Source organism: Sorghum bicolor, chromosome 2, assembly GCF_000003195.3.
Source record: "Sorghum bicolor cultivar BTx623 chromosome 2, Sorghum_bicolor_NCBIv3, whole genome shotgun sequence".
Taxonomy (NCBI): domain Eukaryota; kingdom Viridiplantae; phylum Streptophyta; class Magnoliopsida; order Poales; family Poaceae; genus Sorghum; species Sorghum bicolor.
This window is the reverse complement of record NC_012871.2, coordinates 7,948,672-8,012,403: the sequence shown is the minus strand read 5'-3', so window position 1 is coordinate 8,012,403 and position 63,732 is coordinate 7,948,672. Positions and strand designations below refer to the sequence as shown.

Sequence of the window (63,732 nt, the reverse complement as noted above, 5' to 3'; positions counted from 1 at the left end):
CGGACATCCCTTCAACACATCTACACAGTCAATCTTCAACAATCAACACATTACTTGCAATTGCCTGGTGCCAACATCAGCTCCTGGTTAGACCATCTGGTGTGATTTTCACCAGTGCCAAAAAAACCTTAGCTTCTGTCTTCTGTTCACTTGATTTTCTTGTGCTCACATTTTTCCTTGGTCAGTACATTCGCTGTTCGCTTTTGAACAATTCATTCAACCGTGCTAGCCGGACACATCTTACTTTGATCAGTGCAAATGCTTGCTTGACTCGTAGTTGCTCTTCATCTTCAATCTTGAGTTCTTGATTGTCTTGCCGTCAAATCTTAGGGATGTATTAACTCTCCCTACACTTGTTTTTCAGAATCATATGCTAGCCACACAAGCCAAATTTTCCTCACCTTTCTTCTTCATCAATACTTGAGGACATTTATCCATCTTCATGCTCACCAACCTATTTCTCTAAAATACACACATTAGTCATCAAAGCAAGGTTGTCATTAACCACAAAAACCACTTATTTGAGGGGCTTAGAAGCTCACAATGGGTGTGAGCCTCGTCACTTTTGATGGCTGTGTTTTCCTAAACACTACACTAAATAATCAATAATCTATAGGTTTTATTCAGGCTAAATAGTTATTTAAACATTTGAAACAACCATTTAAACAAGATAAGTGGCTGAATAAAACAGAAATGGTGCACCACTATGTAGCATTTCAAATGTTTATAAACGGGAAATGGATCAAATACATATTTTTGGAAGGACAAATGGCTGGATGGCAAGGGAGTTCAGGACATAACACCTCTTGTTTTTGCACTGGTCCCTAAAAGGAGAATGAATAAGCGCACTGTGTTGGAGGCCCTCACTGAGGAGAAATGGGTTGAGGACATACAGGGTGAAGTTGGGATGACAGCCTTGTTTCAGTACCTAGACCTTTGGGATGTCTTGAATTTGGTGGAGTTGAATGAGAATATCCCTGATAAGCATATCTGGAGGTTTGGCCGGATGTTTTTTCTATCCATTATCTAAAAAAAGCATATCTGGAGGTTTTCTTCCTCGGGACAATATACAACAAAGAGCGCTTATGATATTTTATTTCAGGGAGCAATCTCCTTTGAACCTTTTGAGAGAATATGGAAATCCTGGGCACCCCCCAAATGCAAATTTTTCATGTGGCTAGTTGCTCACAACAGATTGGCAATGAGGGGTCTCCCTCATCCGGAGCACTGTCTTCTCTGTGACCAGCATGAGTAAAATATTCATCATCTTCTTGTGGGCCGTGTATTCTCAAGGGTTTTCTGGTTCTCCCTCCTGTCACATTTTGGAGTTGCATCACTTGTTCCACAACCTTCTGACCAATTCATTGATGAATGGTGGAGGAAAGTTGATTTGGCTGCTAGGGGAGATATGAGGAAGGGTCTGAATTCTCCAGTCATTTTGGAAGTCTGGAGCATTTGGCGGCATAGAAATGACTGTGTTTTTAATAATGGTACAGATTTTAATATGGTTATGGCGTTGGCAAGAGATGAAGCTCACTGTTGGAGCCTGGCAGGAGCTAAGGGGATTTCCTGATCACTGCCAAGAGGAGCAGTCTAACGGACTGCTGTAGCTGTTGGGCCGTCTCTTTATTTTATCCGGTGATTTAGTCTCCTTGTAGTGAGTGGGTGTGTGTGTGTGTGTGCGGGTTTGGGTCTATGTACGACTCTTCCTTTTTCTATCAGTACAATGATCCACAGCTCTCCTTCGTGTTCGAGAAAAAAAAAACAGTCTACATGACCAATTAGGCAAACAAGTATTGATGATTATCAACCATTACTATTGACCTTTTTTCATGTACTGGTTGATAGAAATGATTGTAATTGGCGAGCCCAGTTTTTGGTGTTTGTAACCAAATAAAATGCATGTTCTCCGCATAGCATGCTTGCAAAAAGGGGGAACATTGGTTTGAGGAGATGTTGAATTGTTTGGTTTTAGTTCAACTTGTTATGGCATTGTTGATTGAATCATCCATTGCAGTGTTGCGGTCTAAGGATTCGACAGTGATATGTGGATACATGGTACACACTTGTCCTGTACCCCTTGTTCTGTTCTTTTATTATATTGATTCAATGTATCCAAAGCATAAAAAACATAAAGTAAACTTGTTGCTAAGCTATGTCAAACAGTCAAAGAAGTTAACTATAAGTTGCTGTCGATTTCAGAGACACCTCTATCTGTGTGGTCAGATTGGTAATATGATAAGCACGCTACTGGCTGTTTATTCTGTGAAAGCTTAGTTGCAAAGGATGCAACTTTGTAAAGGAGAGGCCATGCACATGAAGGTGATAAGATAATATAGCTAGGAAGCAGGTTAAATAAATTCCCACGATAAAACCGGTGGCCACAAGAAGCTAATGTCGAACATTAATCGCAGCCAAAAGCTGCGCCTTTTATCCCACCATGTATCTTTGTGCAGTAGAAGTTCTGCTCTGCCGATACTAGTTTGACAGCTTGCCAAGTCGGCATATACTTAATCCTAAAGTATTTTGAAGAGATTATTTATGTTTGAGTTCAACAGATGACAATACAAAAAATAATGTGTTTGGAAAAAACATATATGCACAAATTTGACGATCTAGCTAGGGTGACACTTTCTATACTGTTACATGAAAAATATTGCGATTATTCACTTATGTCCCAGAACTGAAGTTATGGACTATAGTCTTTTAGACTATATGAGTCAAATGAAAGTCATTGACATTGGATGCAATATGCAAAAGATAAGTGCTGTGCCTTTTCTCATTACTGATGTACATAAGATGGTTTGACATTGATGTGATGCTCATAATTGGAAAGAAGTTTTGCAGGACTAGCTAGAGACAACAGAAAAAAGCTGACAGTTTTTTTTACACTCTAGCTCTAGTTTCAGAGCTGAGTGCTCCTACTTTTTGATCATGAATGAATTGATCTGCAACTACCACTCTTCTTCTTTCTCCTCTCTATATTTTTTTCTTGAAAAGCCATTAAGTTATGTGGAGTGATTGATAAGGGGAATGAAGCAGAACCACGAATCCTTCAATTTTTATTATCAGTCTTTTGTTTTCACCTATGTGCCATATATGATTCAACTGTCTTTTGTAAAGGTACACTTCCAATAAGAAAAGATAAAAGGTGCCTGCAATTTGACTACTTAATAATTATCAATAATTTTTTAATACACTATCAGGTAATATGTCAACTAAAACACTATTGCTTCAACGATATACAATTTTACAGAGTTTACAAGTTGCCCAACACATTAACTAGGCTGTGCGAATCTTACTGTTAAAAGTAACTGGTACCCCATTTGATGAAACCCATTGTCCTGATAACCATGTCATGAAACTCTCCGTTGAGACTAACCTTAACAAACCACATCAATTCTGCTTCTACCAATTTATGGTTATGCCGCTTCCTGCCATGTAAAGCATTAGTTACCCTAACAGCCTACCTATAGCTAAGCCTGGTCCATGTGCTTCAGTTAGAGGTTCATGCGTCCTTCCCCTCCATCGTTCCTTAATCTGTCCTAAAAACCCTCTATGAAGTCCTTATATTAGTAATATAAACCGCCATTTGATGATGACATTTGGACAGAATTATACATATCAACTAGATGACATTTATAATGGCCCACATATGGTGAACTATGGTAGAGAAGAAGAAGTGGATGACTTTTACAAACAATCAACAGGTAAGCAATAGCCTTACCAAAAACCTAGTTGCTGTATGATTGCAGTTCTTTTGGAGGCTTGGACAGATGAATGGTGTGGCCAAGTGTGATGAGCTATCGATGATAATGTAGATCAACTCTGTTTTTTAGATGTAACGAAAGGGCCGGGTGATCTTGATCAGATCGAGAGAACAAGACACATCATGGTATGTATCCACTGCTCGTCTGCTCCTCGTTTCTTTCCTTCCTTTCCACAGGTTGAAAGGAGTTTTAGCTGCTTTAGTTAATTAACTTCCATACCTAATAAGCATATATCATTTCTTTTTTTATCACTCATGATGTGCACCCACACCCATTGTGATCACTTTAAAGCCATGCATATAAGCAATGTCCTGATCAATGATCATACATATACATGTTCATGTAGCGGCAGCCTTCTTACAAGTTGCCATTAAGAATCATATCTCAAAGGTTTAGAATGCCTGAAAGGGACGACTAAAAATTTAAGATCTGAACGATTGAATAATATTTATCTATCCATCTATCTAGCTTTATGTTGCATCAAATATCCAATCGTAAGAGCACAAGATTATGCTCTCTACCACACAGTTATATCTTTCTTAGCTAGTAGCTACCTTTGTACGAACATAAATAGCGGAAGCATATAAATAAAGTCTCTAAAAGTAACGGCTCACATTTCATTAGCAGCTTAATTTTAGATGGAAATTCTGCATTGTTTTGGTGCCCACCTGTGCTTGCTAAAATTTGCAAGAAATATATAATTAGTATATGTAGTTATGTGGAACAAATATTGTTGAGATATACTGAAATATAAATTTGTGCTGAGAAGATATTGAGCATTCCTTTTGTACATGAGCCCTATGGCAATGTGCATATACTATGCATTGGTGGCATCGTATACTTAGTAGCATACCAAAAAATGAGTTGGTGAATCAATGAGCGTTAACAGTGGCTAAAAATGTTGAGAGCATATTTGTTGGGTTCTTCCAACAGTTTCCAAATTTTAGCTCTAAAAATATAGATGACAATTTTGCATCAGGAATCTCGGACTATTTCTAAATCATTCTAACCACTTTTATACTTTTTTCTCTGTTGTATATTTGCATTGGGAACCCTATTCTATTTTTTGTTTACCCCATGTTGTTCCACCTCCAAATTTGTGGATCAATATGCACATGTATATTTCCGCGTGAGGGGTTTTTCCAACTTTGAAAAGATTGGGACTTGGGAGTTTTTGGAGAGCATTTTTTTCAATCTTGCCAAAAAATCAAGATTGGGAGTGGGTTTTGGTAACTTTTGGAGATGCTCTAATAACAATAGCTACTCCCTTGGTCCCAAAATATAATTAAGAATTTATGTCAGTTTTAGAACAAATTAAGAAACAAGGGAAAAATCCATCACACGCATTAAACAGCCAGGCCAGTTCTTTCATTGGCTTAACTTTGGTTTATTTTGGGCAAGCTCCTAGCTAAGTGGTCCTCAACTTGTGTGTATTGTTCTCAAATGTCCTTATATTTTGCAATAAAATTTTAACTATATTCTGAGACAGAGTGAGAGGTACAGAACTTCAGATGACATGAATCCGTAATTAATAATCACTTAAGGTATATATCGTCATAAAGTTCTTCCCGCGTGCGTGTGTGAACTGAAGGTAGTAGCAGAGTATTTGATAACCTCAGCTTTACATGGATTAATAACGACATAGCCACGCGTGCACACGCACAAGAGCATGCCACCATTTTAATGCATGTACTACTCTATTGGTTGATAATCAACAAGTGGTCACGAAGGGCAGTTACACACAAAAGGCTAGCTATAGATCATGAACATATGCAATCATCCCCTTATAAAGTATTCAAGTTGATCATTTATTTTGTAACAATTTTGTCTTTTTATGTCACCTTATCTTAAGAAATGCAGGCTTTTTTGTTTTTTTAATGAAGCACCTGCAAACAAAAATGAACCGAAGTTAAGATTATGAACAATGATACAGTTCATCATGCATTACATCACATCACCGTTAATGTAATGTACCTAAGTGCGTAACCATCTAAACAAATGATTTCATGATGTTCGTATTAATATAGCTAGTAGTACAAGTTCCCCGTTTTGCTTTGTATTCTGTTAGCATGATCTTATAAAGATGATGATAAGAAACAAGAAGAGATGCTCTAGAGACAAGAGGTGTTGGCATTGCTTTGGAGATAGATTTGGTTTAGTGCATGAGTGGGGACGATACACCTCTCTTGCCATCCCTTTCATGACCGCCTTTCCTCTTGTAGTTACCCTTCAACAAGTACAAGCACAATGATGCATCTCATGATGAAGAATGCTTATATTACCAACTTGGAAAAAATATATGATTTGGCAAGTGCACGCTCGACTAACTAACTACCCTATATTTGCCTTTAAGGCTGGCAGCTAGAATGCTTGAACCCACATAGATGTCCATATAAAACTTGTATAAAATCATATCTGAAAAGGGAGTAGCTAATATAATGATCATCACTAATCCCAGCTTAGCTACGTCTATGATATAAACAAATCTAAAGGAAGGGACAAACGATAGTGTGTCACCTTCTCAATAATAAATATTTAACAATGATAAGTAATGAAATTCCTTGACCCATCCTTGCATCGAGGGTAGGTTATGCTTGCATGGGACACTGCTTTCAGATTAAGTGGGTTTGTATATGAAGTGAATGGATTGAAGCCAAATTATGAGAAAAATACACAGATTCTCATAACTAATGAGAACATTTACCACTGTTTATAGTGGATCACTACTACAGAAATAATATTTAACCGTGACGGGCAAAAAGGCTTAAGCGAGGCGGTTTTTTGCAACCGCCTCGGACAAAAGGTCGCAGTTAATCAGGCTTTATCCGAGACGTTTGCCTACCCGCCTCGGTAAATAAATCAGAAAAAATAAAAAAAAGAAATAACCCGCCAATGAGCCCACTGAGCCCATCGACGGGCCCACCAAACCCAATGCCACTGCTGTCATCGCCCCGTGCCTGATGCGACGCCACCGACACCGCCGTGGAGCACCAGTACGTCACCGTAGAGCACCTATACGCCGTTGTGGATCCACCACCGGATCGCTCGACCTCGGCCAGCCCAGAACCGCCATCGGGGCGCGCAGCTAGCTAGATTTGCCGTCGGGGTGCACGGACGCCATGGATCCACCGCTGGGGAGCTTGGATCCGCCGCTGGGGATCTTGGAACCGCCGCCGTGGGGCTTGGACGCCATGGATCCACCGCTGCGGAGCTTGGATCCGCTGCCGAGAAGCTTGGAGCCACCGTCACCTGCTGCTACTCCACCGCTGTGCGCTACCCGTCGGGGATTTGGAGGGGAAAGGAGGCACTAGGAGGGGAGGGCCACCGGGATGGGGAGGGGAATAGACGCCACCGCCTGGAGGGGAAGAGAGGGGGTGCCGCCGGGAGAGTTGGGGAGGGGCCACGTCGGGGATCTGGGAGACGAAGAGGCTTGGGTGAGTGGAGAGGGAGAGAGGCGCTGTGAGTGGAGAGGGAGAGGAACAAGCTAGGGTTTCTAACTTCCTCACTTTATATATATAGTCATATTATGATATCGGGCTGATTAAGCTTGTCTCATTTCCAGATAGGTTGTCTGGGCCTCCATTTAACCGAAGCGGGCCTTATAATATGACCGTCACGGTTAATGTATTAACCGAGGCGGTTGCATTATAATGCCCGCCTCAGTTAATACGCATTAACCGAGACGGTTATATTAAAGTGCCCATCTCAATTAATAAATTTTAGAAGACGGTTTTTTACAACCGCCTTGGTTAATAAAAGATGACCGTCTCGGTTAATCTGTGGTATTAACTGAGACTGTTAGAAATCTTGCCCGCCTCCGAGTCCTATTCTAAAACGTCTCGCAAAAGAGTTTTTGTAGTAGTGGATATCAGTCAATAGTATTGTCCTAGCTAAATTCAATTACATGGAAAGCAACAAGTAGTTCAAAAAATTGGATTATTATGTAACTAAAAACTAGCTCATTGCAGAATATAAATTAGGGAGCATAATATTGTTAGACTAAGTGATGGCTGGTAAATTGTACTCCCTCATTCGAAATGTAAGTCATTTAGGACATTTATATGATCTGCATTGTGACATTTTGACTTCTTTTTTGTAAAAGTGTACTATTTTAGAAACAGGTTTATATAGTATAAAACTATTTTTTGATCAAAATGCGCATACATGTCTATGTTTATACATACTAAAGAAAGGGCAGAAATGGACCTAACAACAGTAGGAAGGCCAATTCGACTCTGTCTGATCATATGAGACGTACTATGAGAGATCGACAATTGTTCTATTATGTACAACCTTAATGATGGATATCTATCAAGAGATTAGATGAATAATATGCAGAAGCAATTTTGCAGTTTCATGCCCCAAGAACAAAAAATTGAAGTAGAAACAGATGAATAGTAAACAAAAATACTCGTACCTTAAACCTTATGAAGAAATGGTTAAAAAAACTATCATAAATATTTTTTCAAGTATTTTGCACTAGATACTTATCAAATCAAACTATTTCAGTTGACTGATCCTTGCATTTTCAATTCTAAAAATATATTTTAGTAACAAAATTACACAAACCCCTCTAGCTTTGTATGTTGCCCACAATAATAAGCTGTAGCTATGTTATAGTGTCACTGACTACTTGTGGTACAGCAATAAGTTTACAGAAAGGCAAAAAAGTATCAAATGACTATAAGGATACCTAACTGATAATAAAATCATATATTATGGTATTGGGAAAGTAGTTGAGCACAAGAAAAGCTAGTGTACCATACCACAATAAGTGAATTAACTTCCGTACAAAATTTAGTGCTTCACTGCTGCTGCACAAATAAATTAGGACACTATTCCTGTAAAGCATAGAAGCATTTGGAAGAATGGGACCAGTGAATTGGAAGCCTATATTGACTTTCTTTTCAAAGCAACTTTCTCACTAAAATGTCAATGTGTTAGTATTATATGTGCGACCCCAATGCTAATTCTTACTTTCTGGTCGTGTGCAACAGAGATGTTCTTATTCTGTTCCTAGTGCGGTCAAAATTATGAAGCTAAAAAAATTCTAGGTGACTTGACTAAAAGATTTTTCTTTTTGAAATGCTTGATTAATAATAGGACTAGATCTTGTCTAACATAAGACTATGTTAATATATCAATCTATACTCTCTTATCTACTTCAAGTGATGATAATGTGTGATCTGATTCGATCCAAGTGCTAAATATAATTTATTATAGCATTGCTGCTTACTATAGTTTGTCACTTTACCTATGCTATATGCTATCTCTATTGGGAGCTATATTCGTCCACAAGGGATGCATAACATTTCTTGATTTCGCTACTGAATATTCCCATGTCAAGGAGAAATTAACGGACTGTAATTTAAAGATTAACAAGAGCGTAGTGTTATTTTTTTCTATTTTTTTTAATGGGAAGAGATTCTATTAAATTGAGAGCACAACAGTTACACTGCTGTTTATATCCAAGTCACTAGAGAACAAGAAAGATACATTTGAGTAAATCAAGATCCCCCTAATGACATTCTTCACCTCCAATAATCTGTGATCTCGATGATTACGTGATTTTAGTATGCCAAGACTTAGCAATGCCAACTGAAGGGACAAGACGCCTAAGAGGGGACGAGGGATTGAATTAGGCTTTCTAAAGTCTAAATTTGGCCTCTAATTTACACCTATTCAAAACCAATTCAATAAAGTAATATATCTGGATGTGCAACTAAGGTTTTATTAGGTGTATGTTGCTATCTCTACCAGAAAAGAGTTATGCAACCTAGGCTACAATCCTACCAACTATCCTAGCAAGCTAAACTAGAAATATAAGCACAAAACCTAAGTATAATATATATGTAGAAACTTAATTGAGATAGAGATGCAAACTCCCGTTGACCACTATAGTATTTTTACCAGGGTATCAAGAAACTCACGCTCCCCCTAATCCTTGTTAGAGCCCTCTAAAGGATACCGTTGTAAGAGCCAAGCTCCCATGGAGTTACTTGACCAAGAGTTTGCATTCTTTACCCTTAAGCTTCTAGTGTGTTGAACTTGCCTCCACATTGCACTGCAACCCTCTATTGTAGATTGCTCCGGTGAGCAATCCAATGCGATCACGACGTATCCAGTGAGTTGAGTGGTGTTGTCTTCTTCACTGGCCTGCACCTTAATCTGATGCATCTCTCTCCTTGCACTAGACCAATCGAGTGTTGTTGTTGTGGCTGCCACTTGAATAGTGCATGTTGTTTCTCCGGTGGTGCTCCTTGGCTGACACCAGACAAATCTGGTGCATGCAGAAAGCATGCACCTAGCTTAATTTCTTCTCGTGTCATCGTTCGAGATTTTTCCATCTTATGTCTTGGATTTCTTGCATATCTTGTATGTCTTCTAGTGTCTTGCTTGAGGTGTTGATCACACTGATCTTCACGTTTCCTAAGTCCATGTCTAACTTGCATCCAATTGAACTTTTCCTTGTATACTATCAAACATTGCTAGTCCAAATGGTCATGTTATTTATGAAACACCAAAATCAACTTAATAACCCATGTCAGGTGCCATTTTCCTTACACCCCTCATAAGGATGCCCTCACAAAGGCTAAGCTCTAGGTCAAGTAACTCCATGGAGAGCCAGGCCTTCTTATGTACAAGTGGTTCTCCATGCACCTAGCTTAATTTCTTCTTGTGTCATCATTTAGGTTTTTTCCATCTTATGTCGTGGATTTCTTACATATCTTATATGTCTTCTAGTGTCTTGCTTGAGGTGTTGATCACACCAATCCTTCATGTTTCCTAAGTCCATGTCTACCTTGCATCCAATTGAACTTTTCCTTCTATACTAGCAAACATTGCTAGTCCAAATGGTCATGTTGTTCATGAAACACCAAAATCAACTTAATAACCCATGTCAGGTGCCATTTTTCTTACACCCCTTATATGGATGCCCCCACAAAGGCCAAGCTCTTGATCGGGTAACTCCATGGAGAGCCCTAGGACCTTCTAATTTACAAGTGGATCTCCAAGATGGCCTCTCCTAGAACAATCCTTGTTGTCTTCACTATCGAGTTTGCAGCCAAAACAATGCAGGTCTCATTCCCTCCGGTAGAAGCTAGGTGGCCACACCACAAATATATTTGGTGCGATTCACAAGATCACAAGCCCCTAATGTACAACAAAGCTATGTGTAGGCACCAAGGATAAGATCTATGGAAACATCACTAAACACTAAGCCTAAGCATAGAGCAAAGCATTGATATGGTGGTCTAACTAGCCTAAGCACTTCACAAATCACTTCGCTAGTCACCTAATGGTTCCTAAGCACTTGTGGTGTCTAGAGCACTTAGAGATGAGCCTAAACTCAGTGAGAAACTAATGCAGGCTGATTTAGTTACCTTAGTCTTACCACTATTATTGAACCATTGAAGTTTATATAGATACGAATGTTGTCGTGTAGTTAAACCAAGCTTCTCAACCAAATCTGAACTCACCAAGTTGTTGCAACTCCCGCTATCAATGATGGTGAGAACATGACAACCCTGCACAATAAGATATATGTGAAACAAATTGTTGCGCTGGAGCTGCTTCTCTTCTTCATGTACCACACGTGAACTCAACACACGTTGCACAAGAAGGCTAGGATAGCCCGCGGAGGCAGCAACGGAGTCAATGGTGATGGTCTCTGTGACTTGATCGCCCTCGGTGGAATCTGCAGCAATGTTAGCAGCAAGGGCTAAATCATCTTCAACATCACTAGCACTTACATATCCATCCTCGGTAGCTGAAAGGTCCAAATGGCTAGAGGAGGGGTGAATAGCCTATTTAAAAATTCTACAAACTTCACTAAGCAAGTGAGTTAGTAAAACAAATGGCGACGCAATTCTAGCACTAGCTCAACTAAGCTATGCAAGCTACCTATACAAACTAGTACAAAGCTAAACACTAAAGCACAACAACAAGAGAAGGCTAGTTACACTCCTAAACAAGAAGACTAAACTAAACAAGCTAAACAACTAGCAAGGTATACAAGTAAGGAGTGGAGAGTGATTGTTGTACCAACGTTGTAGAGTAGAGATATATCCAATCAATCACTCACAATCACAAGAGAATCCTCGGCAAGAGATGACACAAGATTTTTTACCGAGGTTCACTTGCTTCCCGGCAAGCTAGTCCTCGTTGTGGCGATACACCCACTTGATGGATCACGAGCTAATTGGCAATCCAAAGCCAAACCCTCAGCGGGTGCCGCACATCCACTCACAATATGGGGATCCTCCAAGCCACGAGCAATCCACTAGAATAGCCAATTGCGATCTCCCGCGGGGAAGGCTCAAGAACCCCTCACAATTCACTTGGTGAGGCTCAAAACAATCTCCAATCACGAGCTCAACACCACCGCTGCTCCAAGCCGTCTAGGGTGTCGAGAAACACCCAAGAGTAACAAGAAATCCGCAGCAAACTCAAGAATCAAGTGCCACTAAATGCAACTCTCAAAGCAATGCACTTGAATATCACTCAATCTCACTAGGATTAGCAATCAAGCAAGGAGATGAGTGGAGGGAGTGTTCTCTAGCTCAATGTATGCCTCAAGTAATCAAATGTGCGAGAGGCTACCTCCCAAAGCCGGCCACCTTCTATTTATAAGCTCCTCAAAGAAACTAGCCGTTGGCTACTTTCACTAGGCTGAAATCGGGGGCACCGGACGCTACCATGTGATCACCGGACGCTCGAACCTCAGCGTCCGGTGCTCAGGGGTCGGCCACGTGTCCTTCTTGGATCTCGCGTGTCAGATCCTAACGGTCACCTGCGGATCACCGGACGCTCTGCAGGTCCACACCGGACTCATGCGCAGAGAGTTCCGCAAACCGCAGGGTCACCGGACGCTAAGCACCGGTAGCGTCCGGTGCTCACCGGACCCATGCGCAGAGAGGGTCGCAAAACGCCCGCACACCGGACGCTAACCACCGGACGCACAGAGAGCGTCTGGTGCTCTCGAAAAGACACCCTCTGCCTAAGTCAGGCCACACCGGATGCATGAACAGGGAACACCCAGCGTCCGGTGCTCAACCCTAACAGGGCCAAGCACTGACAGCACACCGGACTCTGAGGCCAGCATCTGGTGCCTCCGCACTCAGCGTCCGGTGAGTGTTTCTCAGTGAGAAAACACTCCCGCGACTTCTCCAAATTTTCCACCGGCACAATAGAAAATATACACTTAATTTTCTCAAAAGCGCCGAATCCCGCCTCGCAAGCTCGGCGGGAGGGAGAGAGGAACCCAAACCCCTCTCAACCCTAGGAACTCCAGCTCCTTTGCAAATGTGCTAACACCAACAAGTGTCCACCACCAAAGTGCAAGTGTGTTAGCTTTTCACAAACATTTTTGCCAAAGGAGTTAAGTTAGCACTTTACTAGATCCTAATGCATATGCTCAAGATATGGACCTAGTAGCACTTGATTCGAGAGATGACCGTGATTTCCCCTCTTGATAGTCGGCTATCTATCCTAAACACGGTCAATCACTTCTCTACTCATCTTAGATCGGCAAAAGTAGAACCCTATATTTATAACTTTGCCTTGATAACTTTGCTCCTCGTCTATCACCATGATCTTCACTTCATGCTTCATCTCTTTGTGATCATGTGGCCACCTTTCCATGCCACCATGCACCTTCATCACATGTGTTGCTATGCCTAACTCAAATCACTTAAACACAAGGCATTAGCAACTTGGTGTCATTAATTACCAAAACCAAACTTGGGCTTTCAGTAGCAATGAAAGCGCGACGACTGGGACAATCCTTCATGACATGTCCCATGCCTTTGCATCGATGGCAAATGATTTTAGCGCTGGGCGAGGAGGAGCTAGTGGAAGCACCCGGAGTGGCATCTTTCTTCAGCTATGGGGGCTGCACATTAGACAATTTACTTACCCCAGAAGAAAATGCAGGTGTAGATGGTTGTGGTGCAACAGAAATCTTGAGCGTCTCTAGCTCGGAATGCTACTGAAAATTCCTCCCATTATTAGACCTGAAAGTCTGGTGTTGCTTGCGTCACTGTACTTCACGTTCTGCCTTTATAGCAAGATGATACAATCAGGAAAAATTACGCTATTTTTTGTAATAAAAAATATTCTGGATATCATGATTTAAACCACAAAAGAATCTAGCACTAGCATCAACATCATCTTCATGTACACCACAACGTGCTAAACCAATAGGCAATTCTTGATAGTATGCTTCTACGCTTTTATCTCCTTGTTTTAAAGTTGCAGTTTAAGACGTAAATCACGTTGACAATAAGGAGGAACAAAATGAGATTTCATACGTTGTTTTAAAGCATTCCAAGTTTGAGGCACAGCAGCAACATTATTAGTATTGCAAAGATCACTCCACCAAAACAAAGCAAAATTAGTAAACTCGCTAGTAGCAAATCTAACTCTATGCTCAGCAGGCACATTATGAGAATCAAATTTTTGTTGAACAGCAAGCTCTCAATCTAAATATGCCTCAGGATCAACATTACCAACAAAAGGAAGTAGGCTAAATTTAATTTTAGCAAAAGGATCATTATTACCATGGTTATTACCTTCCATACCGCGACGATTGAAGTTGTAGCGGCGACGGTTGCGTGCATCACCATCATCGTCCACATCTTCATGATCAGATAGATCTCCATCTCCATCTTCATCATCACCACGATGAGATTGAGGGCGTTGCTCAATCTGTTCAATGTGGGTGACCAGATTATTCACATTGCGTGTCAACTCGTTCATAAGATTGCGTTGTTCAATGATGAACGCTGTAAGTTTACCCTTGGACATACAATCATTGAAATCCGTCTGAGATCCTGCCATGGTTAGAAAATAAGAAAAAATAATAGCAAAGGATTATCCCTATCAACTAAAAGGAACCAAGTGGTGGTGGTGGTAGGTGGTAAAAGTGGAATACAAAATCAGAAGCGGCTTACCACCGTCTTACAAGTGTTCTTACCAAAGCCAAACAGGAGCAAAACCAAATCGGCAAAGTAATCTGTTGTTGAGCGTGGGTAAACAGTTGCAAGATGAACCTGTGCTGACAGAAGTATATGTGGAGCTTTGGATAGACACAATTTAAGTAGCAAGGATTAGCAATATTCGAATGCAGAGTTAGCTAAGTTCAATAAGTATCCAAAGGACAAATCACAACTGCTGGCTAAGACGTGTCTAGACATAACGCAACAAGATGAAACAAAGTATGATGGAAGGAACTCAGCGAACAAGCAATAGAGCAGTTTTTTCGTTTATCCTAATTTTTCATAGATTTTTCCAAAAGGCACTAGTAGGAATCAAGATTTTTTATTTTTTCACTATTTTTTCATATTTTTCTCTAAACAAGCATCACAAAAGATGTAACCACAAAATTGGCAACTACAACTCAGATGTGGTCTACAGAAATTCAGCAAGTTCTCTGAAAAGCGTGCAAAACCCTTGTCAATTTTTTTTCTTTATTTTCTGATTTTTTTTTGGCAATTTTGATAAGACCAAACAGGGCTTCACCGAGTTTGGGTCGGGTCCAAATGGTACAATTATATGCACTAAACAAAAATTTTAGAATACCTCCATCCAAAAAAGTACAATTCTAGATTTTGCCAAAGCCAGCTACATTAGATTTGATCAAAATTTATAGAAAATATTATCAACACGTTTGATGTCAAATAAGTATACTATAAAAATATATTTTTATGACTAATCTATTGATACTTATTTGATATATAGGAAGCATTTTCAAACACAAATGTTTTCTCAAACTAAACTATACACTCTTTTGTTAATACAAATAGGGTACTATCATTCTATATCTTTGTAGTCTTGTATTGAATATTTTAGCAACTAAATGAACTCAAATTAAAAAAAAATCAACTATAAAATTTTAATCTTGTCGAGCACTGCAACATTACACTACATACTATTTTGTTAACAAACATAGTATACTATCATTTTATATCAATATTTTGTAATATTATATTAAATATTTTAGCTACTAAATAAACACAAATGAAAAAAAATGTTTTAACTACAAAGTTTTTAATCTTGTCAAGCACTACAACTTTGGTACAGGACACGTCTCCTTCCAAGACTATTTTGATATTTCAAAAATTTGAATATGTGAACATAAAATATATATTTTATACTCTAAAAACTTTAAATATAAAGTTATCAACAACAAACTTGTAGATCAGGTCATCCACTACAACTATGGTATTAACCATGTGAACATTCAAGGTCGCTTGGAAATTTCTAATTTTAAATTTCAAATTCTAAAACCTTTAAACACATATTTGAGACTCTAAATAACTTCAAATAAAAACTTTTCAACTATAGAAGTTGTTGATTATATTGAGAATTGCATATTTGGTATAGATCTTGTCAACATCTCGAATTATTTATAAAAATTTTAAGTTTCAACACCCTGCATGGCCCAACTCCGCACGTAGAACAGACCTACATACGCATAGCACTTCTCTCTTACATGTTCGTCCTCGCTTAGTATAAAAGGGTTAACCCGGAGGCGCCTGTTCGCTTGTCTGAAAAGCCATGGCTCAAAGTATTATTCGTTGATTTGTTGTGAGAGAAAAATACTGTTGAATGACTAGTAGATTCGGAGCTGTTACATAAACAATTTGAAATAAAAAAGTTCTCAAAACTACAAAGTCATAAACCACATCAAGAGATATAATTTTAATATAAAATTTATCTTATCATATAAAAAATTTATATTTTGATGAAATTATGTTTAGAAGCAGGCCTATTAAGATGGCCAACTTTTTTAATCATTTTTTAGAGGTGAACGTTTAAATGCCCGACAGAAATCGAACATCTTAGGACCTTTTTTAAGTTTGTCTTTGTTAATAGTCGATTAAGAGAGACGACCACCTTAGGATGTCTGTCTCTAAAAAATTATTAAAAAAAAGATAAAAAAGCCTGACATTTGTTGGTGGGCTGACCATTTATAGGGACAGTCCCTAGAGGTGTCTACCTCTGTGTTAATCTGAGAGTGGCTATTTCCTAAAATTATTTTTCTAATAATGTTAGTATTTTGTTATATAAATTTGGTAAAACTTCAAATCGTTTAACTTAGCACTATTATAAAATTACATCGTCCTTCTTAGTACGGATGGATTATATCTATTAGGTATAAACAAATTTATATGGAAAGATTGCGTAAATGGGCCCTTAAATTACTAACCACAGTCCACAAAGGCTGAAATTGTGAATCCAATATTGGAACTTTATCTATCTATCAACCACTCCTATTGCTCAGCACAGCAGGCGCCTAAAGCTACGTGAGATTTTAGGTGATGGTGGCAGCGCACCACTTAATTAGGTGTCTTATCCGGCGTCATCCATGTATGATTGCCGGCCTTACATAAGGGAGAGGCACGCGCAGGCAAGTGCAATGCAGGATCGGAAGGAACAAGCGACCGGAGGACAGAGCTCACACCTTCTGTCGAGTGACGCCAGATTAGCGAAGAAAAATTGGAAAACCCATTGATGAATATAATGCATATGCACGTTTTTGAGATTGATTGCCTGAGTTGAGTTTTTTCTAATAAAATCCACACCTAGTATAGATCCAGAGAACATTGTCCGATCTAAACCTGACTTCAATGTCAGAATTAGATTCGACAGAGGGCAATAAACAGTGATGGAGTTTGTCTATCATTGCCGTTTTAGACCCACAGTGTTACTGGACAATACCACTGCCGGCGGGTGTACTCATATTAACTCACAATTGATACGATGAGTGTCATTATGTACTGGGTTGGTATGACACTAACGCTCTAAAGAGCCTTGGCTAAAAGTATTATTCGTTGATTTATTGTGAGAGAAAAATATTGTTGAATATGGTAGATAAGCTCAAATGAAGAGACTGAGTGTATTGTGCTCATTAATGGTTGGCTTCAATCCAGTACAGTCGTCTTTATTTTCCCGTTATTTGTTGTTGATATATTTTATAATTACAATTTAAATAGATGTCACTGTATGATATTTATATATGATAATATTATAATGCATGACATATATATATATATATCAATCATTACCATCAAGATTATGCTTTAATTGCACGGCATGAGTCGATCGATAATGTATATGGCCTTGTTTAGTTACCACCAAAATCCAAAAAGTTTTTAAGATTCCCTATCATATCGAATTTTGCGACACATGCATGAAGCACTAAATGTAGATAAAAACAAAAATTAATTACACAGTTTGTCTGTAAATCGCGAGACGAATCTTTTGACCCTAGTTAGTCTATGATTGGATAATATTTGTTATAAACAAACGAAAGTGCTACAGTAGCGAAATCCAAAAAAATCACATCTAAACAAGGCCATCATAATAAATCACCTGATATATATGAATACAGCAGCTGTTTTTTTTAATAAATACATAGCTGTTTTTTAAATTTGTGCTCATGTGCAGGCCACTAATACTACAGGAGTCAACAATGAGCGGTGGAATTATGATCTCATAACTAGAAGACAAACATATTCAAACTTTGCTGTGTGTGCACATGTGTAATTCGAAATTTTTTTAGCTAGTTTCCGATTAATATCTGCTTGTCGATCTCGCTCATCGGGCGGACAGACACGACTAAATGCAAAAAAAAAAAAAAAAAAAACCCTAAACCGGTTGTACGCACTCGATTGCGTGCGCAACGGACACAACCAAATTAAAGAAAAACAAAAGTAATAATTACTCCATAGAATGTACCAAAAACTTTTTTTTTAATTACACAAGCACAGACACTCAATATACACGTACACTCGGTATAAATATACGTACGCAAACTTTATCCTTATAAACACTCATGTTAAGTTGACGATTTGAACCAAGTGGTAGGTTGTACTACGAGAAACCTAACCAAGTGAGCTTGAATTCAGATGGACAGGCTCACCGCAAAGAATCTAACCAGCTGAGCTAGGCTCAGTTTGCCTACAGTAACAGAAATTGGGGGCAAAAAGACAAGTAAAAAGTTACAGAAGGTGCTAATTATAACTCGTGCAAATGCATTGCTCGAATATACATATGCAACACATTCATCTCCGATCCATATATCAAGGGCTATATATATCTGGCCATTATATGATAATAATATCCACTCTTCCGTCACCGTCATCTTCTCCTCCCTCCTAGCTATAGGATTTCGAACGCATGATTCTCAAAAGCAATAATTACGCTAATCGATCTCTATAGATTTACTACTTACTTGCGATTCCCATGCATGTTCCGACGTACTATCTACTCTAACTCCATTACTAATTGTGCTCGCCATTCCCCTCGCTCTCGATCACTCCCTTTCTCCTTCTTGATGACGATCTCGGCCAATGCCATCGCACCAAGTAATGGTGTCGTGAATGCAGTGCAGCTGTCAACGCCGATCAAGCAGCTTCATTCGTTATCCGGCGACGGCCGCTGCCGGCGCGGGAGCGAACACGGGCACTAGTTCGGCGGCCGGCAGATCATTGGCGGCCGCGGCGTCGTCGTTGCGTAGGAAGGAGCGCACCGCGTCGATGCACGGCGCGGCGACGAGCCGCTGCCACGCCTCGTCGGCATCGTCGCCGCGCCTCCGGAAGACCTCGGTGGCGTCCACGCGCCGGACGGCGCACCCCCACAGCTTGGCGAGCCGCTGGATCTTGGCGCGCTGCCGGCACGACAGCCGGCGGGTGTTGGACTTGATGTCCTCTATGGCGGCGGCCAGCAACCTGGCCCGCTCGCCGTCGCCGTCGCCGTCGCCCTCGTCTCCCGACCACCGCAGGTACGCGTCGAGCTCCGGCGCGCCAATGGCGCGCCAGATGCCGCGGGAGTAGTCGGTGCGGCGCGGGTCGAAGGCGGCCGCGACCTCGTCCACCAGTCCGCGGGCGCACATCTCGTCGACGCGCCGGGCGACGTAGCCGTGCAGCACGGCGCGCTGCACGTCCACCCACAGGAAGCAGCAGTCGTAGCGGTCCCGGAACGCGTGGCGGTCGCCGTCCACGAGCTCCTCCACGTACGAGTTGGACCCGCCGGCGATGATGGGGACGCGCCCGCGCGCGGTGATCGCGCACGCGGCGCGGGACGCCTCGCGGCGGAAGTCCGCGGCCGTGAACTCCTCGTCGGGGCGCGCCACACCGAGCAGGTGGTGCGGCACGCCGGCGCGCTCCTCCTCCGTCACCTTGTTCGTCGTCACCTCCAGGCCGGCGTGCACCTGGATCTTGTCGGAGTTGATGACCTCGCCGCCGAACTGGAGGGCGAGGTCCACCGCGAGGCGCGACTTGCCGGTCCCCGTGGCGCCCATCACCATCACGGCCTTGTGCTTTGCTCCGACGTGCCTATTGCTGGCACTACTGACCAGAGGTGGTGGCGGTGGCGCCGGTGGCAGGGGGAGCGCCATGCCTCGTTCCAGCTGCCTTAGGTTGATGGACGACGGCGGCGGAGGCGGTGCTACTAGCTGCCTTATTGGGAGGGTGGTGGCGGCGGTGGCCGTGGGCGCCAAGTAGAGTGACATGGTTTTTGTCGCTGTCGTTTTAAGTTGCTTGTTAACTATACTTAACTATAGTAGTTGCTTGGGTCAAGAAAATCGAAGTCTTTGAGATCTTCTGGTAGTTAGTTTGTGAGTTGGCTGCAGATCGAGGGATGTGTTGGGTGGCTATTTATATTGTGCTGGCTAAACAAGTGGGACAAAAGGATCCTGCCCATTGCAATACAAAATGAGGAATGCATTCCTTTGGGGCTAGATTGAAATGAAAGCAAATGTATGAGATAAAGATGCAGATCCCATGCCCATTGATGGAGTCTGCATGGTACGTATGTACGCTAGCTTCTTGTAGCAATTTAATTTTGGGCCTTGTTTAATTTGAAGCTCTGAAATTTCAGAGGAATTTCATATGTAGCAGTTTCATTCTTGTAGGATATGAGGAAAAAGAAATCACCCATTTTGAAGCTGGCATTGACCATAAACCAAACTAGAAGGATTCCCCGCGCGTTGCCGTGGGTACGAAGAAGAAATATAAATAGATTACGGTGTTAATCACTAAGAATCGGGAGATGTATATGTATGTTATTGGTAATATAGCAATATATATGTTAATAAATGATGTAGTTTACTAATGTGAATAACTTAAATGAAGACATAACGGCATGTGTTAGTTGGATGTGTTAGTAGATGCTGATGTGGACACTTTGCATGGCAAGAGAAATAGCTAGTGGGGTTTATCTTTATAAGAGATATAGATATGTGGTATTTGAGAAACTGTTCCTAGTGTCCACGTTCTTACATGTTTATGTTTAATGATGCCTACTAATATAGACATTTGGGTTTCAGAATACTCATGATCATGATGGCGGTGGCTGGCACCCCTCTCCATCCAGGCATGGACACTTGCCAGTATGCGTCTCCTACTATCGCAGGCGAGTCGGGTACGACTCCATGCAGTGTGGCGGCAGCTAGCACCACCCCCCCTCTGTCCAGGCATGGACGACTCTCCCTCTAGCGTGGGCATGTCATTGGGAGCACTGTCAAAGGTTCTCGACAAAAGCTCAGCTCAACTCATATCAGTCTGGGCCAACAATGAGGATTTCCTTCTTGAAGACGTCACTCAAGAACCTATTGTTGCTGCTTCTCCTGAATCGGCCCGATCATTGCAGCTACCCCCTGGCACAAGGCTCGAGCGAAAGCCTTGATGATGATTATGTTTTGGCGTCATTCACCCTCTGGAGGCATCGTCGAAGAGCTTTTGTGAGTTGGTGTGGTAGTCTTTGCATTTCACTAGTTTATTTGTGGTTTTGTTACTTTTTGTTTTGGTGCTAGTTATTGTTGTTGCCGCCTTGTTCGTTTGAGCTTATCAGCCAAATCTGTCAGCCATTCAGCAGTGTTTTTTTCTCTCACAACAAATCAGCCAACAATACTTTCTGCCATGACTTATCAGCCAAACATAAAACGAGCCGATTTGGAGCATAGAAAAAAGTCTTAGTGACATTAAAAAAATGATCATGACAGAATGGGGCAAGCTGTGAGCTATTGTGTAGTAGTGGGGTTGGATGAAATGGCGGTGAGGTTATCGAATGAGAAGGTTTTATGGGAAAAGAAAGATAAAAGCGGAATAAAGTAACTATTAAGGAGAAGAGATTTGATTTTTGTTTTCATTTTTAAGTTCATACCGCCTAGATGTAACTATTTATCAAATTGCACATACAATTTGAATGAAGCATAGTTGTCAGATAACAACAATTCATAAAACTCAACACATGGTATTGGTCTCCCATACAAAAAGTGTTAGTAAATGCAAGGCTTGTTCCTTGTGGTTACAATTACAAGAGCCTCAGGAGCCCTAATGTCCTGAGTTCGACTCTCCATGGGAGCGAATATTCTATGATTTAATGGCTCTGTGCTTTTGGTGGTTTTCAATAGTAGGCAATGTTGCCATCGACAGTGGTGGCTTCGTCAATTTTGTCTTTGGAATTTGCTGGCCCACTCTTTAAAAGCTCATAGGGATAAGATTTGTGTGAGTGTATTCATAGGGGTGACTGTGCGTGCGTTACACGCGTCTGCGTTGTACTATGTAATCTTAAAAAAAGATCTCACTAAAACCATTGAAGTGAAGGCTGTATAGTATAGTACATTTGATTAAGAGAGCGCGTGAACCATTTTTGTGTGTTAGATTTCCAGGCTTGATCCAGACACTCAGGATCAGGATGATCTAAAGTCTAAGCAATCCTCGTGAGCAGAAAGATTCAACCATAGATTTGGAGATGGAAAGAAAAAGGTGAAGGTCAACACAAAGGACTGCTGAGCTGAGCTGTATGTAACAACAAAATTTGCCTTTACAAAATATTGCCTTGCTATCTGATCGAAATTCTTGTCAAATCACGGAAGATACGCACAAATTTTGTATGTATCTTCCACAGATACAAATGACACGAGAGAGAGAGAGAGAGAGAGAGAGAGAGAGAGAGAGAGAGAGAGAGAGAGAGAGAGAGAGAGAGAGAGAGAGAGAGAGAGAGAGAAGGGTTTCATTTAGATAGGCAGATCGTGCAGCGCACAAAGCATGCGCAGTGGGAACGAGCAAGGCATCCACAGACTAGATTTAAGGCAAACGTGCTGCTGAATGCAATTATGTGGGTCTCACATGGCATGCAGGACTATTTTTTTTGGATCCCCATATACGCGGATACATGACTCGTTCTTTGTCCACACCAACCCCAACACATATATACTCAGGGCTAGCAGCTCAGATAATTAAGCCCGTATAATTTAATTATGGACAAAGTTAGGATACAAATATTTTTTCTACTAACAATATATATACTTGGTTTAAGTAAGACCTCTAGTCACCTGTGCCACCTTACCGTTGATTGTCAAAATATGATGGGAAGAGTTGAAGATAGAACCAGTAAATCAAATATATTATTGAAAAGGGACAAATTTGGGCCAAGTTTTGGCAAAGATAGGAGAAAACTTGCTCTTACGGGTTCGTAACCGCGGCAAGCGTCGTGGTTGTTCATTGGATGTCAGAAGTGTGGGTCTCTGGTAACTCGGGTGCTCAAAAAACACAAAAAAGACACAATGGTTTATCCTGGTTCGGGCTATCAAGACCCTACATCAAGCAGTAAGGTGTTTTCGTGTTCAGGAGCACCCAAATCGGGGTACAACGGAGGAGAGTGAGTGTTTCGTAGGGAATTGCTCGGTGCTATATATATCCTATGGCTCTTTAGCGGTGAGGTTTCTTCCCCGTGAGTAAGGGACCGACCCTCTCTCTTGCTAGGTTGCCGAGGGAGGAACTCTCCCTTTGAATGTCTAACTTGTTGCTCTCCCTCCCCTCTATGGGAGCTGATGCTCCCTTATATTTCAAGGAAGGTCAGGGATGTTGTTGATGTCACTGACAATTCATCAGCAGGGGTTGTCTGCTACGGTACGGCCTCTACCGAGTGAACCTTCTCAAGGCCTCCTTGGCCACGAAGGAGCCGTAGTTTGGGGGGCTGACGAGTGGGCCCTAGATCCCTACGCCTCTAAAGTTGGTGAAGTCGCTTGCCCTTATGTGCCATGCTGACTGCATGACCCATCGAGAAAGTGGTAGACAATGCCTCATGCCTGTTGAATAGGTTGGCACCGATTCCGTACTTGCCATGGTCTTAGTTTCCTGGTGGGTTAGCCATCGCTCAGGACGTTAGTTCCCTGCCCAAGGACTGGCTCGAGTTAGTGCTGGGCCAAAGTCAGGCTTGGGATACCATCTCTCAGGAGCATGGGGCCCCGACAAGCCCTTGAGTCCTAAGCAGAGGCCACAGGCGTGATTGGGCTCTACCTAACTCTGTCCAGATGCTGCGTGTGAGCGTACTCGATGGGTATAGCTCTTGAGCCCCTGATCGATCTTGAGAGATTAGTCGAGGGATCTGTCGATCGGGAGCTTCTCTCTCAGGGACTTAACATACGCCTATGTTTGACTGTCATCACTAGCCTAGACCTGTTTGGGGCCATCCCCGGCCGTTGAAAGTAAAAATCGGCCAAGGTCGATTTGTGCAGAGAAGCCTGCAACCACTATTGAAACCAGCCTAGACTAATTTTGGAACTATCCTGAGTCGACTTTGGTAGCCTAAGACCAATTCGAGGTTTTCTAGATGGAAACTCCTCCGATCTCCTGGGAAACTTGTAGATTGCATGTAAAATGTGCTTCATATTGGGATAAAACCACCTCCTCGATTTATATGAGAGGATCACGACTGATTGAGAGATCCATATATCCAATCCACAATAAAACAAATCTACCTTCTCCTGTACTTCTCCAATATGTTATTGTTGTTCATTAGTTTTTTGCCGCTGGTGATGGTTGTTGGTTCCATGATGACAAAGCTCTAGAGTGCTCAGGCCGACTAGGGCAGTTCATATACTCGCCACATGCCCCGATGGGGTCCCTCCAAAGCATGTGGGGTTTCGGTTTCAAGAGACCTCGTTGGTATGTCTTTCGTATCGCGCTCCTGACGAGACTTTTTCGAACAATGTGTCTTACGTAACGCACTCACTGTTCGAGGCACGGGAGTGAAGTGTTCATGTGTGAGCACGCTATTAGGCAACAACTGACTTGAAGGTCAGCTAGGCTGAATCGGCCCACCTTAATCGAGTGTTCTAGCTCTTTGATGGTGTGTGATCGAAGCCTCAACAATTAGCAATGAGCTAGTAGGGTGGTACGGTGTTGTTACATCGACATCAAACCAATATATATATTTCTTGCCATTTCCCATCAGCTGGATTGGATGTACATCACACATAGTTTCCCATGACTATTCCTATTCACATACTATCCCTTTTGCATATTCCCTTCCTTTCTAAAAGCTTGCAGATGCCAGTTCCAAAGTAGTTCAGGAGGATGGCCAAAGCAGATAAACACTGTCCATATATTTCAGACAAAGGAAGTTTATATAGATAGAAAGAAGACAATTACATCGAGGTGATATATATAAACCGTACTATCACAACACAAAAAAAAAACTGAAATTCCCATTCCCCAACAATATAGTTTCTCTAACATCAATTCTGTGGGACGGGGCTCAGATCACTGAAGTCACAAGAATTTTTGTGGGGGCCGGGGACCAAAAGGCATGGCAAAGACAGGCGCAGGTTAGCCGCGCGCACCAGGAGAAAGTTGCAGCATTGTGTTGTGTACGTACCTCGGCCCACAAGCCACTGATGACCTTGATCGATCTGTTATATATATAATTATCTTCTCTATTTAAAATATACTGGAAAATGGGATACGAACAGCTAAGTTCTACAGTTGGCGCCAACAGACACACACACAGATACACATATAATGGCAGATGGTTTAAAATATGCACAGTGCAGAACTAAAGTGTACTAGTCCTAGAAGCATCGCCACACAAAAACACTACTAGCTAGGTCAGAGAGGAAGAGGACGTACGTACGTGTGCGTGCAGGTGCAGCATATGCTTTTGTTTCCTTTCCTTGTGTAGTTGTGTGTTCGTGCCATGTTGCTACAGCCTACAGCCCAGACCTCCAATCTGCAGTTTTAATAAGTACTCCGTAGATATGTACGTGGAAGATGCGTTGGCCTCTAGCTATATAGCCCTCTATTTAGAAATATTATTCAAGAATATGTGACAGAGAATATAAATGCTTCAAGATGTAAACGATGGGCTGGTACCTATACAATCAAGGGCCATTTGCTAAGCCTCTGATACTCATCATTGTGTCTCCTAGTACTAGATTGCGCTTAGCATGCGAGATTATTCCCTAACGAGCATGTTATGTCATGCATAGCGTTGATGAATAGTGCGTGATTGGCTAGCTAGTGGCTAACTAACTACTTGAAGATTTTATATAAAAAATTAGCCTACATATATTAACCCTCCTATTTGTATGCATTAGAGCAAATTTTAGCTAATTTTAGTTAGCTAGCAATTAACCCTTGTATCAAATAGGCCCTTAATAATCAAGAACTAAATATGCTTATTATGACCTTCAAATATCTGTGTGCTTTGTGGAAATTACCACACACTACTACTTCATAACGTTCCCTACTTGATCCAGTGTTAGTTGAGATTGATGAACTTAGGATTGCCTATAGTGAGTTCGTGCTTAATTACTTATGCTAATTGATCGTGTAATAAGATAGCTCATGTACTAGCTAAACAAGTCACGCAGGCAAACCAGTCAGAGATGTGGCATGAAATCCCGCCTTGTGTGCATGATGAGTTGGTGTTTTCTGAGGCTCAGACCGTTCACATATGAACGAAAGGCAAGCTTGTCACAAAAAAACAATTGAACCAATTATTAGGTCATAAACACTACCACCAAATTGTTTTTTAGCAACAACATCTTTTTTGTGCAGAGGCGGCTCAATTCGACTCCTTCTGAAATACTTTGTAGAGGTAGTTCTATTTCCAGCCGCCTCTAAAAGCCAATTTTCAAAAGTGGCTCTATACTAGCCACCTCTATAAATACCCTTATTTGTAGAGGCGGCTCAATTTCCAGATGCCTCTCGAAACTGTCTCTAAAAATAGGAGATGCATAGAAAAATTTGAATTTTCGATCTCAAATGGACAAGCGACCAAAATAAACTTATAGATCTCAAAAACTTATGCAACCTTGCAGTTGACAATTGTTTCGTTTAAAATCATCCATGCATGGAAAATTACATTTGAATTTTTTAAATTTGAAATTCAAAATTTCTGATATCGGATGGAGAAAGAACCAAAACTAAAGTTGTAGATCTTAGAAAGTTATACAACCTTGTAGTTGACAACTTTCTTATTTGAGTTCATTTAGGATACCAAATATGATGAAAATAAAATGCTACTGTAGAAGAAGGTTATTGTGATGCTGATTGGTAAGCCGTTTTGACTATGTAAGATCGACGAGTTCACGATATTGTGTTTTTGTTGGAGGAAACTTCAAGCTTGGAGGATCAAAAAAAGGCAATCAATTGTATCTCATTTGACAGCTAAAGTAGAGTATAGAGTAATTGATGTCATTTACAGTAAGCAACATATTTTGGGTTAGGAGACTTCTGTCAGAGTTAAATATGCTATGAAAAGTACAATTTAAGCTCTTGTGTTATAACAAATCGGCTATCAATTAACATAATATGTGGAGATCGATCGCTCTTTCATTAAAAGTAAGATATAGATGCTCAGTAGAATGTCAAATAGCAGATTGTTTTACTAAGCATTTAGCAGTAAAATAGTGTAATATAGCATGTTGCAAGGTGGTAACGATAGATATCGTCTATTCATATATCCATCTTGATGGGAGTGTTGGGTTATATTTTTTTTTTAGCAAAATGTTGGGCTATACGTAATATGTATGTGTGTGAATTGGGCCGGCCCATATATTGTCTCTATATGTATGGACCCAGGCTGTAGTATGCTACACACAACGGATTCTCCTTAACAAATTCAGTCTGATGAAACGATTAGATGAATTGCTCTCTTGACTTCAGTGATGCTGCTCCTCCTGCCATGCACCTCCTTCACCTGCACCAAGACAAATCCAAGAACACCTCAGGATTCAGAATCGAAGCACGAACAAACTGCAATTTCCATGCTACTACTTCCATGGCGCTAACCTTGGCACGCAGCTCTGCAAGTAGCACGTCGCCGGCTGACGAGGCCTGGACGGAGGTGACCTCCAGCCGGAGCTCCTGGTGCAGCGCCTGCATGACCCGGAGGAGGAGCCCCTCCCTGTGCGGGCACCGGAGCTCCAGCAGCGCGTCGCTCCCGATGATGGACACCTGCACCTCCGTGTCACCCGCCAGATGATGCTCGTGCTCCCCGACGCTGCTGTTGCAGCAGCTGCCGCTAGCGCTCGCTTCCGCTGCTGTGCCTGTGCCTGTGCCGGTACCTGCGCGCGCGAGGTAACCGCCGCTCGTGTGATGACCTCTCCTCGTCGTCTCCGTTGAGGCTGCCGGCGGCGGCGGCGGCGGCGCCATCGCCGTCGTCCTCGGGTTGCTGTCCACCAGCCGACCTCGTGACGACTCGAGCTCCTGGATGCGTCTCCGTAGCTGCTTCACGTACTCGATCGTGTCGCCCAGGATCGACGCCCTGTCCATCTGCGAACAGGAGATCGAGGGGAAAAACAAGAGTTTCTTGCAAACACGACTGTAAACGAACTTGCATTGCTTCTGAATTCTGATTCGCACCGTACCTTTGTGACGAAGGGCACCAAGGACCGAAGCATGACGAACCTCTCATTGAGCTTCTCCCTCCGCCGCCGCTCCTTGAGAACATGGCTGGCACTCAGCTCAGCTGGCTGGACCGGCGGCGCTCTCCGAGACCGGCTGGTGCCTTCGCCGTCGTCTCTCGGCTCCGGTGACGAATGGACGGCGGCGTCAGCTCCTTTGTAACTCGGGTGACTGCTGCTGCTAGGGGCACCGAGCAGGATGCTCTTGAGCAGTCTCTGTGGGGCGCCTTCATCATCAGGGATCAACATGCTCTGAAGATCATTGTTGCTTGCCTTGTGGTTCCAGCTGGTGGTCCATCTTGAAAATGACGAGTTCTTGGAGAGTGCCAGGTAGGCTTTGGTGTTTGATGAGGCTGCTTGGGTTTGCCGGGACGCATTGAACCGTAAGATTGCCAGGACCGTTTCGACGTAGTGTGCGTTCTCCGCTAGTACTGCTTGATCTTCTGCCGCTGGAACGAAGAACAAAATGGATACAGTGGGTGACAAATTTAAGTGTTTATTTTGAATGGATATGATGGAACTACTTTAGTCATCCTATTGACCACACACAATATTCAAGAAGTTGTTTATTTTTTGGATTACAAGATTAATATCATGATGGATTATCAATATCTCCAATGTGATATCTGTTCACCCTTTTTAGGGTTTTTTCATATGTTTCACATTAAGGTCACCAGTTGGATGGTGTTAATCCTCTACACAACTCATTATTTCCCTATTTCTCAGATACCTTTTGTCTCTAGCTATATATACTCCCTTTATTTATGAATAAATCAATTTGTAGAACTATTTTGTCCTAGTTTTTTATGTTTGATCGAATTTATAGAAAAAGGTATAAATATTTATGGTTTATGATGTATCTAACGATACTAATTTAGTGTCATAAAATTTGGTGCCCTTTTTTATAAATTTGCAGAAACTTGAAAATATTTGACTTCATCAACTTTAGAAATTGATTTATTCACATATAGAGGGAGTATCTAAGACCCGTCATAGTGGATTAGAAATAGAAAAGTTTCATCCCTATTATACTCATTTTATCCTATGAAATATTCATCATCTCTCTTCAACTATGACACGTTGGTTTATTTAATATCAATGAATCTCACATAAAACCTCTACTGGGACTGGCCTAAGTGCATAGCAAAAGTGTCCTATAATTTGAAACAAATGGAGTGCCATTTTGTTCCTTAACTTTATTTATAACATGTCTCTTAACTTTTAGTTTGTTAACTACCACATCGTAAGTGTTTTTTGAGTTGTAAATAAACTATCATATTTCTATATTTAGGGGTGTACACCAGCAAGCTCCCCACCCACACTAGCTCCTCAAAGGTAAATGCCATGGTTGGCCGAGGAAGCACGATGTATTCTATTTCGCATGGAACTTGATGTTTTTTGGAAGCACAACTAGAATTTTCAATTTCTCCTAGTAATGTGGGGTTTTCCTAGTGTTTTAGCATTTAAAATTTAGTATAAACTTTCCCTAGTAAATGCCTCCTAGTGAGGATTCCCTAGTGTTTGACTAGTGGTAGTGTTTTATTACTAACTAAAAACACTAGGAGAACTCCACCATTTTGGTAGTGAAGGTAGTGGAAACAAGCTCACAAATACCCTTGGACAAGCCGAATGAGACGCAAGTGGGACAGAGGTTGAACCGAGGCCCCCATGAGGCTAAGCCAACACAGAGGCGTTAGAGGAAGATATGAACTATCAAGTGAGGCCCAGCATGTCGCAGCGATGATTGAGACCATAAGAAGGTGACCGCAAAATAACCACATTGCCCCTATGTCCCTATGTCGGTTAAATTCCCAAAATACCTAGAATATAGCTGTTGGTGTGGGGACACATGCAATTCCATTTGTACTGCTTTGTGTTTTCCTATAGATACCACCATCCGACATTATACATGACATGACATGAGATAGTGCAATGTTATTGTTTTGTCTAATGCAACATTATTGGCATTTGACATCCTCAGGACCCCTCACAAGCTTCATCTGCAGGTATCCCTATAATACTTTTTGTTCTAGTTCTTAGTTGCCAACCTTTGATCCACTTATTTCTATTGCATATATAGTGACCTTCACCTTTAATTTCATTCTGAAGGTATAAGTTGTAAGCCACTATACATCAACATATAACCAAAGTTTAAAATAGCGGGCTATTGAAAATAGCGGCAACTTTTTTTCAGGAGCTATGCAGCTATAGCGGTGCTATAGCGGCGCTATGACAGATAGCGTTTTTATAAAAAAATACATGAAAAACACGAGGAATTGATGAAAAAGACATGGTAAATATGAATTTGATGTATAAAAATATGTTTTCATAAATCTAGGTAACATTACAAAATACCAACATGACATTACAACATGGTTCATGAAAGCTTCATTATCCAAAATACTAAATTAGTAGTAAAGAATAAATAATAATCTAGTCTAAGATGGAGTTTTGAGAGTCAAACTGAGAATATTTATCATAGCGGCGCTATAGCGTATAATAGCGGTGAAATTTGTTGTAACAAATGCAACTTAGCGACTCTATAGCGTGTAATAGTGGTGAAAGTTGTGATAGCGGAAAAAATACAAATAGCTTAGCGGCAAGCCTGTCTCGCAGCTATAGCGCCGCTATAGCGGCGCTATAGCCCGCTATTTTTTTCTTTGCATATAACATAGGGTGTCGATCGTGTCAATTTAAATAGAGTAAAGTTCCATTTACCATCTTGAACTTGTTGCTGAATTTAAAAAACACCCTAGAGCTCAAATACTAGATAACTTGCCTCCTTAACATTCAAAACATGTCAAATTACTCTCCTAAAAAATAGTTCAGGGGGTATTTAGTTCCCATTTTTTCCTAAAAAAATTTGGATTTTGGTCCATCATTTTGCAAAATGGAACTAAACACCATGCACAATTTTTGGCATAAAGGTAGTTATTCTCCATTTTAGATTTTGACCTCAAGAGGCAAAAAAAACCCAAAATGAGCCTCAAGAGGCTTCATGGGGACAATAAATTCTGCATTTTGGATGGAACTAAATATGACCCTGAAAATTTTGGCATTTTGCATTTCATCACTCCAAAGTAGTTGGCATTTTGCATTTTGGATTCTATGGGGAACTAAACACCCCCTCAGAGTAGTTTCGATGGTGGTTTTGGCGATGTGGCATGTGGGGCCCCACATGCCTTTGGTATTTTTAGTCATACCATAATTATTTGAATATTCAGTTTGGGAATCTAGACAATCTAAAATAAAAAAACAGATATAAAGTTATAGACCGCACGGAGATCTATAAAGTTGGTATAGACCATGTTAATGTACAAGGTTGTTTTTGAAAAATTCAGAACCTTTGAATTTTAAATTTTGAGATATTAAAACAAATATTTTGGCCTCTAAATGGTCTTGGATTAAAAAAATTTAACTATAAAGTTTTTTATAATACTTAAAGCTAGAACTGTGTTAACATCCAAAATTGGTTGAAAATTATAAAAACCGAAAATCCAAGGACTTAAAATGAATATTGAAGCCTCTAAATATCTCCAATAAAAAGTTATCAAAAACAATGTTGTAGATCCTATTGAAAAAATATAACTTTAGTATAGACTTGAATTTCAAAATATGTTTACTTGAAATTAAGCCTCTAAAAGGTCCCAAATAAAAATGATGTCAGCTAAGAAATTACAGATTGTATATCGAGCTCTACAATTTGATATAAACTTTGAATTCATTCGACTTCATATAAAAAAACTAAAAATGATTTTTTTAATAAGACAAAGAGAGACCCCTGACATGTAGGCCCCACCGCCATGTTAACAAAACCCACTTTAAGGTTAATCCCTCAGGGTACATAAAATGGGAAGTCACAGGTTTGTATGCACTGTTCAATTTAAGATAGTACCTTATTTTAATTTCAAAAGGCAAATTTAAAATTATCTACTGCAAGATTAATATATACACAGGTCTGAATTACCTGAGGATTGTAGGTATTTACTGCTTAGGTCTTCGTCGACAAAATCATGCCATGGACCAAATTCATCCTGCGCTACCAGATTACCGTTGTTCTGGCAAACCATAAGCACTGGTATCTCTTCATCCTCTTGCTTTGAACAACCATCTCTTACCCTTTCTGACGTCCCAGTCAGCATCAGCTCACTGCTCCCTGCATTGAGGGTTCCCTGCTCATTGCCTACATTAGTGTCCTGTGGCGAATGCCGGCTTGAATCATTTCCAGTATTGGTCTGTAATAAGTCAATTCTGACGTCGCCATCGTCTTCCATTTCGTTATGGTGCTCGTCTCCTGAATTGTGACTAGTTTTCTGCACATTTATGTCACCAATGCAGCCCATTTTTGTCTGGAATGGCTGATGATTGATGTGTGTGGTTGGGGCGGTGGAAGTTGAATGGCCTGAGAGGGTAGGCATTATGTGGGCGCCAATTTGATCCATGAAGATACTCCTAGCATATTGAATTAAACCAATGTCTTCTTCTACCTGAAATGTATTCATAGATTTGTTAGATCCTATTGTTTTTCTGACATCTCCATATAATTGATGCTTGGTTTATTAATTATTGAAATTATTAATTGAATTTATGTAATTATTATTGATCAGCTTGCAGAATATTAACAGTTAACGTACGGCTGTAATTTCTGAAATGCATAATTTGACTCACTGACCTTCTCTGTAGTTCCAATTTCCAGGACACCATCGTTGACTGGAATGCATGCTACTGTCTGCACTATTAAGATCGAAGTCAACGCTTGAGACTGTATTTGCTAAAACGTTGTTGTAAAACTACAAGTGATTTATTTTAGTATTGAATGGCAAAACATTGATAAGCTTAGGCTTATATACAATAAAAACTAAAATGTAGCTTCAGAAGCGAATTTTAATACCTGGATGCCTGCACTCTGATATTTGTTGCCACAAATGTTTGTGATGCTCCACATGAAAAGAGTAACAAAAGGAGAATTAATTAGCACCTTCAATTCTCTATCATGAGGCAAAGAAGGGAGTAAGACTTTTGGGATATCAATATACAATTTGAGCTTCATGCTCATATCTTGAAAGGAAAGTGATGTTTTTAACTACAATCATAAGCTTATCTTTTGTCATGATTCTCTTTTTTTTGACTAGTTTGGAATAGAGGAAAGCCATGTTTTTAACTATACTTACTCTATTCCAATCTATAAGTTGTTTTGGGTTTTCAAGATGCATTATTTTCTTATGGTTCAATTCCTCACACAAATGTATAACACGTTGTGTAAAAGGGTAACTTGGAGGATACTATGTTTGGAACAACATTATAAGCTGACATAGGACCAGTTCCACAGAATAGAACAAAATGAGCCACAATGTTCGAACCATAACACTCGGGGTATTAAAATGAGATTACACACATATCATTTAATGCTCCACACAAATTTGTTTGAAAAATAATGATAGCCAAAGTTTCAAACATTGGACTTGATCTTAGTGAAAGTGCCAAGTATTTGCGGCTACAAGAGTACCAAACATTAAAAAAAAGGTGGAAAAGAAGGGAGACGGTATGTGTACCCTAGCGAGAATTGCTCTTGAGAACACTTTGCTGTCAACTTTGTTTGCCCCGTATAGCCACACATGAACTCTCCTTACAAATGCCTCCCCAGGCAACCTGAAATGTGAAAGCACTAAACACATGTATATTACTTATATATGGAAGGTTTTCTTGTTACAACAAAAAAGAACATTATCTGTTTGTTATTATATAAAATGTTTGTGCTTGCCATTTGATAATTTATTGATGCATGCTGCATCAGCTATATGATGAAAAGAATGACAAAATAAGAAACGAGTTCTAATAGTATGGAGAGATTAGAGTGAATAAAACTACCGTTCGAAATACAACTAAACAGTAACAGCTGTTTGAATGTCGTGTATCTATGTAATAATTCAAAAATGTGAATATGATAATTATCTCTTAGTACAAAAAAAGGGAAATGCTTTCTTGAAATTGTCTAGCACACTTTTTTGCAAGTATGTGAATCAAAATTTTGCGTGATAATAAAGAATGTCAGTCTTGAAGAGCATAGGTCAGTGGTTTTTTCCCTTTAGTAAATTAAAACATTTTTCATCTCAAAAGAACTAAAACATATGTTTTAGTAATTTTCTATGATGGCCATAATAGTTTTGCTAGTAAGATTTATCTCGCTAGGACAGTAATGCTTAGAGGGCTTGTTATGGTGCTTGAAAGAAACATTTGGTCCTCCCTTCTGAAACAACATGTACTATATTTAAACATACCTAATTTCTACCTTATAAATTATAAAGAGAGAGAAATGTTTCTTAGTCTGACATCGCTCACAACCGTCTGATGGTAATCCCACGGATCTAGTTTCTCCCGTGTTTGTACAAGTTAGAGTGGTGTGTCCAAGCATGGTGTAGATTCTAATTCCAAAATGAATTAGAATATGAAGTATTTCCATTGTTAGCCACTCTCTCTCGTACTCATATGAGTTAGACCGGTATATGTCGAGGTACAGTGACTGCAGAGTTTGATTCCAACACAGAACTCAAATACATGGCATGTGATCATTGAATAAATCTCTGAGACGCAAATCGTCCAATGACCACGCCAAAAACTCTATGCCCTATTATAACGCACGGGCATATTTTAGTAATTGTTCCAATCCACCCATCATCGTCACCTAGTCCATGTTTTCAGAGAACCGAAGGCTATCTTGTCTTCTCAAAGGTGTGAGACACAAGGGCTGACCACTGGCAGGATGGGGTTTGTGACCTCTTAGAATCCTCTATGCGGCAAAACATAGTTCTTCCCGGCGCCATTTCCCGCTTCCTTGATTCCATGGGCCAACAACTCCCTTCAACACCTCTAATCCTTTCTTCGGGGCCTTTTGGGATGTGTGAGGTCAACATCTGGTGTTATTATTACTCCCTCCATTCTAAATTATAAAAAGTTTGGTTTTTTATTAGATACAATTGACTTATTATACATATAGAATTCTAGACTTAGTGTATATATCTATGTATATAGCAAAAGTTATAAATGTAGCAAAATCAAAATATCTTATAATTTGGAATGTGGTGAAGTTATTATCTCGGATACATTGGCGCCGAGTGTGTTGTGGGATTTATTAAGCGTGTTGGGTTGGGTTCACGCTGTGGGCAGAGCCGGTCTGCAGTTTCCATCTTACACGTGGAGATCGACCTTGAGTTCGTTCCTTGCATTGTGCTCTGCTAGCTAGCTGCTTCATTATGTAGATAGATGAGCTATACGTAGCATGGCAAACTGCAAATAATACATATATAGTATAGGTTACCCGACGGCAGGAGGGAAGCAGTAGGAGGCGCACATGAGGTAGAACCACTCAGTCTCCGTGAGGTCCTCGGGCGCCAGCGCGGCGGTGGGCCGGCGAGGCGGAGGCACCACCACCACCACCTGCTGCTGCTGCTGCTGCTGCGCGCCGCCGCCGCCGCCCGCTCCTCCGCCACCGTTGTTGGCGCCCGCCTCCCCCGCCAGGGAGTCGTAGAGCTCCTTGAGCTGCCGGCTCCGGCGCAGCGCCGCCCGGCCAGCCCCCGCCCCCGCTGCCGCCGTCTCCCCCTCTTCCTCCTCCTCCTCCTCGCCGGCGCCGGCCTCCCCGCCGCCCGGCTGATGCACCGTCGTCTTGCGCGTCCTGATGGCGCCGTTGTAGTGGCCCTCCGCCCACACCAGCGCGCTGCATGCGCAGGCGGCAGCGCCATGCATGCATGATCAGATCAGATCAGATCAGATCGATAAAAAAAAACAAAACTAAAAATCTCGGCTAGCTAGTCATCATCAGACAGCACGGATCGACGATCGAGCAAGAGAACGAAGAAGAAGAAGAAGAAGAAGAAGGTCGGTCGTAACTCGTACCCTTGGCGCGGGCAGAGGCGCCAGAGGAGGCTGTACGTCCACCCCGTGCTCTGTGCCACCGACTGCAGCGCCTTCTGCACGGCCTCGCCGCCGGCCGCCGCCATGGCTAGCTAGGATAGATGGATGTGGCTACCCCTGCTGCTGCTGTACGTGTGCTGCTGCGAGACTGCGATGTGAGTTGGTGAGGGTTCGATTGAGGCCGCGCGCGGCTTAATTTGAGGAGGAGGAGGAGGAGGGAGGAGGAGGAGGAGGAGGAGGAGGGGCCGTTGACTGGTGGGTGGGCACCAGACGGCCCGGGGCTCCGCGCGCGCGCGCGGGCGAACTCATGCATGCACCTGATCGCGAGCGCACGTGGGGTGGGGTGCAGTGCAGTGTGGCAGTGGCAGCGCCATTGTAGTTGTAGCATAGTCTGTACGTAGCAAAACGAGCGACCAACGACAGAGATAGCGAGGAGTACATGTAACAGGATTTATAGATTTAGTACAGTATTTGGTTGGGTCCGTTTCTCTTGTTTAATTAGAGACTTTCCTCCTCGCATCCCAAATGTCGGTAGTAGTCGGCATTCAATGCCGTGACCCCTCTAAATGACCCCTCTTTTTTTGGGAACATTCTCAAGAGTCTGCGACGATTGCGGACTGCCGAGCGAGGGAGGGAGGGAGGGAAGGCGAAAACGAGAGGGAGGGCGGATGGGTCCGGCTCTGGCGAGCAACTTCACTAGATCTCCTTTTGTTAAAAAAAAAACTACTTTAGAAATACAGATGACATGTGCTTTTTGTTCACTAAATTATTGTGAGAAAAAACACCGTTGACTGATAGAAAAAGTACGGCCTCCAGATCCGTCGTGGTCTTCTCCCCATCATTCCGCACCAAGCCTTCGAGGTCACCGGCCACGTCGCTGCTTGCTCTAGGCCGGTAAGATCTGCTCCAACCTGCTGCTCGGACCCCATCTCAGAACCAGGTGCCCATCCGATGGATTCCAGATTGCCAAACACCGATTCTAGTCGTCAATCCCTCATATCCAAAGTTAAATTATGCTTCGTATCTCCAAGTTGCGCACGGGGAAAGAAAAGAGGCGGCGTGAAGAAAGGAGGCGGCGGCGCGGGGGAAAGAAGAGTTCGCGCGGGGAGGAGTCCTCGCGGGAAACTACCGCAGCACGTGGGGAGGTCGCGCACGACAAGTAAAACAAGTGAAAAAAGCCAAGGCAATTTGGCTGGATCTTGGATCTTGGGAGAAGCTTTGCCAAAAGGTATTTTACAAATAAAAGAGATTCTTTGTTGATTCTATAAAGTGATTCTCTCAAATAAGTTAAGAGGTTTGGAGTTGAAAAAAGTAGTTTATCCTAATTCATTCCATACCCAGAATCACTATATACATAGTGTTTATTCTAGAGAATCGATTTCAGTTAGAGAATCACTTCTCACATACTATCAGCTTCCACAAAGAATCTGAAGCAAGAGGAGATCTACCAAACTGCCCCGAACCTCCATCATCCCCAATCCATTGTTAGTGAGAATATCCTTCTTCCACCTTTCTCTCATTGCTTTCTTTTCTCAAGACACTATAGGCGTGGTGCAGTGCAGCATGGAGCCATATGCAGGTGACAGAGAAGGTAAGAGAGGGGATTGAGAAAAATCATTACCAGATCCCCTCTATTTGAGGGAAAGAGAGGAGATTTTGAGGGATTAAGAAATTTTTTAGAAAAAGGAGATTTATTGGAGCTGTGCTTTTTCATAACTATATGGCTTCTGGAATACCACTGGGCAGTGATGCTAGATATTTCTTTGCAATAGTACGGATGTTTGTTGTACCCAATGCATATGTGGTTGTTGTCCTTGAGACACCTTTTGCAAGGTCTGGCATCGTTTTCTTAACGATCTTGCAGGGAAAGCCCATCCCCTACTATTACTACGTACTGCCACAGTAGCTCTTCAACAACTTGCAGTGCCTTTCCCTTGAGAGTAAAGGAGATTGATGTGCACCATCACAATTCACAGATCCACAGCTAGCTGGTCCTGGGAACGAGCAAGACCCTAATTCTGGGGCTGCACAAAGGAGTAAAAGGACCAGGAATTGCTTCCACCCTCACATCCTTCCATCCTGAGATACAGGGGTGCACCACTAGATTCTACTACCCATCCCCTTGCCAGCAGCAGTTTAATTTCCACAGCACTCCATTTCTGTCAGGCAGGCAATTGGTGCCTTCTGAGCCCCAACATTGTGCACAAACTGAAACCAAGCAACTGGACTGAACACATTCCATTTCTGTCGTCAGGCAGTTATTGCTTGCATCTTGCAGTTGGACTTCAATTTGGATGCACATTCTACAGCAAGGCAAAAGTGATGTGATTTCATATCATGCAGGTCAACAAAGCATTATTATCTGCTAGCTAAGCTGGGTGGCATACAAGCTGGGTTTATTCCTTGTTATTATGGTTGCCTCCGAGTAGAAAGGATATGTATATATATCGAAGATAGACTCTAAAAGCATGCACCAGATTACAACACGGTATGCACTCTGCTCCTATGCCAATTTACAGATGATTTCAGTGCGGTTCCTGCGAACACATCACATCTCACTAAGAAACAGAACGGGTGGAGCAAAACTTGGGAGCTATAAGCAAGCCAGGAAGATGATCTCGAATCTGACATGTCATTTGGCGATACAAAGATCTGTTCTCAGAATGTCAAAATCTACAAATATCACGGATGTGTTGTCCTTGGTTCGCAAATTCCTAGCTTCGTTCAATACACGGTTGGCTACTTTAGCCGCTGAGGTGCTGTCACCAGCGTTCCTCTCCTTTCCCTGCAAGATTGTGAAATGTGAAGGCAAGCAACTTGCCACTGCAGCTGGAGAACAATGACAGGAAAAACGTACAGTCATCAGATATTTTACCTCAACAACAAGCTGTACCGCCTTTTTAGTGCTGATGACATCCCAAAGCCCATCACTGTGTACAAACAAAAAAAAAAACTCAATGGTCAGGAGATGGTTGCATTATATATCAGTAGCATTACCTTTGCTAGCATAGGAAAACACAAGTTACCTAGCAATAACGGCAAAAGCTGTGCATGCTTTGGTGATACGAACAGCTTGGCTCACATACGGTTCTGAGCTGAAGCGTGAGTCTTGCTCCTTAAGAAACTTATCTCCAAACATCCTAGCAAGATTTAGTCCTGTTGAAACAACAACGAACATTGATTACACACCGTAAATGGGAAAAGAATTCAATGGAAACGGAGCAAAATATCATACCATTAAGACGAACTTCCCCATCTTTCAGGGGCTGCCCAGTTCTTGCTATCCTAGCTCTTTCAGTTGCACTAGCTACTCGATGATCTTCAGTCATATCAATTGTCCTTCCATTGACACTGAAAAAGCTTAGGTTGTTATCGGGCTCGGAAACATGTTACTAACAATATTTCTTTTTATGGATGTTAGGAACAATGTTTGCAATTCATCACCATACAGGATGTTAGCAGGAAAAACTAACATATCAGCTGGCTTGCTTATATTTAATAAAAATCCAGCACGGCTTCAAGGGGGGAAAAAGGCAAACCTCTTACCTCATTACACAAGCAGAATCACCAAGATTAGCACACTGGGCAAAACAATCTTTATTCTGATCAAACCAAATAAGAAGAGCTGTGCCTGTACATCCCTGAGAAGGGACAAATAAAAACCGTAAGCCTCAACAGTTTGTATCAAGGTAATTCAAGGGAACACTATGCAACTACTACTCGGCAATGTAACACAAATGACTAAGGCATATTTCTACTCTGATTAGACTACAATATATGATTAGACTACAACCATTGCTATTTCTGGGTAGGCATTAGACCAAGGGAGGATTCTTACACTATATGATAGTAGGGTACATGCTTACATAACAAGATCTCAAATCTGGGAGCAAAACTACCTAGAAATCTGTGTCCTATAGATGAATTCATTTCAGTAAAAAGGTTGGAAACCAGAGAAACCGTTTCAATTAGGACCAAAACAACTTAATAATGTGTGCTCAAGAGATGGGATCAGCAATTAGACAAACTGTGTCATGAATTGTGACCCCAATACAAAAATAATTGTTGACACCACTACAACAGTAAGATTTCTTGATAAGCCTGATATATCAAACATGGAAATACATAACGTATATTAAGTCGAGAGGGGCAGCTCTAAAATACTACATATCACAGCCTTGCAAGTTGCGAACATATAAACAAACCTTTCACAAAATAAAAATTCACTTAGGTAATAGGAAGATAAGTCTGAACTAAAACTTCAACAGTAGCATCTGACACATGACAACTAGAGAAAGGGTGAACCTCGTACTGATGATCGATTGCGTCTTCTGTCAAAGTAAAAGCATATCTAAGAACATCAGAAGCATCAGCACATGATTGCACTCGTTCTTTTGTTTCAGGATGAGACAAAATGTATCCCAGATTTTCTGGAAGAATCCTACAAATTGAAAGGGAAAACATCAGTTTTGCATGGTGAGATTAATATCAAAATATTAAAAATAAAATATATATGCTGGTTCATTTGGAGTTAATTAATACAAGAAAATCCCCAGATACTAGGATAAAGTGATAAACTGATGCCATGCATTGCATAGTCATGCATCAAAGAAGAACAAATGACTAACTTGCTGACAGCTTTGGCAGCTCCATCCCCACCATGTCCATCAAAAATACCGAAGAACCCAAACTGCAACAAAATCAGGCATAAGAAAAAAAAAAGAATAAAGAATTTGGAAGAACTATCTGATAACTGACATGTTCAACACCCTGCAGAGGACACTGGCAAAAGCTTATGTCTTCCATTGGAAGTTTCCTTCCACTTCTACGTGCCACCATTGGATCGGATGCCATACCAACACCAGCAGGAACTCGTTGATTTTGCAGTGAAATTTGAACCTTCAGAAGTAGAAACACAATTGATTTTTTTTTTTTAAAAAAGGATTAACTATTGAAAAATTGCAATGATGCTCAAAGTAAGCTGAATGTTAAGCACCAGAAACTTTAAGAGCAAATAACATGTATATACTTCAAATCATGAATTAGCACCAGATGTACAGTAATCGTTGGACATTGTGGTGGTTGCAGTGTTTCAACCAGCCCTCAACAAAGTTAGCTGAATGAAGCAAGAATGCATACAAACAATGATGATCAAGCATCACTTGGCAACTCCAGTAAGCCAGCAGCTAGCATTCATTCAATGTTCTAAAACAGTCGCCTAGCCCCCACACAGGTGCTAGGCTACACAACCCAGCCACACCCATCCTAGTACCACGAGACAGCTTAAGTGGCACCATGCCTCCTGCAGAGCTTTTTAGAACACTAGCTTTAACAACTATTCAATTTGTAGACAATATTGTTGACACTTGACACTAGAAATAAACCATTCATTATGATTCTCCAATAACAACATATTAGACGAACTTTTCCCATACTTATGGTCAGATGTGTGGAAATTCAATGGGCAATATATGACAATAAGTGGTCTACAGATCCACATATGGGCTTGGAACAGAAGGGAACACCAGAATCATGATTTTGAGGACCAAACCCGTCTTAGCAAAAATGAACTCATATGCATAGATTAAGCTTATATACCAAAAGTAGCCATAAGAGATTTATGGCACATCAAGTGGAATGAAAGTGGAAGAGTACACCCAGAAGCATGAAAAGAAAATGTAAATAACTATATTCCATACATTCATCAGCTATTCATGTGCTTTAGGGAATAGGCTTTAGATCCCTCATGATATCACTATTTTGATGCTGTTTTTATTTTGTTCTCTTTATTTTCCCTTTTTTTTTGGTGAGTCATGTCGGATTTGATCTCTAGCCTATCCCAAGTTGCTTGAAACTAAAAGGTTTTGCTCTTCTTCTTGTAGGTTTTGCATCTGGTGAATGGAGTTCAGTAGTTTATAATGAGTAGTAGGACACAGAGTCTGTAATCTTTTATATTCAGTTTGAACTAAATGTATGAGATTATAATGGCCATGTAAACCTACAAAAGATGAAGTGTTTCAGATTAAGACTTGTGAAGATATCAAGCATAAGGATCAAGACTTAGGATTTGGTATGAGCATATGCAACCAATTCTAGAAACATATCAACTCTGATCAATTCCAAAGGATTCAGACTTCTATAAGACATACAATGCAACTTCAGTATACTGTATAGTTGAACTACTAAAAGATCCATAAATATTTTACCAAATTTGGACGAAACTAGAGATGCTAGAAGAATATTATGAACTTACAGATAGTTTAGATGAAGTCCCTAGAGTTATAATATCACCATGTGCAAGTTCAGCAGGTTCACCCCAACGCCTAGACTGAGCATCTGGATGGTGAACCGACTGGGAGTTCAAGAAAGTTCCATTCAAGCTGCCCATGTCCACAAGTTCCCATTTTAATGTCTGCAATATTCCAATATATCAATTATCACTGTTTTGGAGGTAAGGAAGAATTTTAAATCGTACTGCAGCACATAAGTAACTAGATGAGCGAAAGCATCTCAAAGACTGTAACATAAACTACAGATTTGGTCAATACAGTAGACAACCAGGTAACATTTAGAGGCTCTACCCTACACAGTTTTCTAGTGAGCCAATTATCAAGCTTTATCCAGTATGTTTCTAATCACAAATAAGCAGCTAATGATATGATGGTGCTGACAAAAGTAAGCATGACTAACCTTGCAGGAACAGTTTCTGCCATGGTATTTTAAGTTATTACTTATTAGGTTTGAAACCTGTACCCGTAGCATCCACACTCGCAATATAGAGTTTTTGAGTAATAATTTTGGACGAAACATACAACTAAATTTTGATGATCACAAACATACGTAATGGTACTGCTAAGGTTGATCGATAACATCACTTATTCAGTTTTCAAAGCTAAAAGTACAGAGAAGCAAACAAATCACATTAAATTGAAAGTAAAAAAGAAACATAAATAGTTCGTGAACAACTTACCTTTGCATTCCAGTTTATCTGAGCATGTTTCCCTGATACTTCAGAGTCCTTGAACACTAAATCACTAGGGGGAACCCTTCCAAGAGTTATTGGGAGCATAGAAGGTCTACTTGACTGCCGAGAACAGCTTATTCCATGAGATGGACCAGCTATGACCTCTAGATTCAGGCTGCTATCTGCACTTCTAACAAAAGATTGGATGAAATGGGCATATAAATGCCAACCTTTGCAAGCAATGGACTATTAGAATGTCCAGGTCAAGTTTGAAGGATAGCTTACGATATGTATTATCCTTAAGAGAAACACTTCCATTATGATTATCCTCTCCAGAAACCCTTCTTCTGTGCTTCTGATCAGGTGTTGACCATTTTGGTGGTGGTGTACGTTTTAGTGTGCTTCCTAATTGATACTCTTCAGTAGTATCATTTTCAACATTGATTACATGAGTTTCTCCTACAAAATAAGTAGAGATTATCGGCAACTGGATTTTCTTTTTGTTGTAAATCCATAATTGGAGCAATCCAACAAAGACAAGAACATAGCTGATACTCCAACAAGGCTACTAAATGGTTGGGTATGATTATGATACCTTGTGTAGCACAACATTCAGCAGGATAAATCCTCCCTGTATCAGTAATTGCATGACTTCTAGGCGAAGTGTTACTCCTATTTGTTTGAATCTTCGAAGGTTCTCCTACAGAACTTCCGAGAAAACTATTACTCTGCCTAGAGTGATCGCCCCAATTTCCAGAAAGAAGAGGCCTATCTATATCCTCATCCTGCAAGTAGAGAGTGTAAACCATTGAGACACCAATACAGGTACATCCACATTGCAATTAAAGAAAAGAACAGCTTGATGTGATCATGTAGTGGAAATGCCTCAGTGCACAACTACATTACATTATAACTAGTTATCATAAGCATTCCATGAAAGGCAAAGGTCAATTGATGTGGCTACCACTCCACAGAATTTATTAAGGAAAGTGCCAAGCCTATGTCTAAGAACATGGATCATTGAATTAGTTTTGACAAAGCTTATGTCATGACTTTCGACACAATTTTTTTTTCTTTTTCTTTTTAGTTTTATGACTGATCTGCTTGTGTGAGGAAATGAGTTACTGACAATAACCAAACCTCCTGCGCAAAAGCATTTGAATGAAGAAAGCCCAAATTTAACACCTCTTTCAGATTCCTTATTAAGTGCCATTTCCTAGCTCACAGCACCAGCATGTTCTGGTGCATGTAACAGCTCTGAGAGGTAAAAATCAGCTAAACTATTTTTTTGTCCGCTTGGAAGCTAGATACTCATTATTCATCATGGTTCGTCAACTAAGAAAATAATAAGCAATCATTTGATATCATGATGACTGAACAACAAAATGTAACAACAATACTTTTCTCCCTCTGCTGGCCAATTCATAGCGATTGATAGCAACTCAAGCAGCAAAGACAGCCTGATCAACCTTAAGCATTTCTCAACTACTACAGTGTCACAAATCAAACAGCCTCAAACCATCAATGCAATACTATTTATCTACAGGACTACAAGAAACAAGCCAACGGCCAAGACCAACTAGAGATGGACCTCAACACCGTATATGAACAGAATCACCAACGTTTGAAGAAATCACATAAAGCAGACAAAATGCGCCACAGGACAGGCCCAAGAGTTCTCCGCTAATGGCGCGGCAGCAAGAACCCCCAATCCCCAATCGACCGGCGATTCCGGTGTATGTATATTCTTCCAAGAAACACCGGGACCAGCGATTCGCGTAAAAAACATGGAGGTTTCGCATCTTGGCGATTCGAGGCAACAAGAAGGGGACAAGAAAGCTTGGATCTTGACCTGGACAGCGACCGGGGTCGGGGCCGCCTCCGCGGTCTGGAGCGGGCGGCGCTGCCGCTGCCGCTGCCCACGCCGCCGCCACCATCGCCGGAAGGCGAAGACGACGAGGACGAGGATGGCGAGCGCGGCTATGGCAGCGAAGACGAACACCAGAGGAGGGGCGGCCATGGAGGGGGAGAGGGGGAGGGGAGGGGGGGACTAAGATGGCTGCATCGCCATCGCCATTTCTTCGCTGTACGCGTGCGCTAGCTAATCTGTTGTCCGTGGGTTTCTTGGGGAGCCTATTTTTGGGAGCCAAAGCACATTTTCGGGGTTTTTTCGGTTGCTGCACACATGAATCTTGAGCGCCCACACTTTTCTTGCGAGTTTTCTTACTTTTCAGTTTCTGGTTTTTTTAGGTTAAAAAAGTTTCTGGCTTTTTATTGATTGTTCTTATTTTCGGAACCGGTTTAAATTTTTGTATTATTTTATATTTTAAAGCAAGTAGCATATAATTACCTGGTATTTTTAGTCTAAGTTTTTTAAGTTAACGAATAATGGTTCCATACTATTGAAAATGTGATTTATTTTTAGAATTATATTGTACAACGCCGACGCCCAAACACACATGTATACTCATCCCTATAAGGCCTTGTTTGGATGTTGTCGGATTCGCATCAATTCATATGTGTTGCGGTGGGTTGGAGTGGAACTTGAATTAAATTCCACCCCAATCCACCCCAACACATGTGGATTGATGTGAATCTGACAACATCCAAACAAGGCCTAAACGTATTATGCTAACCCTACTCCTACATACTCTTAAAATCTATTATGTTACATATGTATTGCCTTTAGAGGACTGTCATCTTTAATAATAATAAAAATATTTATGTCTCATATATTGTGTTAGAATCCTCCATAACCTGTTTATTTATTTGTCTATTTGTTTATGTAGCATTCTTAGTTAAGATCTTTTTAAGAATTCTTTAACAACTAATAGAAGAGGCAAGACATTTTTTTTTGTAGTGACATGTATAATTTGATGAATTAAGGCATCAGAGGACCATGTTTAGAAATGCATAAATCATGAACAAGGCGCTTGATATATAGACATAGAGCGATTATTTTAGTTGTACAATCTTCTTCAAGTGACTATTTTTTTTATTTTCGTTCTCAAGATTTGCCACTAAATATTGCATAACTTAAAATGAACTCACCCCATTTCCTTAACCACGCCTGGTGGAGGTATAAGATAGGAAAAATATTAACACCTTCTAAATAGGTCAAATCCTTTTAAAAGAAAAAAAAATGATCAACTCACCATCTGAGATTGAGAGCTCATAGAGCAACGATAATAAAGGAGTCGTTAGTAGATTGTATACTGCAGTGAAAAAAATAGAGGAGAGACAAGAGACACGGGCTGTAACCTAGCTAATGCCCATTAACCAAAAAACTTATGAAGCAACAACTATATGAGTGGGTTGATAAGTGAAGTATCATCTCAAAGTTGTATTATTAGCCCCCCTCTCTCTCTTAGACAACTTTTACACTTATGAGTGCCAAATAATACTAGATTAGAATGGTTCCATAACTTACTTGAACTAAAATACATACTAAATGTTTTCTTAAAAACCCACACATCGGTGGCCAAGGCCGGTTCAAAAACAGAGTCAATGTTGTTCCGGTTCTGACATGCCTGATGTATGGCAAAATACTCGCTAGATCTCTCTTGCTGCTTTATTTTATATCTCTACTATAATGGACCAATCAAAATTATTCTACGTCCCCCCCAGAAAACTGTCCCCCGCTGAGGACCTTCAACCATTACGTACACAAAAAATGCACACAAAATTTTATCTCTATTAAAATCAAAGGCTAATAAAACAGCAAAACTCATCCAACGGCTAACCTTCAATGTTTGATGCCAGGCTTCTCACCGCACGCGCTTCTCACCCGCCGCGCCCGCACGGAAGGAAGCCATGCCCCCACGCATGCCCTCATGTGGCCAGGGATCGAATCCCACGAGCAACGGAGAAGGAAAAAAATAACAAAGCTCCAGTTCTTGAAGTCGATGGGGAAGATGAACCGCAGGGTTTTGGTTCGCAGCGCCACGGAGCGCGGAGGGAGCATCGCGGGCACAACAACGCATAGGCGAGGCCGAGGCGGCGACAAAGAAGAACCGGGAGCCTCAGCCCCAGTTCCACTTCCCGACCTTGGAGACCTAGATCTGGAAGTCGATGAGTTTGTCATGGTTCTCTTGGTAATCATCAGGCACGGGCCGGTCGTCCTCGCTGGTCGAGTCTCTATCGGTGATGTCAATCGACGAGTCGGGCGAGGCAGGGATTCAACAGGAAGAGAGCCTCGGGGAAGACGAGGCGAAGGTGGAGGCAAGCGGGTCTGGCAGTGTGGACTCGAGGGAGCGGGCTCTCGATCTCTTTCCGAGCATCTTGAGGGCGAGCGCTGCCTGCTCTTGCGCGGGATCTGCATCACCTCTGCCAGGGCCGCAACGCACACACGAACGTCAGGGGCAGAGGCAGTGAGCTTCTCCTGCGGCGTGCTCTCCGGGAAGATGAGCTTGGTGATGTGCAGGAGCCCGTGCTCAAACGCCTCCCGCAGAGCACCGGATGGCCGCGTCCCCGGACGAGGAGAAGAGCATCACCAGCTACCCACCTAAAACTGCATGCGGATGACCATGTCGTCCATGCAATGGCAATCTCCATGAGCTGAAAGTGCTGCAGCTCTTTGCCTGGGTCGGCGACGACCATCAGCAATTTCTTTGCAAGTTCGAGCCTTCAAGGTACATGTCGACTGGTAAGAGGCCAGGCTCCGTCCACGCCAATTGCCCTCCACCGTATGTTTTTCTTGCCATTCTTTCGTAGCTCTCGATCTAGGATGAGAAGGGTGGGTTTGGTTTGAACTGATTTGGAGATTGATTATTAGATCAGTGAATGGAATACAAAATCATACAATTTTTGGTCAACAAAAACTGCTAATGAAATGTCTATCCTAAACACAAACAAATAAATAAGGTGGTGTTTGGTTTGGGTTGTTAAAGTTTAACAGGTACTGTACCATTTTGTTTTATTTGACAATTAGTGTCCAATCATGGACTAGGCTCAAAAGATTCGTCTCGCAAATTACTCTCTAGCTGTGTTTTTAGTTTCGTAAATAGTCTATATTTAGTACTTCATGCATGTGTCTAAACATTCGATGTGACGGACGGTAAACTTTAACTCGTGCAACCAAAGAGGCTCTAAGTGATTCTTATATTTTGGTTTATTTATATTAGTTAAAATAACATTTTTCGTGATGATCTGTATAGTGAGGATCAACGATAGGAAATTAAAGAGGCAATGAGTACTTATGAATTTCTAATGGATTTACAGCTGCTTAGGATGTGCTGCTAGATCTTACCATAAGTGGGCTGCCGCTGAGAAATTTCAGCCATCTTCAGTGTCAAGTGGTTATCATAGTCTTGTCAAAAAAGTGCATTTGTTAAATGATTACAGCTTAGTTAAGTCTGAGAAACTAAACAATTAGAGCTTTGCCATAATTGTGAAACCTTACACATCAATGCTTATCTCAAGATCCCTTATTCTACTACTTTCCTGATCATGATTTTGGTATAAACTGATCGTTTGTTGTACGTAATGTCCTAATCAATTTGTTCACCATAAAATACCTTTGGGTAGTGTTAACAAATTTACCCGGTGGAGATCTTGCTCGAGAAGGAATTCACGACTGGTTGCTGATATTTGATCTTTTGCAATAATAGTAGATCTTTGCTAGAGAAGGGATGTCTCTGTGGGTGAGTTAAAACTGAATTTTATCTCGTGGATGATCAATGATTTGCTCCTACAAAAGTATTTCTGTTTTTCTTCACAGATTGTTGATCTGTAGAATAGGAAAAGAAACTGAGTGTTGATTGGGTACAACTTCTACCTAAATTATTTTATACCTGTATGTAAGGTCAAATCATTGATTTACTCTCTATGATCTCTACTTAACTAATTGTTAAGAATTTTGGCAGGTATTCTTCTCGTATGCTCTTGGTGCAGCATTAGAGTAGTACGGGTGCTGTTTTTTTTCTTCTCCCTGGTAATAATCTCTCTATAATGGATCAATTAAAACTATACTTAATTATGTCCTTTTGTTTAAATTGCTGAAGCAATCCAGTGCAAGAGCATTGAGCTTTCCATCTTAACAAAAGAGGCATGTTTACTTAATATTAAGCAATAATGGGATGAGAAAATACTTCAAACTGTGGAGGTCCCTTATTTTCTAGGTTTTGAAGTATGTCGCAACACTCCTTGAAATGGTGGAATCAAAATTGGATAGCTGAGTTATACGAATGCTACCAAGCTGTTTTTTATCCTGCCTCCAAAGTTGAAGCTGAAGCCATCTAAACGGGGTTCAACACTACTTTACTCACTGGTCAGCAAATCTGAAACCTGTTCTTTTTAGTTTTGACTCCTGTTTTCTTCCCTTCTGAATGCTCTTTGTGTCCCAGATTATAGGGACTCCCAGAAACACTGCTTGAAAACTGAGATGGTTAGACATCAGTGTTAATATTTGTGTAATAGTTGGCGGGAGCATTTCTATCAAAACAAAGATTCGGATTGCTGCTGGCGGTGATGAGAAGTAGGAAGCAGCAGCAGGTGGCGGATACGAAGAGGGAGACGAGGAGGCGTGACCGGCGGCGAGCTTGGGCCAGTACAGGACACGGGTGGAGCTGCCCGAGAACGTGGACATGGAGAGGATCGGCACGGAGGTGAGGGGCGGCGTGCTCTACGTACCTCACCATAGCCAAGCTGACGGCAGGGGGCAAGGTCGTCAACATCCAGGTGCAGTGAAGTGAAGTCAGGAGCTCCGCTTCTGAATTCTGAAATGGGACGGACCAGAGTTCAGGACGGACAATGAGCACCTGTTGTGTGCTTTTCAGCTTCTAGACTAGATGGGACGAGAGCGACAATGATCTACTACTCCTATAGTCCTGCTCTTCCGCTTCTTTCTTTTTTGTTTTTGCCACATGCGCACAGCAAAACACGGGGCAACCTGCTTAATAAATGGATTCAATGTTAGTGGGTTAAAAAATAATAATGTTGAGTCCTTTTCCCCATAACTCGATATTTCAATACTGATCCTGTGTAATTTCCTCTTGTTTGGTATTTGCACTTTGGTGCGCAGGTAACAGCATGTGGCTTTAGACTATGTGCAATATTATCTGAAATACCTAAGGTTTGGTGAATAGAAGTTTGGTCAGTTTTTAAGTTTGTGGTGATTCAACAGTTTGCCTATCTCCTTTTGTAGAAGAAACTATTCACCGTCTCTTCTTAAAAATATGTCGGGGCTAAATAGATGAGTGCACGAACATGAAGATCATGCGTGGCAGCTCTGAGGACGACTTCTGAATGTAGGGAAATACCTGTTTGGTTATAGATGTGACCACTAATGTTGAGAAATGTTATATTCATATTTTGATAGGGTAAGGTGGACTTTCTTTTTAGTATTTCTTTTTTTACTTGAATCATAAATACAACTCAAGTGATGTTTAATGACTTCACATGTACGTCTTTTGACTATTTAATTTGTATGGTTATATGCTGCCGTAGCGTTAGCATGGGTAAGAAAAACACACACGCGCGCAATGAAAGAGTAGTGCATGACTTTTCTGGTTGCATATGCTAGTACAGCCTACAGGTGTACAGGCGGCGAGCAGGCATTGGAAAGCCTTTGCGCGGCCAGCACAAGTCTCAGCGAAGTGACCTTACTCACAACCACCCGTCCACCCTGATGTGACGATCGCCGCCGATTGGCCGGCCGGCGGGATCACGGCGTCGGTGACTGTCCTGCGACTGCATGCCAGTACAATGATTAATCTGTCGCTTTTGGATTTGATTTGATTTGATTAATCTGACCCAATGTACTGTAACTAATAGTTCAACTCTGCTTGCAAAGGCGCGCCTAAAATAAAGTCTTCTATCACATCGAATCTTACAGCATATGCATAAAACATTAAATATAAAGAAAAAAGTAACTAATTATATAGTTTTTCTGTAATTTGCAAGACGAATATTTTGAGTCTAATTAGTCTATAATTAGATAATATTTATTAAATACAAACGAAAGTGTTGTAATGTTTATTTTGTAAAAAAATTTAGAACTAAACGAGGCCTAAACCATCGAATCCAAGGGCAACCATGCGGAGATGAGATGAGACAAGTAAAGGGCCGACAATGACAAGGCTAAGGCCATACTCCCTTATTAAAAATATCATGTTTAACTTTCATTTTTTTTGTTTAACTGTTCATTTTATTTAATAAAATAAATAAATTGTTGTTAAAGTATTTTTATTGACAAAATAAGTTATAATAAAGTAAATAATATTTATATAAAAATTTGAATAAGATAAAGGGTTAGATAAGAAATTTAAAATAAAAAACAATATTTTTAATAGGACGGAGGAAATACACGGATCCAACTAGCTAGCGAGAAGCAAGCGAGCAGATGAAAAACAATGGCTGGCCAATGCTTAGATTCTACTCCTGCTGGAGCCGTCGATTAATTCGATTCAGCTCAACCACCCACATCGTCTTTTTATTTCTAGATCATGTACTGCTGCCACGAGCCTTTTTCCGCATTCATTTGGCCAAAGCGTGACACGGCTTAAGTTAAGTGAGTGAGGTGCCAAAGATGGACCCAACAGCAAAATATAGGCCGTTGGCCTCTTTTTAATATAAGGGAACAAACTTTCAGCCGCAGGCCAGAGGCTAAGAAAGAAGTTAAGCAGATATATACTCCCTCCATACTCAAATTAGCTGACGTTTAGAACATGATTATGCTTATTAAGGAGTCATTAAATAGAGAATATTTTTTCCCTATCTACCTCTATTAAATAGGGTGTCGGATGCAATCCTTAAGAGAAAGCCACTCAGCTTGAATGGAACAAGGAGGCATGCTCTGTACACTTGCATGCCTAGTTGTTTGTTGAGTAAAGTCCATCATCGGTCCCTAAATTTGTTCGAGTGTGTTATCTCGATCTATAAACTCGCAAAACGACCATTTAGGTATCTAAACTTATTCAGCTATATCATCCTAGTCCCTAAACTTAAAAATCTTCCATATAGGTCCTCAAACTCGTTCAAGTGTGTCATCTTAGTCTCTAAACTTGGTTTTAAGTCTCATCTGGGTCAAAACAGAGCGAATCTAAAAACTCTATACAGAAAATAACTTATAACTTTTTCATATGGACTCAAATAAAGATAAAGTTTATATCAAAATTATAGCCAGCAACACGATCTACAAATTTATAGTTGAAAAGTTTTTAAATTAAAATTATTTAGGGTCCCATTTATAAGTTTATAGATTTTCAAATTTAAAATCTAAAGTTAAATTTTGTGACAAAAAATGACTTCAAATAAAAAATTAACTACAAAGTTGTAGATCACGTTGAGAGCTACAATTTTGATATAAAGTTTGTCTTCATTTGAGTTCATATGAAAAAGATATCAATTATTTTTTGATATAGAGTAGGGACCAGAATGATACAAGTGAACAAATTTAAGGACCTAAATAGGTGATTTCTAAGTTTAGCGACTAAGATAACACCACTGAACAAGTTTAGGAACCGAGATGACACTAACGAATAAGTTCGAGGACCTAAGCGGTCGATTTACAAGTTTAGAAATCGGGATAACACGACCCCACAAGTTTAAGGACTGGTGGTGGACTTCACTCTTGTTTTTTTTATCAAAATTGTGATAGAAAATAATGATCAGGAGGGTCTAATACTATGTTAACCATATACATACAAGTTAGTACCAAAAATAATGATGATACTTCTTAAAATAGAAGCACTTTTTGGCCCTGTTTGGCGGAGTTCCTATAACTAATTCTCTACTGAATCTGGCAAGAGCTCCGCCAAACAGGTTTTTAGAGAGAAATGATTCTATGCTGATTCTATGAAGTGATTCTCTGAAATGAACTAAGAGGCTGGGAGTAAAAAAAGTAGCTTCTCCTAATTCTGTGAAATGATTCTCCATCATAATTTTGTGAGTTTATGCTAAAGAATCATTTTTAGCCATAGAGTTAAATCTCTCAGAGAGTAAAATTAGATGGAGCTTTACCAAACAGACCCTTATTTACATTAGATATCATATCATGTATCACCAAGCCATGGATTGAAATGAAAATTTATGTAGGTAGAGAGATTTGACAGGAGAATGTCCTTGTCCGATAGCACATTTCGAACGATTGAAATAGCTTGGGAAGTAAATTGGGATAAAACTTTGTTTGGATTAAGCAAACAATGTGGATTGTACCTACATCACACTTTCTCAATTTTGTATTATGTTGTATCCCTCTCAGTCAAGGACGCACACATGCATGGATAAATTTGTGAAAGAACTAGGGGCTGCGGGATCGAGAGAATTGGAAGAACATTAAGGAAAAACAAGACAAATAGAAATATTTGTTACAATGCAAGCACATTTCCAGCCCAACAACCCTCTAACGTCTCGTTTGGTCTCGTATGACAAGTACTCAGCCCATAGGCCCATTGCTAATACTCCCTCCGTCTCACGATACTAGGCGCAACTACTTTTTAAAATTGTCCCAGGATACAAGGCGCTGTTGCATGCGCCACTCGCTCCGCGCGTGTGCAGTTATTGTCGAATACGGCGGACGTCTCGTACCCCCCGCCTTCCGTTAGCAAAGGTAGACGGCGAGGCTTATATGCACCTGCACCTGGAGTAGTACTTGCGACGACTGCGACAGCGTTCGGTACGGGTACGTCCCTGACTCACTGGCCAGCGACACCTATGTTCCGGACTCATTTGAGGACGTCGAGGAAGAAGCTAGCATTGCTGCAGCTGTTGCTGCCGAAAGAGAAAAAGAAAGGGAGAAACATGAGAAGGCCCTTGCAATCGTGCGGGGAGATTTGCGCTGCAAAAATTTAGCTGGCCGCGCGGGGAGATTTGCATCTGCATGCTCGAGTGAAGGCTAGAAGAAAAAATACGGTCAGCATGGAAGCCGAAACGATTGGATAGTCCGTGGGCCCGGGCTGCATGCACGCATGGACAGGAGAAGAAAAGGAACAATTTGCCCGAGCCGCGGGCTCGGTTTAACGGCGCGGGACGGAGCAACGTTTCACGCTGTTATTTTAAAATGAAAACGAAGCATCGTTTCTGGGAGCACATGGTAATTATTACGCTCCTTGGTCTCTGTGATTTTTGAGTCACGCCTAGTATCGTGAGACGGAGGGAGTAAGACTTTGGGACCAAAGTACTTAAAGGCCAGCTTTCGAAAAGGTTGTTAGCCATGAGTAAGATTGAAGCTTGAGGTAAACCATCACTCCCTAGTCCCTCCTAAAACTGAGAGGTGATATATTTCAGCATCACGTGGCCATACTCAAATGTTGTCTCAACGGCTCAAGGAATTGTTGTTTCCCATTTTTAGACAACAGAAACAGCCTCAATCGGTTGCTAGTATATGTATAAAAATCAGAACCAAATTTCTAGAGTTATCCTAAGTCAAGTTTTTATAAGGTTGACAAAATTTATAGAAAATAATCCTAATATTTATGAAAGAAAATTAGTATTATTAATTAAATGCACTATGAAATGTATATTCTTTATTAGTGTCATAGATGTTGATATTCTTTCCTATAAAATTGGTTAGACTTACAAAAATTTAACTTAGGATAAATCTAGAATTGATTTATTTAGAATGGAGTAGCACAATTTGGTAGAAGAAAGCGGCATGAAGTAAGCAGACTTTGTGATCCAATCCACCACCACATTTATGATAGAGTACCCTTTAGATTCGGGAAGAATTAACCTCAATAAAATCCATGGATATACCTAAACAAGACTTCATGTTATTTTGTGTATTGAACCAAAGGGAGTGATTGTCTATTGAACATGACCATTATGGGTTTTAAATGTCATTTTGTGTTCATCTACAGGGTCCTTCCTTATTTGGTGAAACCCAGACTTCATGTGTAGCTTAGTAAATAACTTGGACCCAACTAATAAGCTCAAACAAGCTCATTTATAAGGGGCATAGGGAACTTGTATATTGAGTTCATTTAACTTCCTATAGTTTCTATATAAATGCACTAAAAGAATCTTGGCTTTTGTGATAGTTAAATTATGATGATGACAATTTATTTCATGTCGCAGACTGCATTCTATGACATTGCGGTGACAATGTGACTGTCGTCACAGAAGGTGGGTCACTAACTAGCTTCTATGACCACCAAAGAACGCGGTCTTATATCTAGTGACAACAATTCTTCTGTTACTAACTAGCGACAACAACATATGTCACTAAACATGTCCCAACATATTGGACATAATAGCGACACATGTATGGTGACATGTCACAACAATACCATCCTCTTTTAAACAAGAATAATTAGAAAAGGCAAAATGATTGATACTTCTAGGGATAACGCTTGAGGCCAACATGTTCATGATTTTTATTTCAATCTCGTCCTTTAAAGTAAGATTGTAGTGAGCATGGCCTATTTGTCAAGCAATATAGTCAAAGTGTTTTTTCTGTATTCAACTATATGGGTTTGAGTCAATTGTAAGCTTATCTACCGAATCTGCCAGCCATTCAGCAGTGTTTTTCTCTCACAACAAATCAGCAAATGGTACTTTCAGTCATGGCTTATCAGCCAAATGACTAGAGAAGAAATCACAAATAAATCAAAAACAAAATATTATGAATACCTCATTATTTGGTGACGAGGAAAATAAACTCATTAGACTATTGGGTGTTCATTAGGTGATGTGTAGAGACAAGGCACTATGTAGATTAACTCACTGGAAAGTCTGGTGATGGCTAAACATGAGTGTCAGATGATGAGTTGTTATTGAACAACTAATAGAGGCAAAAAGGTTCTAGCTAATATTTGTCTTTGAGTGAGCGGACGGTCTAGAGAAAGACTACATTGGACTAATAAGCTTCATCTAGTGATGATGAACAGACAAAGATGTGTATATTGTATAGTTGTATACTTCATATGAAGCATCAGACAAAGACACTACATATGAAGCGGTAGGGGCAATGGCTAGAGTCCAACGGCTACTACTACTCACAGGTGGCCCGACAATGGCAAAGATATGAACACCAAACCATATGGTGATGACTACAATGTTTGTTGTCCTTTGCTAACGGATATATTTTGTTGGATGAGATATATATACATCATATGTCTAGTCATCTAGGGTAGTGGAGTACCATGAGGCTATAGGAAACTAGTACAAGTGTTGGGATACTCCATCCACTATATGAGTGCTTGGTGATCATATACAAGGTTTGTAATATTTCTTAGGGGTATATTAGCAAGTGATTGGTCTTTAGCTTGAGAGTTTGAGTGAAATGGGTGCATGCTTTTGTAATCTTAGTATACTGGAACACTTGGTATTACTCTGTCAATGTTAACAACCCTTCTAGATTTGTGTGGAGTGGTGGTGACTGCATGTGGTGGGGCGAAATAGACCCACCACTTAGTAGAGAAACCATAGTGGACGATCCCATGATGTTTGAGAGAGTCAAGCAGCAATGCTAAGCCTAAGGGCCTATTTGGCAAAGCTCCACTCCTAGATTCTCTGGTTTAGCTCTTTAATTCTCTAGTGAAGTAATTCTACTTGGTTATGGTGGGGGAGCAAGGTGGGGAGAAGAGTGATTGTTGTGGATTTTGAACAAAGAGTATTGGACAATAGTTTTTTAGCTCCCACCTCCCAGTATAAATGGAGAAATGATTCTTATCTGCTTCCCACCTGAATCTATGCGATATTTGGTTGTTTGGTTGGGAAGGAGTGATTCTCATGGAGAATTTGTTCTAAGGAGCCCTACCAAACACCCCCAAAGTGGCTTATGACACTTGCCTTGGTTGGTAGGAGCCTTTATGGCAAGCCCAATGTCATGGCTAGGAAAAGGATCATTGACCATGAGCTTACCTCAACTGAACTCTAACATGGACCAGGAGTTTCATTTTCTCAACTAACATCAGAGTATGCATTGCCTTGCCTTATGAGTTTAGACCTCCTTTTTTGTGCTCTTTACTTACCAAATTTATGTTTTGACATGTGCTTGATTGTGTGGCTTTACCTTTCCTATTAGCTTAGGTTTTTTTATAGGATTAGCTCTTCATTACTAAACTTCTTGGGGTTTAGGTAAGTAGAGAACATCACATAAACCTAAGTACACATCTTTCTAGTTAGCTATTTTGGTTTATGTAGTAGAAATTTAAATAGAATCCTAAGTTATGTTTTTAGTGACCTAATTCACTCCTCCATCTTGGGTCACCCACTCTAAGGTTTCACTTATCAATAATTTTGACATCTTGCCCCTATGGGTGATCACATCAAATCCACACAATACCACCTTTTAAAAATGTTCCATGCTCTAAACCCTTGAGACAATAATCTTGTAAAATCAATACCTTTGGTATCCCTATCTATCAAATATATTGAGGTACTAGTTATGACGTGAAATGCTTTAGGAATTTGATAAGTTTTGAAATATGCATGTCCCTTTACATTTATATATGCACATCTAGCCCATCAAACTTCAAGGAATCCTTTTTGGAAGCAAATTTTATGAAGACTATTTTAAGAATCTAATAAAACCAGAACTAGCCCACCTTGACTTGCATCAATAAACCAAACAAGGATCACAACGTCTACATCACCCACATAATAAAAACCCGCTTAAGAAGAAGTAGGGAAATTCACCTGCACAGTACGAAATTGATGAGGTGGTAGAGGTGGAAATTGAGGATGCGGTCCCATCAGCTGTCGATGATGATGATCCAAATGTCCCACCCTTGGAGCAAGGAACTCCTTGTGATCATGTGGAATATGAAGTTGTTCTTGTTGAGCATCTCCTAGAGAAGACATCGATAATTCCACCTTTGCTTGCACTTGGTCTACCTGAGTGGCCTGGTCAATGGACTTGGTGCCAAATAACTTCCTTGCGGCCACTGTGAGCTTGTTGTCAAATAATTTGCACAATCTCACCTCTGCATCCTCCATGGCAACGCGAATCTACCAAGTATGAGTCACTTAATAATTTGGAGCCATGGTAAATTCCTCTATTCCAAAATAAGTGAATTGCGAACCTAGAATTGTAGTGTCAACTTTGAGGACAACACCAACTAATAATGATTGCCACTCAAGTATGAGAGGGTAATGAAGGAATTGCTCGCATGAAGAACATGGATTTGATACCAACTCCCATGTCCCTCTCGGTCCAAGGATGCAACGGGGATATATCTATATATTTGGGGAAGAATTTAGAAGAGAGATAGAGCCAAATAGAGATAAAGATAGAGATAAAGATGGAAGAAGCGGAGAGGGAAAATAGGAGAAATAGATTTGGGAAACCACTTTTAGTTATTACCCATCATGCCCCCTGTTAGTATTTATTAACACACAGAGAAAAAGGACCGCAAGCACACGGATACCATTGTAGCTTTCACTAGGAAGTATTCTAATTATTGTATCCACAGGAAAACGTGTGAGATTAACTACAATCTAACTTAACTAGGGTAGCAACAAGGCTAAAGTTCTCTAGTTCTAACTTGGGTAAGTTATGTCTTCTACTATTCAACTGGGGACATTACTAAGGAAAGACACCAATAGAGGATGATTCTCGTAGTAACCAGGTCCTACTTGGCCTACAGGCGAGTGGTGGACTACAAAGGACTCAATAGGCTATATAGTCACCCTCATGATGTATCACCAATCTGGAATACAGGGTGCATCCACAAGTAACCATAGTCAAAGCACCACACTTATACTACAATTACTACTTTACTCTTCCCAGATAAAGAATAAAGCACTCAAACAAATTGTGAACCTAATGAAAAATATAAACACATTGCTTACTTGAATCAAAAGTTGATTACCAGAGGAATCTTAGGAGCAAGCCTAAGTAGAGCTTGATTCTACCAAGGTACAAGCCGTAGAGAGAGCACCGACAGGCCAGCGTCTTCTCCAAACTCTTCCCTCACTCTCTATCTCACTTTTTCTATTTACAAGACTATATCCTAACTTGGAGGACTAATATTCTCATGAATGTTGGTTATGATCCTGAGGATATGAATTAGGGTTTGAGGATGGCTCTACTAGAGGGAGCAACATCAAATCTAGACCCTCGGATCAAACCGACTTAAAACAACGATGTAGATTTGATCTTTAAGGTGGTGGAGAACCAACATAGCGAAGAGGGGCTAACCCATGGGACCCATAGGTCAGCCATGCTGTAGGTGGGGCCAACTAGCCCAACATGTCAACCTCTCAGGCTCTGTCATGGTGGGGTGCCTTCTAGAGTGTTATAAAGTCTTCCCAATTTAGTTTTGTCGCGAATAAACATGATTTGCTTTGATGAATAGGTTCTCCTTAATAGTTTTTTGATTAAATCCTCCTGCAAAGATAAATTCACCAAAGCTCATGGATTTTATTAGTTTACCCCTATTCCTATGTTTGGTGATGAAAAATATATAGGATATGTTGACGGTTTATGATTGATGTTAATGACCATTAATACTCCTCATATGAACAAAGTCTAATTCATGGGTAATGCACCGATGTCTCATTCGGGATCACATGTACAAGTACCAAACTAATATTCCCATGCAACATTTCCCCTTTTTATTCTTGATAGCACTGGCTCACTCCTATCAAGTGTCTAGCAACGTGACATGACATACCAATCCTCCTAACTTGGCCAATTCTGCTTCTAACTACGTACATGCAGATTTCATGGAGTCTTAAATAGGAAGTTGGTGGTCCTTTCATCTTTGTATGATCCATGTCCAATGCCTAAGGATATGATCATGAGGAAGCTTAGTGCCAGATAAAGGAGCAGTGGCACTATTAAATATGTTGTCATTGGTCATCTAGCTGTCCCTATGTGCAATACTATGAGAATTGTATCTTGCTTGCTATAACTTGTCTTGCTAAGTAGAACAATAGAAGTAGAGATAGCCCTTGTTGTCCTCCCACCTAGCTATACTTATTTGTATCTTTGTGTGATCTCTGTCTTCAATGTCATCACTGCCCTATCTATTTATCGATTACCTCCACTATACTTTGATATCTTTTTATGGGAAAATACTTCATCTTAGTTGTGGTATAACTAAGATCTCTAATTTATTATTATTCTTGGCTACCACTTTCTATATGGATTAAATAAATAATGACACCTTGGAATAATCCTTGGAAAGTACTACAATAGTAATCTATGTGCTTGCAGAATATTCTACTTGGGCATAAGAAATACTAGCAACCATCAGAAACCTTAGGCGTTTGTGACTCCATCAGAGAATTTTGGTGCTGGTGCCACATCTAGTAGTCATTGCCAACTATTGGAGATCCCAAGCTTCAGTGGTGGATCCCTGGTGATCACTAGAGTTTTCTAGCGAGGCTAAAAACCTTCTATGTAGCACCTTTGTTCTCTGGTGCCTAACACCGAAAGATTCTATTACCCTTTGTCTTCTCTGTCGTCTCTAGATCTAAACTCTATTGATGTGGTCTTTGGTGATCACCAGAAGTAAAGGTGAGTTCTTCTCCTTTGCCCTATTGATTGTGCGTAGTGCCAAGATAAGTTTCAGTGCCTATCGTTGGAGATATCCGATGGTGAACTCCCTTGCCTACTAAGCTCCATTTTGCCAAGTATTTTTGTCTAGGATTCTTTGACTTGATGACTTAGACTTCTTGCTTGGCTTCTAATGTCTTCAACATAGCTTCTAAACCTTTGCTTGAGATGTTGACCACTTGGTATTCATTGTAGCCTTATCCACATTGGTTTTGATGGTCATGTTGTCACTCAATCACTAAAATCACTTAGTTCCAATGAGGAGTATATGTGTTCCAACCACACTGAAGTCACTTAGTCCCAATGAAGAGTATGTGTGTTCCAACCACATTTCTTGCTTTGACTTTCAAAACGTAGTTCAAACAAGTAAACTTGGTGAAGGACTTATTGTTAGCTAGAAAACAACGCAAAGAGTGTCGCTGGGGGAGGGGGGATAGTGACACCACCATCATTGACAAGGAAAGATATAAGATGAGCAGTGCCAAGAGCATACTCCTTGGTCTCAGATCAAATTATTTCTTAGACTGAGAAATGTCCTTGGTTAAATCTACTCCCTCAGTCTCACGATATAAGGCATGCACGTATTTCAAAATTCAAACTTTGTTATATTTGACCAATAATTAGTCTACTAATATAAAAAATTATAGTATAATCATGGTAACATTAAATTTTCCTTTACAAATACTTTCTAATGATACTTTTGTTGTTTTCATAAATTATATATAATAGTATAAATTAACAGTTAAAGTATGATCTTGAAGACCGCACCAAGTCAAATCGCGCCTTATATCTTGAGACGGAGGGAGTACTTCCAAAGCGTGGTAGAACTTATTAGATTAACAAATAACATTGTGATTTTTTTTGTGTATCACTAATTTATCCTAACCTTGCTAGTAGAAGTTGATCAAGACCTCGTTTGGCATAGCTCCACTTTACTAGTTAAGTCTTTTTTTTTCTTTTTCTCCACGAGCAACTCTATCGATAGCTAAATCTAATTTGGTGAATCCTTGGCAAGGCTCTACATGTGAATCTCCTTAGAACATACTCTCACATAAACCCACACAGGGCCAATCAAAGTGAGTGGAATGTAAGAGAAGCTGTTATTTTGAGTTACATCTCATATCCATCCCTTGTGAAAGCATGTTTTAAGGAGCTCCTCACATAAAGTTATTTTATATCACCCATTTGACACAAAACAAAAATGGACAACAAGGAATGATGAGATTTTATTTCAAAGGGATTCAATCCAGTTTAACAAACTCCAAAAAATCTTCACTTTAAACAAATCATGTTGCTATCACACATGTGAAGTCAAGTCTTGCATTAGCTTTTCTTCAATGGATACAAAACCTGTTGTAATCCACAGGCTTAGCTTGATTTTATTTGTTTCTTGATTTGTACTAACTTGTTAACACTTTAACCTATTTTGTTTTTTCTAATATATTCTCTATAGAGGCCCCAGCCCCTCCAGCTTTCTAAAAAACAAAACAAAACACTCTTAGCAAGAGTATTCAGTTGGCAGTTTCCAGCTGATGCTGTTTTGTTATGAGAGAAAAACATTATATCATAGCTAATAAGCCGGGTTGATAAGTTCAAGCGAACAGGGTTATGCCAATCGGATCCTAATTACCTTCAGGTGCTAGGCCGCTAGCATTACTTTTTTCCAAACTGTTTTAGTTAAGGTGATTAGCTTTCGTCAAAAAAAAACAGTTAAGGTGATTAGCTCAAAACGGATAGATGTTACATGAAGGTTAGCAGAGGCTAGTATTAGAGAGATCAAAACGTCTTAACAGTTTTACAGATAAAATCAATCCAATATACCCGTGGAGCATACACATGGTAAGATAATCAGATTATGTACAGACGGCATCATCACTGACGAACAAGGTACGCCGCGCGTGGGCATCGACGTCACCACTCCCTGCCCAGATCATCTCGGCGACGGCGGCCGTGCATAACTGCATATAGTTATGGACGGGCCCAGCGCGGCAGACAGGTGTCACCACTCCCTGCCCAGGATCATCTCGGCGGCCGTGCCCATAGCCTCCGGCCCGGCACGGCGGAGGAGCGCCACCGCGAGCTCATCCTCGCCCCAGTGCCGGAGGCCGCTGCTCAGGCGCTTGAGCACCCTTAGGTCCACCTCCTGCACCCAGCACGGGGTGCACTCCACCACCAGCCCCAGGAACCCAGAGACGTAGGCACGCCACAGGGAGAGGTCGCAGCCCAGGGAGATCTTGCCGTCCAGTGCGCTCGCCAGGAACCCCAGGTGCGACCGCATGACCCTCTCGCGGCGCCGGGACACGGGCGTTGGGTCAATGCCCCAGGCGAACATCCCCGAGTACACTGCAAGGTAGGCCAGCGCGTGCCCGCCCAGCTTGTACACCATGCCTCCACTGGCACCGCCCTGGTCCAGGTTCTGCACGGCCAGGAACCAAGACGGCAGCATCTCCTGGATCAGGGACTGGACGAGAGCCGTGCCACCAGATAGCCAGACGAGTGTCGCTCCCAGCGATGCCGCCACCTTCACCTGCGTCATTGCAGCCGAAAGAGATACCTGGCCATGCCTCATCCCATACTTGGTCTTCTTTAGTTTGTCTGACCGATGTCTGGGCACAGTTGTTTCCGCGATATCCTTCACTGAAAGCATCAGAAGAGAGAGTATGTCCTCGGCCAGTATGGAGCAGTCCTTGATGCACCGGAATATCCGGAGGTAGAGTATTCCTGGTGCAACTGGTGAGAAACCACCGGGGCAGTACCCATGGCCCAGAAGGCTGGCGACGCCTCCACAGCTGCATACTGATGTCGAAGACATGCCAAGGGTAGCAGCAAAGCAGCTTCGGAGGAGCTGGACGACTGCATCGTTGTTGTGGTGGAACACCGTGCGCGAAGCTGAAAATATTAGGAAATCAGTCCATCGCTTCACCTTCTGGGTCCACAGTGC

At 41.1% G+C, this 63,732-nt stretch overlaps 4 protein-coding genes across 4 annotated transcripts in view; all 4 read right to left on the bottom strand.

The window, feature by feature from the left end:
* LOC8078433 (adenylate isopentenyltransferase 5, chloroplastic) lies at nt 18,977-20,391 on the bottom strand. Its single transcript, XM_002459502.2, has one exon. The coding sequence runs from the start codon at nt 20,287-20,289 to the stop codon at nt 19,201-19,203; it is 1,089 nt and encodes a 362-aa protein (XP_002459547.2). The 5' UTR covers nt 20,290-20,391; the 3' UTR covers nt 18,977-19,200.
* Nucleotides 27,272-36,508, bottom strand: LOC8069098 (basic helix-loop-helix protein A). Its single transcript, XM_021454593.1, has 9 exons — nt 36,358-36,508; nt 35,789-36,184; nt 34,026-34,122; nt 33,365-33,379; nt 33,146-33,202; nt 32,441-32,960; nt 28,438-28,922; nt 27,860-28,342; nt 27,272-27,767 (listed from the first exon to the last, which is right to left on the bottom strand). The coding sequence occupies exons 1-9, from the start codon at nt 36,465-36,467 to the stop codon at nt 27,690-27,692; spliced, it is 2,241 nt and encodes a 746-aa protein (XP_021310268.1). The 5' UTR covers nt 36,468-36,508; the 3' UTR covers nt 27,272-27,689.
* LOC8069096 (protein phosphatase 2C 70) lies at nt 38,720-45,470 on the bottom strand. The gene is made up of 13 exons (XM_002459499.2): nt 45,198-45,470; nt 43,941-44,130; nt 43,631-43,804; nt 43,352-43,527; nt 42,635-42,793; nt 41,140-41,280; nt 41,010-41,071; nt 40,687-40,822; nt 39,928-40,022; nt 39,617-39,732; nt 39,408-39,537; nt 39,257-39,311; nt 38,720-39,166 (listed from the first exon to the last, which is right to left on the bottom strand). The coding sequence occupies exons 1-13, from the start codon at nt 45,363-45,365 to the stop codon at nt 39,014-39,016; spliced, it is 1,755 nt and encodes a 584-aa protein (XP_002459544.1). The 5' UTR covers nt 45,366-45,470; the 3' UTR covers nt 38,720-39,013.
* LOC8069095 (mediator of RNA polymerase II transcription subunit 33A) overlaps nt 62,528-63,732 on the bottom strand; it is a 7,911-nt gene continuing 6,706 nt past the window's right edge. Inside the window, exon 12 of the mRNA XM_021453656.1 lies at nt 62,528-63,732. This exon is cut by the window's right edge and continues 164 nt beyond it. Within this exon, the coding sequence (XP_021309331.1) occupies nt 62,791-63,732 (942 nt within the window). The 3' untranslated portion in view covers nt 62,528-62,790.

What these genes read in the sequence shown, in the direction of transcription:
- LOC8069096 (XM_002459499.2), bottom strand. Translation starts at nt 45,365, where the DNA reads ATGGCCGCCCCTCCTCTGGTGTTCGTCTTCGCTGCCATAGCCGCGCTC. An exon ending in GATTCTGCTTGTGTAATGAG is followed by an intron (nt 39,733 to 39,927) that starts GTAAGAGGTTTG and finishes AAGCTTTTTCAG; the next exon opens with TGTCAATGGAAGGACAATTG. An exon ending in CGGTACAGCTTGTTGTTGAG is followed by an intron (nt 39,167 to 39,256) that starts GTAAAATATCTG and finishes ACAATCTTGCAG; the next exon opens with GGAAAGGAGAGGAACGCTGG.
- LOC8069098 (XM_021454593.1), bottom strand. Translation starts at nt 36,467, where the DNA reads ATGGCGGCGGCCGGCGGCGAGGCCGTGCAGAAGGCGCTGCAGTCGGTG. An exon ending in TAAATACCTACAATCCTCAG is followed by an intron (nt 28,923 to 32,440) that starts GTAATTCAGACC and finishes TCTTCGTTCCAG; the next exon opens with CGGCAGAAGATCAAGCAGTA. An exon ending in TGGTGCCCTTCGTCACAAAG is followed by an intron (nt 28,343 to 28,437) that starts GTACGGTGCGAA and finishes TCCTGTTCGCAG; the next exon opens with ATGGACAGGGCGTCGATCCT.
- LOC8078433 (XM_002459502.2), bottom strand. Translation starts at nt 20,289, where the DNA reads ATGTCACTCTACTTGGCGCCCACGGCCACCGCCGCCACCACCCTCCCA.